The following is a 72,089-nucleotide window of genomic DNA, read 5'->3' as shown; positions in this document are numbered from 1 at the left end:
TTCCTCTGGATCAGCAGGGATATGTGAGGGTGCAGGCTGGTGTTGTGCCTTCCTCTGGATCAGCAGGGATATGTGAGGGAGCAGGCTGGTGTTGTACCTTCCTCTGAATCAGCAGGAATATGTGAGGGAGCAGGCTGATGTTGTGCCTTCCTCTGGATCAGCAGGGATATGTGAGGAAGCAGGCTGGTGTTGTGTCTTCCTCTGGATCAGCAGGGATATGTGAGGGAGCAGGCTGGTGTTGTACCTTCCTCTGGATCAGCAGGGATATGTGAGGGTGCAGGCTGGTGTTGTGCCTTCCTCTGGATCAGCAGGGATATGTTAGGGAGCAGGCTGGGGTTGTGCCTTCCTCTGGGTCAGCAAGGATATGTGAGGGAGCAGGCTGGTGTTGTACCTTCCTCAGGATCAGCAGAGATATGTGAGGGTGCAGGCTGGTGTTGTTCCTTCCTCTGGATCAGCAGGGATATGTGAGGGTGCAGGGTGGTGTGCCCTCCTCTGGATCAGCAGGGATATGTGAGGGTGCAGGCAGGTGTTGCCTTCCTCTGGATCAGCAGGGATATGTGAGGGAGCAGGCTAATGTTGTGTCTTCCTCTGGATCAGCAGGGATATGTGACGGAGCAGGCTGGTGTTGTACCTTCCTCTGGATCAGCAGGGATATGTGAGGGAGCAGGCTGGTGTTGTGCCTTCCTCTAGATCAGCAGGGATATGTGAGGGAGCAGGCTGGTGTTGTATCTTCCTCTGGATCAGCATGGATATGTGAAGGTGCAGGCTGGTGTACCTTCCTCTGGATCAGCAGGGATATGTGTGGGATCCGGCTGGTGTTGTACCTTCCTCTGGATCAGCAGGGATATGTGAGGGAGCAGGCTGGTGTTGTGCCTTCCTCTGGATCAGCAGGGATATGTGAGGGAGCAGGCTGGTGTTGCCTTCCTCTGGATCAGCAGGGATATGTGAGGGAGCAGGCTGGTGTTGTGCCTTCCTCTGGATCAGCAGGGTGTTGTGCCTTCCTCTGGATCAGCAGGGATATGTAAGGGAGCAGGCTGGTGTTGTGCCTTCCTCTGGATCATCAGGGATATGTGAGGGGGAAGTCTGCTGTTGTAACTTCCTCTGGGTCAGCAGGGATATGTGAGAGAGCAGGCTGGTGTTGTGCCTTTCTCTGGATCAGCAGGGATATGTGAGGGAGCAGGCTGGTGTTGTGCCTTCCTCTGGATCAGCAGGGATATGTGAGGGAGCAGGCTGGTGTTGTGCCTTCCTCTGGATCATCAGGGATATGTGAGGGGGAAGTCTGGTGTTGTACCTTCCTCTGGATCAGCAGGGATATGTGAGAGAGCAGGCTGGTGTTGTGCCTTTCTCTGGACCAGCAGGGATATGTGAGGGAGCAGGCTGGTGTTGTGCCTTCCTCTGAATCAGCAGGGATATGTAAGGGAGCAGGCTGGTGTTGTACCTTCCTCTGGATCAGCAGGGATATGTGAGGGTGCAGGCTGGTGTTGTGCCTTCCTCTGGATCAGCAGGGATATGTGAGGGAGCAGGCTGGTGTTGTGCCTTCCTCTGGATCAGCAGGGATATGTGAGGGTACAGGTTGGTGTTGTGCCTTCCTCTGGATCAGCAGGGATATGTGAGGGAGCAGGCTGGTATTGTGCCTTTCTCTGGATCAGCAGGGATATGTGAGGGTGCAGGCTGGTGTTGTGCCTTCCTCTGGATCAGCAGGAATATGTGAGGGTGCAGGCTGATGTTGTGCCTTCCTCTGGATCAGCAGGGATATGTGAGGGAGCAGGCTGGTGTTGTACCTTCCTCTGGATCAGCAGGGATATGTGAGGGTGCAGGCTGGTGTTGTGCCTTCCTCTGGATCAGCAGGGATATGTGAGGGTGCAAGCTGGCGTTGTACCTTCCTCTGTATCAGCAGGGATATGTGAGGGTGCAGGCTGGTGTTGTGCCTTCCTCTGGATCAGCAGGAATATGTGAGGGTGCCGGCTGGTGTTGTGCCTTTCTCTGGATCAGCAGGGACATGTGAGGGAGCAGGCTGGTGTTGTGCCTTCCTCTGGATCAGCAGGGATATGTGAGGGTGCAGGCTGGTGTTGTACCTTCCTCTGGATCAGCAGGGATATGTGAGGGTGCAGGCTGGTGTTGTACCTTCCTCTGGATCAGCAGGGATATGTGAGGGAACAGGCTGGTGTTGTACTTTCCTCTGGATCAGCAGGGATATGTGAGGGAGCAGGCTGGTGTTGTGTCTTCCTCTGGATCAGCAGGGATATGTGAGGGTGCAGGCTGGTGTTGTACCTTCCTCTGGATCAGCAGGGATATGTGGGGGTGCAGGCTAGTGTTGTGGCTTCCTCTGGATCAACAGGGATATGTGAGGGAGCAGGGTGGTGTTGTGCCTTCCTCTGGATCAGCAGGGATATGTGAGGGTGCAGGCTGGTATTGTACCTTCCTCTGGATCAGCAGGGATATGTGAGGGAGCAGGCTGGTGTTGTGCCTTACTCTAGATCAGCAGGGATATGTGAGGGAGCAGGCTGGTGTTGTACCTTCCTCTGGATCAGCATGGATATGTGAAGGTGCAGGCTGGGGTACCTTCCTCTGGATCAGCAGGGATATGTGTGGGATCAGGCTGGTGTTGTACCTTCCTCTGGATCAGCAGGGATATGTGAGGGAGCAGGCTGGTGTTGTGCCTTCCTCTGGATCAGCAGGGATATGTGAGGGAGCAGGCTGGCGTTGCCTTCCTCTGGATCAGCAGGGATATGTGAGGGAGCAGGCTGGTGTTGTGCCTTCCTCTGGATCAGCAGGGTGTTGTGCCTTCCTCTGGATCAGCAGGGATATGTAAGGGAGCAGGCTGGTGTTGTGCCTTCCTCTGGATCATCAGGGATATGTGAGGGGGAAGTCTGCTGTTGTAACTTCCTCTGGGTCAGCAGGGATATGTGAGAGAGCAGGCTGGTGTTGTGCCTTTCTCTGGATCAGCAGGGATATGTGAGGGAGCAGGCTGGTGTTGTGCCTTCCTCTGGTTCAGCAGGGATATGTGAGGGAGCAGGCTGGTGTTGTGCCTTCCTCTGGATCATCAGGGATATGTGAGGGGGAAGTCTGGTGTTGTACCTTCCTCTGGATCAGCAGGGATATGTGAGAGAGCAGGCTGGTGTTGTGCCTTTCTCTGGATCAGCAGGGATATGTGAGGGAGCAGGCTGGTGTTGTGCCTTCCTCTGAATCAGCAGGGATATGTAAGGGAGCAGGCTGGTGTTGTACCTTCCTGTGGATCAGCAGGGATATGTGAGGGTGCAGGCTGGTGTTGTGCCTTCCTCTGGATCAGCAGGGATATGTGAGGGAGCAGGCTGGTGTTGTGCCTTCCTCTGGATCAGCAGGGATATGTGAGGGTACAGGTTGGTGTTGTGCCTTCCTCTGGATCAGCAGGGATATGTGAGGGAGCAGGCTGGTATTGTGCCTTTCTCTGGATCAGCAGGGATATGTGAGGGTGCAGGCTGGTGTTGTGCCTTCCTCTGGATCAGCAGGAATATGTGAGGGTGCAGGCTGGTGTTGTGCCTTCCTCTGGATCAGCAGGGATATGTGAGGGAGCAGGCTGGTGTTGTACCTTCCTCTGGATCAGCAGGGATATGTGAGGGTGCAGGCTGGTGTTGTGCCTTCCTCTGGATCATCAGGGATATGTGAGGGGGAAGTCTGGTGTTGTACCTTCCTCTGGATCAGCAGGGATATGTGAGAGAGCAGGCTGGTGTTGTGCCTTTCTCTGGATCAGCAGGGATATGTGAGGGAGCAGGCTGGTGTTGTGCCTTCCTCTGAATCAGCAGGGATATGTGAGGGAGCAGGCTGGTGTTGTACCTTCCTCTGGATCAGCAGGGATATGTGAGGGTGCAGGCTGGTGTTGTGCCTTCCTCTGGATCAGCAGGGATATGTGAGGGAGCAGGCTGGTGTTGTACCTTCCTCTGAATCAGCAGGAATATGTGAGGGAGCAGGCTGATGTTGTGCCTTCCTCTGGATCAGCAGGGATATGTGAGGAAGCAGGCTGGTGTTGTGTCTTCCTCTGGATCAGCAGGGATATGTGAGGGAGCAGGCTGGTGTTGTACCTTCCTCTGGATCAGCAGGGATATGTGAGGGTGCAGGCTGGTGTTGTGCCTTCCTCTGGATCAGCAGGGATATGTTAGGGAGCAGGCTGGGGTTGTGCCTTCCTCTGGGTCAGCAAGGATATGTGAGGGAGCAGGCTGGTGTTGTACCTTCCTCAGGATCAGCAGAGATATGTGAGGGTGCAGGCTGGTGTTGTGCCTTCCTCTGGATCAGCAGGGATATGTGAGGGTGCAGGGTGGTGTGCCCTCCTCTGGATCAGCAGGGATATGTGAGGGTGCAGGCTGGTGTTGCCTTCCTCTGGATCAGCAGGGATATGTGAGGGAGCAGGCTAATGTTGTGTCTTCCTCTGGATCAGCAGGGATATGTGACGGAGCAGGCTGGTGTTGTACCTTCCTCTGGATCAGCAGGGATATGTGAGGGAGCAGGCTGGTGTTGTGCCTTCCTCTAGATCAGCAGGGATATGTGAGGGAGCAGGCTGGTGTTGTATCTTCCTCTGGATCAGCATGGATATGTGAAGGTGCAGGCTGGTGTACCTTCCTCTGGATCAGCAGGGATATGTGTGGGATCCGGCTGGTGTTGTACCTTCCTCTGGATCAGCAGGGATATGTGAGGGAGCAGGCTGGTGTTGTGCCTTCCTCTGGATCAGCAGGGATATGTGAGGGAGCAGGCTGGTGTTGCCTTCCTCTGGATCAGCAGGGATATGTGAGGGAGCAGGCTGGTGTTGTGCCTTCCTCTGGATCAGCAGGGTGTTGTGCCTTCCTCTGGATCAGCAGGGATATGTAAGGGAGCAGGCTGGTGTTGTGCCTTCCTCTGGATCATCAGGGATATGTGAGGGGGAAGTCTGCTGTTGTAACTTCCTCTGGGTCAGCAGGGATATGTGAGAGAGCAGGCTGGTGTTGTGCCTTTCTCTGGATCAGCAGGGATATGTGAGGGAGCAGGCTGGTGTTGTGCCTTCCTCTGGATCAGCAGAGATATGTGAGGGAGCAGGCTGGTGTTGTGCCTTCCTCTGGATCATCAGGGATATGTGAGGGGGAAGTCTGGTGTTGTACCTTCCTCTGGATCAGCAGGGATATGTGAGAGAGCAGGCTGGTGTTGTGCCTTTCTCTGGACCAGCAGGGATATGTGAGGGAGCAGGCTGGTGTTGTGCCTTCCTCTGAATCAGCAGGGATATGTAAGGGAGCAGGCTGGTGTTGTACCTTCCTCTGGATCAGCAGGGATATGTGAGGGTGCAGGCTGGTGTTGTGCCTTCCTCTGGATCAGCAGGGATATGTGAGGGAGCAGGCTGGTGTTGTGCCTTCCTCTGGATCAGCAGGGATATGTGAGGGTACAGGTTGGTGTTGTGCCTTCCTCTGGATCAGCAGGGATATGTGAGGGAGCAGGCTGGTATTGTGCCTTTCTCTGGATCAGCAGGGATATGTGAGGGTGCAGGCTGGTGTTGTGCCTTCCTCTGGATCAGCAGGAATATGTGAGGGTGCAGGCTGATGTTGTGCCTTCCTCTGGATCAGCAGGGATATGTGAGGGAGCAGGCTGGTGTTGTACCTTCCTCTGGATCAGCAGGGATATGTGAGGGTGCAGGCTGGTGTTGTGCCTTCCTCTGGATCAGCAGGGATATGTGAGGGTGCAGGCTGGCGTTGTACCTTCCTCTGTATCAGCAGGGATATGTGAGGGTGCAGGCTGGTGTTGTGCCTTCCTCTGGATCAGCAGGAATATGTGAGGGTGCCGGCTGGTGTTGTGCCTTTCTCTGGATCAGCAGGGACATGTGAGGGAGCAGGCTGGTGTTGTGCCTTCCTCTGGATCAGCAGGGATATGTGAGGGTGCAGGCTGGTGTTGTACCTTCCTCTGGATCAGCAGGGATATGTGAGGGTGCAGGCTGGTGTTGTACCTTCCTCTGGATCAGCAGGGATATGTGAGGGAACAGGCTGGTGTTGTACTTTCCTCTGGATCAGCAGGGATATGTGAGGGAGCAGGCTGGTGTTGTGTCTTCCTCTGGATCAGCAGGGGTATGTGAGGGTGCAGGCTGGTGTTGTACCTTCCTCTGGATCAGCAGGGATATGTGGGGGTGCAGGCTAGTGTTGTGGCTTCCTCTGGATCAACAGGGATATGTGAGGGAGCAGGGTGGTGTTGTGCCTTCCTCTGGATCAGCAGGGATATGTGAGGGTGCAGGCTGGTGTTGTACCTTCCTCTGGATCAGCAGGGATATGTGAGGGAGCAGGCTGGTGTTGTGCCTTACTCTAGATCAGCAGGGATATGTGAGGGAGCAGGCTGGTGTTGTACCTTCCTCTGGATCAGCATGGATATGTGAAGGTGCAGGCTGGGGTACCTTCCTCTGGATCAGCAGGGATATGTGTGGGATCAGGCTGGTGTTGTACCTTCCTCTGGATCAGCAGGGATATGTGAGGGAGCAGGCTGGTGTTGTGCCTTCCTCTGGATCAGCAGGGATATGTGAGGGAGCAGGCTGGCGTTGCCTTCCTCTGGATCAGCAGGGATATGTGAGGGAGCAGGCTGGTGTTGTGCCTTCCTCTGGATCAGCAGGGTGTTGTGCCTTCCTCTGGATCAGCAGGGATATGTAAGGGAGCAGGCTGGTGTTGTGCCTTCCTCTGGATCATCAGGGATATGTGAGGGGGAAGTCTGCTGTTGTAACTTCCTCTGGGTCAGCAGGGATATGTGAGAGAGCAGGCTGGTGTTGTGCCTTTCTCTGGATCAGCAGGGATATGTGAGGGAGCAGGCTGGTGTTGTGCCTTCCTCTGGTTCAGCAGGGATATGTGAGGGAGCAGGCTGGTGTTGTGCCTTCCTCTGGATCATCAGGGATATGTGAGGGGGAAGTCTGGTGTTGTACCTTCCTCTGGATCAGCAGGGATATGTGAGAGAGCAGGCTGGTGTTGTGCCTTTCTCTGGATCAGCAGGGATATGTGAGGGAGCAGGCTGGTGTTGTGCCTTCCTCTGAATCAGCAGGGATATGTAAGGGAGCAGGCTGGTGTTGTACCTTCCTGTGGATCAGCAGGGATATGTGAGGGTGCAGGCTGGTGTTGTGCCTTCCTCTGGATCAGCAGGGATATGTGAGGGAGCAGGCTGGTGTTGTGCCTTCCTCTGGATCAGCAGGGATATGTGAGGGTACAGGTTGGTGTTGTGCCTTCCTCTGGATCAGCAGGGATATGTGAGGGAGCAGGCTGGTATTGTGCCTTTCTCTGGATCAGCAGGGATATGTGAGGGTGCAGGCTGGTGTTGTGCCTTCCTCTGGATCAGCAGGAATATGTGAGGGTGCAGGCTGGTGTTGTGCCTTCCTCTGGATCAGCAGGGATATGTGAGGGAGCAGGCTGGTGTTGTACCTTCCTCTGGATCAGCAGGGATATGTGAGGGTGCAGGCTGGTGTTGTGCCTTCCTCTGGATCAGCAGGGATATGTGAGGGAGCAGGCTGGTGTTGTACCTTCCTCTGGATCAGCAGGGATATGTGAGGGTGCAGGCTGGTGTTGTGCCTTCCTCTGGATCAGCAGGGATATGTGAGGGAGCAGGCTGGTGTTGTACCTTCCTCTGAATCAGCAGGAATATGTGAGGGAGCAGGCTGATGTTGTGCCTTCCTCTGGATCAGCAGGGATATGTGAGGAAGCAGGCTGGTGTTGTGTCTTCCTCTGGATCAGCAGGGATATGTGAGGGAGCAGGCTGGTGTTGTACCTTCCTCTGGATCAGCAGGGATATGTGAGGGTGCAGGCTGGTGTTGTGCCTTCCTCTGGATCAGCAGGGATATGTTAGGGAGCAGGCTGGGGTTGTGCCTTCCTCTGGGTCAGCAAGGATATGTGAGGGAGCAGGCTGGTGTTGTACCTTCCTCAGGATCAGCAGAGATATGTGAGGGTGCAGGCTGGTGTTGTGCCTTCCTCTGGATCAGCAGGGATATGTGAGGGTGCAGGGTGGTGTGCCCTCCTCTGGATCAGCAGGGATATGTGAGGGTGCAGGCTGGTGTTGCCTTCCTCTGGATCAGCAGGGATATGTGAGGGAGCAGGCTAATGTTGTGTCTTCCTCTGGATCAGCAGGGATATGTGACGGAGCAGGCTGGTGTTGTACCTTCCTCTGGATCAGCAGGGATATGTGAGGGAGCAGGCTGGTGTTGTGCCTTCCTCTAGATCAGCAGGGATATGTGAGGGAGCAGGCTGGTGTTGTATCTTCCTCTGGATCAGCATGGATATGTGAAGGTGCAGGCTGGTGTACCTTCCTCTGGATCAGCAGGGATATGTGTGGGATCCGGCTGGTGTTGTACCTTCCTCTGGATCAGCAGGGATATGTGAGGGAGCAGGCTGGTGTTGTGCCTTCCTCTGGATCAGCAGGGATATGTGAGGGAGCAGGCTGGTGTTGCCTTCCTCTGGATCAGCAGGGATATGTGAGGGAGCAGGCTGGTGTTGTGCCTTCCTCTGGATCAGCAGGGTGTTGTGCCTTCCTCTGGATCAGCAGGGATATGTAAGGGAGCAGGCTGGTGTTGTGCCTTCCTCTGGATCATCAGGGATATGTGAGGGGGAAGTCTGCTGTTGTAACTTCCTCTGGGTCAGCAGGGATATGTGAGAGAGCAGGCTGGTGTTGTGCCTTTCTCTGGATCAGCAGGGATATGTGAGGGAGCAGGCTGGTGTTGTGCCTTCCTCTGGATCAGCAGGGATATGTGAGGGAGCAGGCTGGTGTTGTGCCTTCCTCTGGATCATCAGGGATATGTGAGGGGGAAGTCTGGTGTTGTACCTTCCTCTGGATCAGCAGGGATATGTGAGAGAGCAGGCTGGTGTTGTGCCTTTCTCTGGACCAGCAGGGATATGTGAGGGAGCAGGCTGGTGTTGTGCCTTCCTCTGAATCAGCAGGGATATGTAAGGGAGCAGGCTGGTGTTGTACCTTCCTCTGGATCAGCAGGGATATGTGAGGGTGCAGGCTGGTGTTGTGCCTTCCTCTGGATCAGCAGGGATATGTGAGGGAGCAGGCTGGTGTTGTGCCTTCCTCTGGATCAGCAGGGATATGTGAGGGTACAGGTTGGTGTTGTGCCTTCCTCTGGATCAGCAGGGATATGTGAGGGAGCAGGCTGGTATTGTGCCTTTCTCTGGATCAGCAGGGATATGTGAGGGTGCAGGCTGGTGTTGTGCCTTCCTCTGGATCAGCAGGAATATGTGAGGGTGCAGGCTGATGTTGTGCCTTCCTCTGGATCAGCAGGGATATGTGAGGGAGCAGGCTGGTGTTGTACCTTCCTCTGGATCAGCAGGGATATGTGAGGGTGCAGGCTGGTGTTGTGCCTTCCTCTGGATCAGCAGGGATATGTGAGGGTGCAGGCTGGCGTTGTACCTTCCTCTGTATCAGCAGGGATATGTGAGGGTGCAGGCTGGTGTTGTGCCTTCCTCTGGATCAGCAGGAATATGTGAGGGTGCCGGCTGGTGTTGTGCCTTTCTCTGGATCAGCAGGGACATGTGAGGGAGCAGGCTGGTGTTGTGCCTTCCTCTGGATCAGCAGGGATATGTGAGGGTGCAGGCTGGTGTTGTACCTTCCTCTGGATCAGCAGGGATATGTGAGGGTGCAGGCTGGTGTTGTACCTTCCTCTGGATCAGCAGGGATATGTGAGGGAACAGGCTGGTGTTGTACTTTCCTCTGGATCAGCAGGGATATGTGAGGGAGCAGGCTGGTGTTGTGTCTTCCTCTGGATCAGCAGGGATATGTGAGGGTGCAGGCTGGTGTTATACCTTCCTCTGGATCAGCAGGGATATGTGGGGGTGCAGGCTAGTGTTGTGGCTTCCTCTGGATCAACAGGGATATGTGAGGGAGCAGGGTGGTGTTGTGCCTTCCTCTGGATCAGCAGGGATATGTGAGGGTGCAGGCTGGTGTTGTACCTTCCTCTGGATCAGCAGGGATATGTGAGGGAGCAGGCTGGTGTTGTGCCTTACTCTAGATCAGCAGGGATATGTGAGGGAGCAGGCTGGTGTTGTACCTTCCTCTGGATCAGCATGGATATGTGAAGGTGCAGGCTGGGGTACCTTCCTCTGGATCAGCAGGGATATGTGTGGGATCAGGCTGGTGTTGTACCTTCCTCTGGATCAGCAGGGATATGTGAGGGAGCAGGCTGGTGTTGTGCCTTCCTCTGGATCAGCAGGGATATGTGAGGGAGCAGGCTGGCGTTGCCTTCCTCTGGATCAGCAGGGATATGTGAGGGAGCAGGCTGGTGTTGTGCCTTCCTCTGGATCAGCAGGGTGTTGTGCCTTCCTCTGGATCAGCAGGGATATGTAAGGGAGCAGGCTGGTGTTGTGCCTTCCTCTGGATCATCAGGGATATGTGAGGGGGAAGTCTGCTGTTGTAACTTCCTCTGGGTCAGCAGGGATATGTGAGAGAGCAGGCTGGTGTTGTGCCTTTCTCTGGATCAGCAGGGATATGTGAGGGAGCAGGCTGGTGTTGTGCCTTCCTCTGGTTCAGCAGGGATATGTGAGGGAGCAGGCTGGTGTTGTGCCTTCCTCTGGATCATTAGGGATATGTGAGGGGGAAGTCTGGTGTTGTACCTTCCTCTGGATCAGCAGGGATATGTGAGAGAGCAGGCTGGTGTTGTGCCTTTCTCTGGATCAGCAGGGATATGTGAGGGAGCAGGCTGGTGTTGTGCCTTCCTCTGAATCAGCAGGGATATGTAAGGGAGCAGGCTGGTGTTGTACCTTCCTGTGGATCAGCAGGGATATGTGAGGGTGCAGGCTGGTGTTGTGCCTTCCTCTGGATCAGCAGGGATATGTGAGGGAGCAGGCTGGTGTTGTGCCTTCCTCTGGATCAGCAGGGATATGTGAGGGTACAGGTTGGTGTTGTGCCTTCCTCTGGATCAGCAGGGATATGTGAGGGAGCAGGCTGGTATTGTGCCTTTCTCTGGATCAGCAGGGATATGTGAGGGTGCAGGCTGGTGTTGTGCCTTCCTCTGGATCAGCAGGAATATGTGAGGGTGCAGGCTGGTGTTGTGCCTTCCTCTGGATCAGCAGGGATATGTGAGGGAGCAGGCTGGTGTTGTACCTTCCTCTGGATCAGCAGGGATATGTGAGGGTGCAGGCTGGTGTTGTGCCTTCCTCTGGATCAGCAGGGATATGTGAGGGAGCAGGCTGGTGTTGTACCTTCCTCTGGATCAGCAGGGATATGTGAGGGTGCAGGCTGGTGTTGTGCCTTCCTCTGGATCAGCAGGGATATGTGAGGGAGCAGGCTGGTGTTGTACCTTCCTCTGAATCAGCAGGAATATGTGAGGGAGCAGGCTGATGTTGTGCCTTCCTCTGGATCAGCAGGGATATGTGAGGAAGCAGGCTGGTGTTGTGTCTTCCTCTGGATCAGCAGGGATATGTGAGGGAGCAGGCTGGTGTTGTACCTTCCTCTGGATCAGCAGGGATATGTGAGGGTGCAGGCTGGTGTTGTGCCTTCCTCTGGATCAGCAGGGATATGTTAGGGAGCAGGCTGGGGTTGTGCCTTCCTCTGGGTCAGCAAGGATATGTGAGGGAGCAGGCTGGTGTTGTACCTTCCTCAGGATCAGCAGAGATATGTGAGGGTGCAGGCTGGTGTTGTGCCTTCCTCTGGATCAGCAGGGATATGTGAGGGTGCAGGGTGGTGTGCCCTCCTCTGGATCAGCAGGGATATGTGAGGGTGCAGGCTGGTGTTGCCTTCCTCTGGATCAGCAGGGATATGTGAGGGAGCAGGCTAATGTTGTGTCTTCCTCTGGATCAGCAGGGATATGTGACGGAGCAGGCTGGTGTTGTACCTTCCTCTGGATCAGCAGGGATATGTGAGGGAGCAGGCTGGTGTTGTACCTTCCTCTGGATCAGCAGGGATATGTGAGGAAGCAGGCTGGTGTTGTACCTTCCTCTGGATCAGCAGGGATATGTGAGGGTGCAGGGTGGTGTGCCCTTCTCTGGATCAGCAGGGATATGTGAGGATGCAGGCTGGTGTTGTACCTTCCTCTGCATCAGCAGGGATATGTGAGGGAGCAGGCTGGTGTTGTGCCTTCCTCTGGATCAGCAGGGATATGTGAGGGAGCAGGCTGGTGTTGTACCTTCCTCTGGATCAGCAGGTACCTGTGAGGGAGCAGGCTGGTGTTGTACCTTCCTCTGGATCAGCAGGGATATGTGAGGGTGCAGGGTGGTGTGCCCTTCTCTGGATCAGCAGGGATATGTGAGGGAGCAGGCTGGTGTTGTGTCTTCCTCTGGATCAGCAGGGATATGTGAGGGTGCAGGCTGGTGATGTACCTTCCTCTGGATCAGCGGGGATATGTGAGGGCGCAGGCTGGTGCTGTACCTTCCTCTGGATCAGCAGGGATATGTGAGGGAGCAGGCTGATGTTGTACTTTGTTCTCTGGTGGAACTCGATGGACGTATGTCTTTTTTCAACCCAAATAACTATGTAACTATGTGTGTAGCAGGGGTGGAATAAGACGTGACACCAGTTATTACTGTCCCGATCAGCCTGGCCTATGCATAGGGGACTGCTTCCGCAAGTATGATATGCAGATACATAATTAGCATAGGGAACGCAGGACACAGCATAGGGAACTCAAGAGTCTCTCCAGATATGAGGTTTTGAAGGACCCTAACACATAGGGCTGGTAGAAACCTCCTCTCACATGGGATAAAGTGCATAATGTACTTTGTCACATCTCTGTGTGCGTTGCATATTGTCCCATGGGGGAAGGAGAAGTTTCACCTCGGAAGGTTCAGAGTAAAAGCAAAAAAAACAAAAATAGCAGGTAAGCAAAAAAGTTAAAGTTTGGTTTGAAACATTCAATGAAGTTTATAAATGTTAATGAATTTATTACATTGCTGCTTGCTTGTTTTTGGTGCCCTGGCGTGCATCCTGACAGAAGCATTGCGCGTCTGTCAGATAACACATAAAGTGTGAGCACACCTGCCAAGCCGAAAGGTGCTCATTGGACTTTGGGCCCCTTTGCGCAGCTAGACTGCAAAAACAAAGATACCCCCAAACACATTGCGCTGCTTCTCTTGAGTACGGCGATACCACATGTGTGACACTTTTTTTGCAGCCTAGTTGCGCAAAGGGGCCCAAATTCTAAAAACTACCTTTAGGATTTCACAGGGCATTTTTACGTATCATGGTTTAGGGCCCCTAAAATGTCAGGGCAGTATAAATACCCCACAAGTGACCACATTTTGGCAAGAAGACACCCCACGGTATTCATGGTGAGTTCATAGAATATTTTATTTTTTTCACAAGTTAGTGGAAAATGAAGTATTCTATGAACTCACCATGAATACCTTTGGGTGTCTTCTTTCCAAAATGGGGTCAATTGAGGGGTATTTATGCTATTCTGGCATTCTAGCAGAAACATGACAGGTGCTCAGAAAGTCAGAGCTGCTTCAAACTGCATATTTTTTTTTTTGTGTACCATAGCTTGTAAACGCTATAACTTTTATAAAAACCAATAAATATACACTTAGGCCTAGTGCACACCAGAGCATTTTGGCTGCGGTTTGCGATCCGCTTTCGGGTGCAGATCCGCTTGGGTAATGTATTTCAATGGGCTGGTGCACACCAGAGCGGGAGGCGTTTTGCAGAACCGCATACTCTCGGGCTGCTGCAGATTTTGGATTGCGGATGCGTTTCTGCCTCAATGTTAAGTATAGGAAAAACGCAAACCGCTCTGAAAAACGGCACTTCAGAGCGGTTTGCCACGCGTTTTTTGTTACAGTAGCTGTTCAGTAACAGCTTTACTGTAACAATACATGAAATCTACTACACCAAAAACGCTTCCCAAAACCGCTAAATGCTAGCTGAAACGCTACAGAAAAAGAAGAAAAAGCGTTTCAAAATCTGCTAGCATTTTGCGGATCTGCTAGCGGGTTTTGGTGTGCACCAGGCCTCAGTGGATTTTTTTCCCATCAGACATGTAGCAAAATACATTTTGGCAAAAACTTCTATGAAGTATAAATTCAAGTTTATTTGAAAAATTTTACAACAAAGTAAAAAATATTTTTCTTTACAACATTTTGGTCTTCTTTGATTGATATAATAAAAAATAAAAATAGCAGCAGCAATCAAATACCAGAGGGTATAAACCTCTGGGGCTCAAGTGGTTAGACACCTCATAAAAAGAAACCTTTAAATTCTCAATCTTGTATATCAGAATTTATTGGTATCAAAATACACGCAGTTCCCATTAACCTTCTTGGCGGTTAATTAATTCTGCCAAATAGGCAGAAATACATTTTGTTTTTGTTTCATGTAAAGCTACCAGAGTGGTAGCTACATGACACAACACTAGAGGGCGCATGTGTCCCTCTAGTGCGATCGTCGCCGGCATCAATAGCAAACAGGGAACGCGTATATAGCGCGTTCCCCAGTAGGCTTTTCCTGTCGCCATGGCGACGATCGGAATGACGTCATGGACGTCCTGACGTCAGACGCCTCCGATCCATCCCTTAGCATTGCCTGGAAGTCATTGGTCCGGGCAGCACAGGGCTCTGGCGGGGGGGGGCCTCTTCTGCTGCTGTGTGTGGGCGATTGCTGTGCAGTGGCGGCGATCTAGCTGTACGCACAGCTAGCAAAGTGCTAGCTGCGCGTACAGCACTTTAAATGGGGCGAATCGCCCCACTAGGGGCTGAGATATCCTCTGGGGCGGCTTATCCCAAGCTCAGCTCGGGGTTACCGCCAGGAGGGTTAACCCCCCCCCCCCCTAAAAATACCCTGCCTAAAAATTGGAACGCTCCTCACATTCACACACCAAGCATACACGAAGCACAGTCTCTGGCCAGATGCAGTGCTGTTGGCTAGTATGACATGAATGGAAGTCCTCATACAAGTCATCAAAATATGAGCAAACAGGATCTTAGATTGCACATGGTTGGTGTGCTGCTGTGATTATCTTATAGTCCACAGATCTCGATTGCACAGTCCAATAATCTATTCACCTCATAAAGTCCCTCCTGGGGCGTTACCCCATCAGTAGGTACAGTTGTAGCAAAAATTACACCATAAACATGCTATTTCGAAATCTCCTTCTTAGGCTCAAAGACGTTATTGCATTAGAGGAATATTCCCGTAAGCTTTAGCCACGCTGCTTAGCATCACTCACCACCTCTTCTATCCCCTCGTGCTGTCACCCACTCTATGGGCTTGTGGCTGCGGCGTCCCGCAGCTCACGCTGCCGACACTGTGATTTCCGGGGTTCCTACGAGTTGTTTTCTCTGGCCGGCCAGACTCTGGGCTCCGCTTACACGGTGAGTGACGCCAGGCTCCACGCTCTCACTCTGTCGGCTTGGTGACCACGCCTGCATACGCGTTACGCCCACTTAGTCACGTGGGCTTCATCAGTGCATCATGCTGTTAGTCTCATAGAGGGGGCGTTCTAGTAGCCCATTTATCTTCATCCCCTAGACATTCCCAGCCCATGGGGCGGTTCCTGTTCTACACTAGGCATTGCCCTGCTGAGTTGTCTTTGCATTCAGGTTTGTTTTTATTTTTATTTGCTCACACACACACACTCACACACAATACACACTCACGCACACACACAATACACACACACACACACACACACACACACACACACAAATACACACACACACACAATACTCACACACACACACACACACACTCGCACACACCCTCACACACACACTACACACACACACACTCTACACACACACAAACAATACACACACAGACACACACACACACACACACACAATACACAAACAATACATACACACACACACACACTACACACACACTACACACACACTCACACACACACTCACACACACAAACAATACACACACACACACACACACACACACTCACACACACTCTACACAAACTACACACACACACAACACACACACTCACAATACACACACACACACACACACACACACACACTCACACAATACACACACACACACACACACTCACACAATACACACACACACACACACACACACACACACACAATACACACACACACACACACACACACAACACACACTATACACACACACAACACACACTATACACACACACAACACACAACACACAACACACACACACTATACACACACAACACACACACAACACACAACACACACACACACACACACACACACACAGTTGAGTTATGCTTTTGTAAGCGTGTTTTAAGTGCATTTTTTGTCTGTCCAATATATTGCCAGCCACATGGACATTGTAGCATATAAATTACTGCTGCAGTTTTACAATGAATAAAATCATTGATATAATATTGTTGAAAAAAACCAAAATAGTCCATAACAGACACAGAGGGAAACAATATTATATCAATGATTTTATTAATTGTAAAACTGCAGCAGTAATTTATATGCTACAATGTCCATGTGGCTGGCAATATATTGGACAGACAAAAAATGCACTTAAAACACGCTTACAAAAGCATAACTCAGTGGCCAAATTGGCCGCTAGAGATAAAGAGGAAGGCAAGACATTAACCACATTAGCAACACACGCCCTCAATACGCATGGTGGATCACTTAAAGATTGGCTATTCTGTGGATTAGAAACAGTCAAAATGAACAATCGAGGAGGAGACATTACAAACAAATTATTACGAGCAGAACGGAGGTGGATCTACAGACTCCAGACTAGGAGCCCAATGGGGCTTAATGAAGATGCGAGCTTTGGGTGTTTCTTGCCCCAATAAATAGGTTGCATATGAGCAATTGGTGGATACTTGTATTGTGATGGGGTTGTTCTGTACAATAATGTGTGTTGCATGTGCTTAATTTTGTGCTTTTTTCCTTTTGAATGTTTCCAACAGACTGTAGTATGGCTTAATCTTCCGTGTCTGGAGATATCAAGTTGTGGTAAAATCAGTTAATTGGATGTATGGTTTATATTTATTGTATTTGTGAGTGGTGGTTGCACATTGTATGCCAAGTGGTGATGGATTTTTATATCAACAAAAAGTTTTTACATTAACCGTTGGTGAGTACGGTCAGGGCCGGGCCGAGGCTGAAGAGGCTCCAGTGTAGGAGGGGGCGCACAATTCATTCAGTTGTCATTCCCAATTGTGTTTGAAGCACAAAGAAATAAGAAAAGGGGATACATAGCAGTGACTGCAAGCCAGATAACTAGAGATAAAGGTGTTGGGGGCCCTGGGGTGCCTCTTAATCTAATAGCAATCAGTGTGTGGCGGCTGGGGTGGGAGGGATGGAGGGGCGCACTTTGGTGTCTCAGCCTTGGGTGCTGGAGGACCTTGTCCCAGCTCTGAGTACGGTTATACTACAATATATGTTGTGTTTTTTAGAGTCTTCATCTGGCTCTGCACTTGTCTAGCACTTCGGTGGCACTTGGGTATTGTTTATGAATTATGTTCAATTATTAAATTATGTATTACATACACCAGGTATTTGTGGCGTTTATTTATAGTATCGTATGCCCAGGCCTCAGTTGGTGAGTATTGAGAGGCAGGGCTCACGTTTTCCACCATCATGTTTTTTGGTGTATTATATTTTGGTGATGTCACCTTTCAATTAGTTTCAGTTTATATTCATTGTTGTGTTTTTCTAGTTTTTTCCAGCATTTATTATCGCTGCAAGCACTTCCAAGCACGGTCACTTTTTGGATTCTTCTGGTTGGATCATCAATCAGTCTTACTATGGAGCACGATTCAGCACAATATATATATATATATATATATATATATATATATATATATATATATATATATATATATATATATATACATATACATATACATATATATATATACACCAAAATTTGTTTTTCAAATATTTCTTGATCCACTTGGAAATTGTGCAATTATTTATTTATTATTAGAGGGGAGTAATGTTATATTTATTATCATTAGTACTTGATATCAAATACCCTTTTTGTATATATATGTTTTTGTTATACTTTTTTTTTTATTGATTTCCATCTGATCAGTAGATGCATCATACAAGTTTTTAACATGAGTAGGAAAAGTAATAAAGCATATTATCAACAGATATCACGGTAACAACATATATAACATTAGAGTAGGAATGTCAATAGTACTTTGTAATAGCAATAGAGACATTTCACATCAGGCGTGGAGAAGATTGCTTAGATAATCTTATGGAGGAAACAATCGTCTAACAAATAGTGTGGAAGTCCAATAAGATTGGGAGTGCATCTTCGTTGGCGGTGAGTTGTGGGTGTTGTTCTCATCCGGAATGCTTGTTACTGGTAGTATTTATAAAGTTTATATAAACCTAACCAATTGGAGGAAAAAGGAAGCTTATTCTCTCTATAGAAAGTTATGTCAATCACTAAGAGAGGAAAGTAAACTTTTAAAGCTAAGAGGAAGAGGTTGTAGGGGAGGGGGGTGGGGGAGGGGTATGTAGGGAAATAAACTAGAGCGTGGAAGACGAGGCGATGCTTCTTGCTACCAGGGATATAGGAAATAGAAGAGACAAGAAGGAGAAAGGCTTAGCCAGTGCCTTTGATTTGGTTTAGGGCCCAATGTTATTCTAAAAGATAATAAGATAATATCTCTCTGGTGTCATGAGATCTCTTCAGGGCTAATCTAGACGTGGAGCTATATTTTTATGGGGGTTGATAGACAGGGGATGTATAAGGCCATGAGTCCCACATTTTATGGAAGTTATTTTCTGTATCTCTCAGAGAAGCTGTCAATTGTTCCATGGATCTAGTCCAATTGACTTTGAGGATGACCTCCGAGATGTCTGGCGGAGCCATTTTCTTCCATGAGGAGGTTATAGCCAGTCTGGTTGCTGTTATTATATGGGTAATTAAACGATTCGTATGTTTGTTTATCTTTGGGATTGGTTTGCCTAAGAGCATGTGGAGGGGGTCAAGAGGTATCATGACACCAGTAGTGGAGTGGATAAGTTCTTGTATTTTACTCCACAGAGGGGAGAGAAGAGGGCAGAACCAGAAGAGGTGTTCTTGGGTGCCTTTGTTATTGCATCCTCTCCAACATAGGTCAGACGTACCTGGGTAGGCTTTTGATAGAATTTCTGGTGTAAGGTACCAACAAAATAGAATTTTGTATATATTCTCCCTGATTTGTATACACATTGAAGATCGTTTGGCATTGTCCCATATCTCGAGCCAGTCATCCAAGGATATAGATGTGGAGATTGCAGATGACCATTTTGCCATGTAAGAGTGGTCTGGTGACCAAGATCCACATTTAGTCAACAACATGACATAAATTTGGGAAATCAGGCCTTTCTGATGTCCTGCACTGTCACATAGTCGCTCAAAAGGAGAGAAATGTAGCGTAGTATCAGATTTATGAATAGCTGAGTGAATTAAATGAATAATCTGATTATGCTCCATAACCAATTGAGGGGTGAAGGAGATTTTGTTTTCAAGTTGTGATCTGGTTCGTGCTTTACCTGTGAGAGGGTGTATCCAATCTTTAAGGTTAAAATATCCCAGTTTATACCAAGTGCTCATGAAGGATTCAGAAAGGCCTGGTTTGAAAGAGGGATTGCCCAGTATTGGCAATAATGGTGAAGGAGAGGACTTTAACCTGGCCATAGGGGCGGTGATGCGCCAGATATGTAGTGTGAATTTAATTGTGGGGAGTATAAGTTGCTGCTGTTGTATTTTGGGTAGAGTTTGTGTCCATAGTAAAGAAGCTAATGAAACAGGGAGCATATTAGTTGCTTCTATGAGGCCCCATTTTGTGAATACTTTTAGGTCGGACCATTCAGATAGCTGACGTAGGTGAGCAGCATAGTAGTAGTAGCGTATATGTGGTAACCCAAGACCCCCTTGTTCTCTAGGAGAGAGAAGGATGTTTTTGTGGACTCTTGGTCGTCTATGGTTCCAGACAAATTTATGGAAGGCCGCTTGTAGAGTCGTCAATTGGGAGGGTGGTATCAGTACTGGAAGGGTTTCAAAAAGATAAGAGACGGGGCAAGATATTCATTTTCAAAGCGTATATTCGGCCTAGCCAAGAAATCTTGTAGGCAGTCCATTTGTGTAAATCTTGCATGATTCGTTGTATAAGGGATGGGAAATTACATTTATATATAGTACTATAAGTGGGAGTAAGGTGGATTCTTAGGTATTTTAGGGAGTGGGTTTGCCATTTATAGGGAAAGCTACTTTGTAGACAGGTAAGGAGGTCTGGGGGTACTTTTATAGATAAGGCCTAAGTTTTATCCTGATTCAGTTTGAAACCAGATAAAGACTCAAATAAAGATAGGGTGTCATGTAAAGCTGGTAATGAGGTAAGTGGGTTTACAATGGTCAGTAGAATGTCGTCTGCAAATAAGGAGATCTTATACTCGTGCTTACCATGGTTAACCCCGTTTATGTTAACATTTTGTCTAATTGCTTCTGCAAGAGGCTCGATGCTAAGGGCAAATAAGAGTGGGGAGAGGGGGCAGCCCTGTCTTGTGCCATTGCGAATTTGGAAGGGGTTAGGGGGGGGCAAAGGGTAGCTTGATTGAGGCTGTTGGGCTCGATTATAGAAATCTAATTAGGTGCATGAAGGGACCTGTAAAGCCTTGGTGTTCAAGTACTTTGAAAAGAAATGACCAGTTCAGTCGGTCAAAGGCCTTCTCTGCATCCAAACTTAGAAGCAGAGAAGACCTGGTGGTTCTACTCATTATAGATATTAAGTTTATAACTCTACGCGTATTATCTCCCGCTTGACGGCCTTGGATGAAACCTATCTGGTCGTTATTTATGAGTCTAATTAATATGGGGTTAAGACGATTAGCTATGGTTTTAGTAATGATTTTTAAGTCAGAATTTAAGAGGGAGATGGGTCTATAGCTTTGGGGGAGTTGGGGATCTTTTCCGTCCGTAGGGATGACTGTGATAAGTGAGTTAAGAATTGTATTGGGTGGGAGTTCACCCCTCATTATTTTATTGGCCATGTCAGTTAAATGTGGGATGGGAACTGATTGAAAGTATTTATAATATGAGTAGGGGAGGCCGTCATGTCCTGGGGATTTAGAGGAGGGTAATTTTTTGAGGACGTCTAGTATCTCGGTCGTGGTGAAAGGGGTGTTCAGAGCAGTACGGTCTTGATCCGTTAGTTTGGGGAGGTGGAGCTGTTCCAAAAAACTTGATATTTTTTCAGGAAATTGTGGGCTGGTGGATGTATCTGGTAAGTTATAAAGTTGTTTATAGAAAGAGGCAGATATTTGCAATTTTAGTCGGATCATAATGGGTGACACCCTGAGGATCCTTCATTGCGTAGATTGTGTGATGGGAATTTTGTGGATTAAGCTTTCGAGCTAAGATAGTGTGCGGTTTATTGCCTCTCTCAAAAAAACAACTGTCTGGTCCATTTAAGGCTTTTTTCAAGTTGGGAGGATTGGAGAGTGCGAATATCTAGTTTAAGTTGCTGAATAGCCGAGAAGTTCTCCTGTGTAGGTTGTTGTTTATATATGTTAAATGCTTTTGCGAGGGGTATATTTGAGTTTGTTTGAGGTGTATTGTTTTTTTCTAGAGCCCTGTGCAATAAAAAAAGCCCCTAATGAAAGCTTTATGGGATTCCCAGACTAGGCTAAGCGATGGTACTGAGCCAGTAATTGTTTCAAAAAATGATTGTAGTTCCTCTAGACATTTTGAAGTGATCAATTTGTCTTTTAATAGGGATTCATTTAGTCTCCAGTGCATTGGTTTATGTGGGTTGGACCACCAGTCAATATCTACTAGGACTGCTTGGTGATCAGACCAGGCGGTGGAGATTATAGAAGCGTCAGTTAGAATGGGGAGGAGTTGGGCTTCGGCAAAGAAATAGTTGATTTGTGAATGTGATGCATGGGGGGTGAGAGAAGAATGTGAAGTCAGTCATTGTTGGGTTGACTATTCTCCATAGGTCTAATAAGCCGAACTTTCGGAGGAGTATACGAACGTTACGGGAGTTTCTGTCGTGTAAAGCGAATGAGGACGGGGAAATATTTTTGCTTCTATCTTTAATGGAGGAAAAGGCCAGGTTGAAGTCCCCTCCCAAGATAATTGTCCCCTTAGCATTCTTTTGCAGTTTGATGAGGAAAGAGGACAAGAAGGAAAGTTGTTGTGTGTTTGGAACATATACATTTGCTAGTGTAATTGGTTTACCTGCAAGGGAACCCAATAAAATCAAGAAGTGTCCTTTGTCATCACATATAATTTTTTCTACTTGTAGGGGAAATCCTTTCTTGCAGATTAGTGCTACCCCAGCTCTTTTTTTAGGCCCAGAGGCTAGGAACACGTCAGTATAATATTTATTGTGGAGGCGTACGGAGTCTTGAGGGGTCAAGTGTGTCTCCTGAAGGAAATCTAGATCTACATCAAGTCTCCACAGGTTTCTCAGAAGAGACATTCTTTTTTGAGGAACATTAAGGCCCTTAGTGTTTAACGTATAGAGCTTAACCATTATCTAGAAAGAGAAGTGAATTAACAAGTAGGCGACTGGTAACCCTTAAGTATAGAATCCTAACATAGCATGGAAGTGTATAGAAGAAAGGAAGAAAAAGTGTATATACATAAATCACAAATATGCAATATAACGCCTTTTGAGCAAAGCAAAAATTTTGATAGCCACTGTATAGGTTGTGGCAACAGGTGAGGACAACTAAAATTAGTTGTAAAAGGTTAATATGCCAGAGGGTGACTGGTCCTCTAGGGGGCCAGGCAGTCTCATAGGCACTTTTTCGGAGGTACATGTAGGGGCCCAAGAAAGAACCCTCAGAGTCCAGAGCCCGATCCCCAGTTTAAGAAAGGTTAAGGAGATCATGGGTTATTGTGGGCTAGTTATATCAGATGGGGAAGGCTTATAGAGTCCCGCTAATCCGCCATTAACAATTTCCCCGTATGGATAGTTCAACTAGGCAGAGCTTCCATTTCATCCTGATGTTCAGGGTAAGTGAGGCTGCGTACAGGGGGTTTGTTCCACTCGGATACATGCCGAATCTTTCGTGGTGGGGAGCTGGAAGATGGAGAGAGAGGGTGTTGCACAGGTAATATTGACGGTAGTCGGAGACCCGATTGCTTCAGGAACATAGGAGCATCATCTAAGTCAGTAAGTGTGAACTGAGCCCCTAATCTGCTAAGCATAAGGCGGAATGGGAACCCCCATTTATAGGGGATTTTTGCGTCATTTAGCAATTGCGTAACAGGTTTGAGGGCCCTCCTTTTGTTCAGAGTGATAATTGACAAGTCGTTGTAAATCGACAGTTCATCTCCTTTGAATGGCACTTTGGGGGTATTGCGTAGGGCACACATTAAGGCTTCTTTCGCTTCATAGTAATGGAGTCGTATTATTACATCCTTGGGACGGCGTGCTGTCAGTTGCCGTTCTCCTAAGGATCGGTGAGCACGATCCATTCGCCAGAATTCACTTGGCTGGTCAGGCACTATAGAGTTATAGAGTTCAGTGAGATGTGGTTTTAGGAGATCAGGTGTGATCGCTGCGGACATGCCTTTGATTCTGATATTCTGTCTCCTGTCTCTATTCTCACTGTCTTCCTGAGCAGATCTAATAGCTTTCAAGTCATTCTGTATAATATGCTGCTCATCCTCTAATTCGTGCTGTTTAATGGTTAGAGTGTCCATCTTTGCCTCTAAGCTGTTGGTGCGTTCACCTAAAGATGTAATGTCCCCCTTAAGGTCTTTAATGGCAGAGAGTATTACTTGCTGCAGTGAATCATGCAGAGCGTGATAATGCTTGTCTAGTGTTACCTCCAGCATTGCTGCAGTCAGCGGTGTCTCCCCTGCAGGCTGTGAGGCCGTTCCAGTGTGCTGCTGCTGTGAGGTATGGAGGGCGGGTGCAGAGCCTGCAGGATCAGCGTGGTCGGCGCCATCTTGGGAGGGAGGAGGGCGGATGAACCGATCCATGGATCCGGCTTGTGCGGCTGGTTTGGGGGCTGCTTTTGTAGCCATCTGTGCAGGGAGATGTCCGGCTGCTGATCTCCGTATCCGCCGAGCTTTTGGAGCGGAGAGGGAGCGGATAGCGGCGGTTTCAGTGCGGGGACGGGCCGGAGCTCTGTCTCTCTTGGATCCGCCGCGCATGCGCCTCCCCTGTATATATATGTTTTTTATATACATGTATGTATTTTTATATAGTATGTATATTGGGTTTATTTATGTGATTATACACGATCTTCTAAAAAAATTAGCATATTGTGATAAAGTTCATTATTTTCTGTAATTTACTGATAAACATTAGACTTTCATATATTTTAGATTCATTACACACAACTGAAGTAGTTCAAGCCTTTTATTGTTTTAATATTGATGATTTTGGCATACAGCTCATGAAAACCCAAATTTCCTATCTCAAAAAATTAGCATATTTCATCCGACCAATAAAAGAAAAGTGTTTTTAAAACAAAAAAATGCCAACCTTCAAATAATTCTGTTCAGTTATGCACTCAATACTTGGTCGGGAATCCTTTTGCAGAAATGACTGCTTCAATGCGGTGTGGCATGGAGGCAATCAGCCTGTGGCACTGCTCAGGTGTTATGGAGGCCCAGGGTGCTTCGATAGCGGCCTTAAGCTCATCCAGAATGTTGGGTCTTGCGTCTCTCAACTCTCTTTTCACAATATCCCACAGATTCTCTATGGGGTTCAGGTCAGGAGAGTTGGCAGGCCAATTGAGCACAGTAACACCATGGTCAGTAAACCATTTACCAGTGGTTTTGGCACTGTGAGCAGGTGCCAGGTCGTGCTGAAAAATGAAATCTTCATCTCCATAAATCTTTTCAGCAGATGGAAGCATGAAGTGCTCCAAAATCTCCTGATAGCTAGCTGCATTGACCCTGAACTTGTATTATATTAGCACTACCATCACACAGTGTTCCTGCCTGCATGGACGGGACCCTGGCTGTGACTTTCCAGATGCTTTGATGGAGAGCAGTATGCTGTGTCCACTTCAGGTTCACTGCAGGTAACATTTTCACCATTCCTTACTTATCACTAGAGGTGGGCGAACAGTTTGGCTGTGTTAGCCGAACTGTTCGGGCTGCCCAATCTGTCATTTATCTATGCCTCTTACTACTTCCGGGTCGCAATGACCCGGAGTAGTACGTCTGCGCTGCCCGGCGGAGCGCGTCCTAGCGACGCGCTCCCGTTGCCGGGCACTTTCTGCGCATGTGCGTGACGTCACTCATGACGTCACGCACATGCGCAGAAAGTGCCCGGCAACGGGAGCGCGTCGCTAGGACGCGCTCCGCCGGGCAGCGCAGACGTACTACTCCGGGTCATTGCGACCCGGAAGTAGTAAGAGGCATAGATAAATGACAGATTGGGCAGCCCGAACAGTTCGGCTAACACAGCCAAACTGTTCGCCCATCTCTACTTATCACCAGTGTGAGATTTCTTATGACTGATAAGGTTTGACTTCCGTACAAAACATTTCCCACACTCAGTACATGAATAGGGCTTTTCACCAGTGTGAGATCTCTCATGTGTGACAAGGCCTGTTCTCTGAACAAAACATTTCCCACACACAGTACAAGAATAGGGTTTCTCACCAGTGTGAGATCTCTCATGATTTACCAGCTGTGTTTTAAGTGCAAAACATTTCCCACACTCAGCACATGAATAGGGCCTCTCACCAGTGTGAAATCTCTCATGTCTGACAAGGCCTGATTTCTGTCCAAAACATTTCCCACACTCAGCACATGAATATGGCTTCTCTCCAGTGTGAGTTCTCACATGTCTGTCAAGCTCTGATTTACACAAAAAATATTTTCCACACTCACAACATGAATAGGGCTTATCTCCAGTGTGAGATCTCACATGTCTGACAAGCTCCGATTTCCATACAAAACATTTCTCACACTCAGCACAGGAATATTGCATCTCACCAGTGTGGGATCTCCCATGAATGACAAGATGATATTTCTTTGCAAAACATTTTCCACACTCAGCACATGAATAGATTATCTCATCTGTGTGAGATCTCTCATGATAGACAAGACTTCCTTTTGTTCTAAAACATTTCCCACACTTAGAACAGGAATACGGCTTCTCTCCAGTGTGAGATCTCTCGTGTATAACAAGCTTTGTTTTCTGCCTAAAACATTTCCCACACCCAGCACATGAATAGGGCTTCTGTCCAGTGTGTGATTTCTCATGTATGACAAGATCTGATTTCTGTACAAAACATTTCCCACACTCAGCACATGGATAGGGCTTCTCACCAGTGTGAATTGCCTCGTGCCTGACAAAGCTTCCTTTAGTTCCAAAACATTTCCCACACTCAGCACATGAATAGGGCTTTTCACCAGTGTGCGTTTTCTCATGATTGACAAGATGAGACTTCTGTACAAAACATTTCCCACACTCAGCACATGAATATGGCTTCTCTCCAGTGTGAGATCTCTCATGTACAACAAGCTGTGATTTCCGTTCAAAACATTTCCCACACTCAGCACATGAATATGGCTTCTCACCAGTGTGAGATATCTCATGAATTTGAAGCTGTGATTTCTGCGCAAACCATTTCCCACACTCAGCACATGAATAGTGCATTTCTCCAGTGTGAGATCTCTCATGTGTGACAAGATGGGATTTATCTGCAAAACATTCCCCACACTCAGCACATGAATAGGGCTTCTCACCAGTATGTGATCTCTCATGCCTGGCAAGCTGTGATTTCTGTGCAAAACATTTCCCACACTCAGCACATGAATAGGGCTTCTCACCAGTGTGAGATCTTTCATGTGTGGCTAGCTGCGATTTATATAAAAAACATTTCCCACACTCAGCACATGAATAGGGCATCTCTCCAGTGTGAGATCTTTCATGTGTGGCTAGCTGCGATTTATATAAAAAACATTTCCCACACTCAGCACATGAATAGGGCATCTCTCCAGTGTGAGATTTTTCATGTGCGACAAGCTGTGATTTATATAAAAAACATTCCCCACACTCAGTGCATGAATAGGGCTTCTTATCAGTGTGAGATCTCTCATGTATGAGAAGCTGCGATTTCCATAGAAAACATTTCCCACACTCGGCACATGAAAAGGGCTTCCAGGCAGTGTGAGATTTCTCATGATTGACAAGCTGTGATTTCCATACAAAACATTTCCCACACATGGAGCAGGAATAAGACCCTCCAGCAGGGGGAGAGCTGTGCTGGGTATGAGGCCCCTCAGGGTTAGACAGGTGAGGAGAGTCTGGGGGAATATTTGGGGTCACCAGGATATCTGCAGGAGACTCTTGTCCAGTGACATCATCATCATCCGTTGTACAGTCTGTGGATACAGAGAGACGAGTCTCTGAGAGGTTCCTGATGCCGGGACTCCACGCTGCAAATAGAGAAACATCATCACTTCCTGTTAGAGAATTGTGAGCGGAGGAGTAATTATCATTAGGGGAGGGTCAGTGAGCTGCTGAGAATTCCAAGTTGGTGCAAAGTTTATGCACATTGGAAATGGACCAAATGCAGCAGCTGCATAACTTTGCTTATAATTAGCATATAATTAGCACTTCTCATTAATAGGCATGTCACTGACCATCGCTAGTTATCAGCCCGACTAAGAACTGCAGAAGGTTGTGCTCATTACAGGCAGCCAATCGCAGGACAACAACTTTGCTTTGCATGAAAGTTTCATGCGGCTAGGAATTCAGCCAATCAAATGCATTTCCTTACAAATTTTATCTGCATACAATTTGCATTATATATGCATACAAGTCACAGTTTTGCGACAATCAATAAACGTGACCAAACTCCCAGCACTGCCCCCCCCCCCCTGGGGCCCAGTGTAAGGTACACATTACCGGTCCGCGGCCTCTGCTTGTCCCCCCCCCGGTGCCCAGTGTAAGGTATACATTACCGGTCCTCGGCCTCTGCTTGCCCCCCCCTCGGTGCCCAGTGTAAGGTATATATTACCGGTCCTCTGCCTCTGCTTGTCCCCCCCCCCCCCCCGGTGCCCAGTGTAAGGTATACATTACCGGTCCTCAGCCTCTGCTTGTCCCCCCCCCCCCCGGTGCCCAGTGTAAGGTATACATTACCGGTCCTCTGCCTCTGCTTCCCTCCCCCGGTGCCCAGTGTAAGGTATATATTACCGGTCCTCAGCCTCTGCTTGTCCCCCCCCCCCGGTGCCCAGTGTAAGGTACACATTACCGGTCCTCTGCCTCTGCTTCCCTCCCCCGGTGCCCAGTGTAAGGTATATATTAGCGGTCCTCAGCCTCTGCTTGTCCCCCCCCCCCCCCCCCCCGGTGCCCAGTGGAAGGCATACATTACCGGTCCGCGGCCTCTACTTGTCCCTACCCCCCCGGGGCCCAGTGTAAGGTGTACATTACCGGTCCTCGGCCTCTGCTTGTCCCCACCCCCCCCGATGCCCAGTGTAAGGTATACATTACCGGTCCTCAGCCTCTGCTTGTCCCCCCCCCCCCCGGGTGCCCAGTGTAAGGCATACATTACCGGTCCGCGGCCTCTACTTGTCCCTCCACCCCCCCCCCCGGGGCCCAGTGTAAGGTGTACATTACCGGTCCTTGGCCTCTGCTTTTCCCTCGTCCGGTGCCCAGTGTAAGGTATACATTACCGGTCCGCGGCCTCTGCTTGTCCCCACCCCCCCCGGTGCCCAGTGTAAGGTATACATTACCGGTTCTCGGCCTCTGCTTGTCCCCACCCCCCCGGTGCCCAGTGTAAGGTATACATTACCGCTCCTCGGCCTCTGCTTGAAACTCCTCCCCCCCCGGTGCCCAGTGTAAGGTATACATTACCGCTCCTCGGCCGCTGCTTGACCCTTCCCCCTACCCCCCGGTGCCCAGTGTAAGGTATACATTACCGGTCCTCGGCCTCTGCTTGCCCCCCCCCGGTGCCCAGTGTAAGGTATATATTACCGGTCCTCTGCCTCTGCTTGTCCCCCCCCCCCCCCGGTGCCCAGTGTAAGGCATACATTACCGATCCGCGGCCTCTACTTGTCCCTACCCCCCCCCCCCCCGGTGCCCAGTGTAAGGTATACATTACCGGTCCTCAGCCTCTGCTTGTCCCCCCCCCCCGGTGCCCAGTGTAAGGTATACATTACCGGTCCTCAGCCTCTGCTTGTCCCCCCCCCCCCCCGGTGCCCAGTGTAAGGTATATATTAGCGGTCCTCAGCCTCTGCTTGTCCCCCCCCCCGGTGCCCAGTGTAAGGTACACATTACCGGTCCTCTGCCTCTGCTTCCCCCCCCCGGTGCCCAGTGTAAGGCATACATTACCGGTCCGCGGCCTCTACTTGTCCCTACCCCAACCCCCCCCCCCCCCCCCCCGGGGCCCAGTGTAAGGTGTACATTACCGGTCCTCGGCCTCTGCTTGTCCCCACCCCCCCGGTGCCCAGTGTAAGGTATACATTACCGGTCCTCAGCCTCTGCTTGTCCCCCCCCCCCCCCGGTGCCCAGTGTAAGGCATACATTACCGGTCCGCGGCCTCTACTTGTCCCTCCACCCCCCCCCCCCCCCCCGGGGCCCAGTGTAAGGTGTACATTACCGGTCCTTGGCCTCTGCTTTTCCCTCGTCCGGTGCCCAGTGTAAGGTATACATTACCGGTCCGCGGCCTCTGCTTGTCCCCACCCCCCCGGTGCCCAGTGTAAGGTATACATTACCGGTTCTCGGCCTCTGCTTGTCCCCCCCCCCCCGGTGCCCAGTGTAAGGCATACATTACCGGTCCGCGGCCTCTACTTGTCCCTCCACCCCCCCCCCCCCCCCCGGGGCCCAGTGTAAGGTGTACATTACCGGTCCTTGGCCTCTGCTTTTCCCTCGTCCGGTGCTCAGTCGCTCAGTGTAGTCAGTGTCAGTGACATTGAACTGTGTGCCGTGCAGCCAGTTACTTTGCTGTGCATAGTGCAGGCAGACCGCTGTCCACAGATTTTTGTGCTCTATATTACTGTATTTGATACTTGTATTCAGCTAATCAGCCAGTGATCAACTTCAGTTAGCTGTAGTCACTAGTCAGTCACTCAGTGTAGCCAGTGACATGGTACTCTGCCAGCGTGCCGTTACTTTGCTGTGCGTAGTGCAGGCAGACCGCTGTTCACTGATTTTCGTGCTCTATTACTGTATTTAGTATTTGCGCCATCTGCACATTTTTTTTTTTTTTTGCTTTTCTGTCTGTTTGAAAACCAGAGGGAGAGCCGCTGCACCCTCTGTGCACCGTAGGGGGTTGTTTATGTCCCCAGTATGGAATTATTTCTATGTGTCCACCCTGGATGTAAGCTATGCAGTGTGCAACTCCTGCCAGAAAACCTTGAGCCGCGGGCGCAACGCAGACAAGATGGGTACCTCATCCCTCCAGGCCCACCTGAAGAGCTATCACTGCAAGGACTATGAAGGGTTCAAGAGGATGAAGGACCAGCAAGAGGGTGGTCAGAGCAGGAGACTCACCACCGCAGCAGCATCATCCCTCCCTCAGGGTCGTGAAGCCGCAGCAGCACGCAAATGCGCTTTTCCGTCCAGTGCGCCTTTGGCAGCTCATGACACAGATATTGAGGCGGGTGAGGCCAGCCAGTCCTCATTGGCCCCCTCAGCTTCCCCTTTAGGACATCGGCAGACCCTGCTGAGCGACAGCTTTTAGGGTTTGACCAAACCTCTGCCTCCTGGCCAGAGGTGCATCTGGAAGCTAAACGGCTTGCTGGCCCGGACCATGTGTTCCAAGCTCCTTCCCTACTCCCTGGTGCAGGAGGGGAGTGATATGCACACGCTGCTCCAGTTTGGCATCCCAGAGTGGCAAATCACCAGCCGCCACTACTTTCCAAGGACCGCCATCCCAGCACTGCACGAGTTTGCGGTGGCAAACGTGGCCCATTCGCTCGACTACTCCATGATCGAGCGGGTCCACATCACCATGGACTCGTGGAGCAGCTGATTTGGGACAGGCCGCTACCAGTCCTTTACAGTGCACTGAGTGACATTGGTGGAAGGAAGGGAGGACGAGCGCAGCAGCAGGCCACTGTCAAGCGCTGCTGAAATTGGTCAGCCTGGAGAAGGACAAACTGACGGCCGCCCACGCTCTGGCCGCCCTCAGGGTGCAGGAGTGAAGGTGGCTGACCCTCAGAGGCCTGGAAGTGGGATATGTGGCGGCCGACAATGGGGCCAACCTGGTGGCCACAGTGCAGCAGGGAAACCTCCAGCACATCCCCTGCTTGCCCCATGTGCATAATTTGGTAGTGCAGCGCTTCCTGCGCACCTACCAGGGGATGAGCGACCTGCTGCAAGATGCTTGGGAGGTGGTGCACCATTTCTGCCACTGCCTCTGCAACCCTGGCCCACCTGCCGCAGCTCGAGGGCCTGCCCTCACACCGCCTGATCATATTTGTCCCAACTCGCTGGAACTCATCCCTGGCAATGTTGGAGCAGCTGTGTCAGCACAGGGTGGCTCTTAGGGCCTACATGCTAGACCCAAGTGTCCCCAACAACCAGCAAGTCCCCATGATAACTGCAGCTCGGTAGACACAGATGCAGCAAGTATGCCTGGTGCTGACTCCCTTCCTGCAGGGAACCAAGATGGTCAGCCAGGAGCGGGCCTCCGTGTGTGAGTGGGTGGCCTTGGTTTGCCTGCTGGACATGGCAATGTGTGATCTGATAAAAGAAGGGGAGGCAGCCCTGAGGCAGCTGGATCCACCTCACAGGAGGAGGAGGACAACGACTTTCAGGTAGTGGAGGAGAAATTGGAGGTCCCTAACCTGGATGCTGAGGGGGAGCAGCAGAGCGCCACTGCCGTAGTACGAGGGTGGAGGTCTGAGGAGGAGGACACGGCGGACGGGCATGTCCTCGGGGATGACGATGAAGATGTGTCTGCCAATGCCAGACCCTTCCCCATGGCTGCTGCACATGTTGCGCTGCCTTCGCTGGGACCCCCGGGTAATCCCGATGCGTGAAAGGAAGACATCTGGATCACCGTGATGCTGGACCCGCGTCTGAAGGGGAAGCTGGGGGAGTTCATGTTGCCATCCACCACCGAGCAACGCACAAGGGAGTTGCAGGGGCCCTTGTGCGCAGACTACTGGAAGCATTCCCCCAGACTTCCACCCCACTGTTGCTGTTCTGCCAACCCAACAACAGGTGCCTGCGGCCGCCACCAGCACCACCAGCCGGCGCCCTGGAGACCTTCTGAGCCTAAGCAAGAGCCTGTATGCAGTGCAGCGGCCCAGAGCAGAGGTGCCAGCCACAGCATCCTTCTCCAACAAGCAGCAGCAGCAGCAGCGACTGACCAGCATGGTGTCTAACTACATGGGGTCATTCTGCAGGCTCAATGACACAGACAGCCCCATGGACCACCTTCCAGTGTCCTCTCCGAGAGATGCTTCAGTGCGGCCGGTGGCGTGGTCACCGAGAAGCGCTCTCGGCTCTCCCACGCCTCTGTGGGCAAACTCACCTTCCTGGAAATGAACCAGGCTTGGGTGGAAGGTGAGTTCCTGGTTCCTGCTGTCAGCCACTGGGGGACAAGAAGTGGCTGCTGGAATTTTTATAATTCCTGCCTTTCCAAAGCAAGTTAGAACCTAGTACTCCTAATTGGCCTGGTTCATTTCATGTTTTGCTGTGGTGACACCCGTCATGCCCCATGGCCTCATACGCTGCTGCTGCTGACTCACGCTGCTCCTCCTGCTGCGGCATTTCCCTACGGCAGTCTGTGTTCCCACCGCCAGGGTCCACGGATGCATATCATTTTTAGGCAGCATTATCATGCTGTGGTACCACCAGTGAGGTGCCATGGTCGTTCTGTGCTGCTGCACTGACCGCTTTAGTCCTCCTCCTGCTTCCACTGAGTTTCCCTACTAAAGTCTGTGTTCCCACCACCACCAGGGTCCATGGACAACTCTGCTGCCATGTCATTGCTATCGCTGCAAGACAAAAGAAAATGACAAAAACCGCTCTGGGTGTTTTAGGATTTTCTCACCTAATATCTCCGGTGTCTAGAGAGTGGCAATTGACAAAAAACTTTAAAAGATTATCTTGGACTATTCTGGTCACAAGGCTGGTGAATGAGAGAGGTGTAAGGCGAGCAGCAAGCATAGTCCGCAGCAACAGAAGAGCAACAACACAACAAATGACAGCTGAATTCATCACAAAGCCTATCCCAATGCACAACAAGAAGGACTTTGCAAAGGATGGGCTTTAGCAGCTGGAGACCATCAAGAGTGCCTTTGGTATCTCAGAAAATAGGAAAAGACACCTGTTGTGGGCCCTTGTCACCATGCTCGATCGGTCTCCAACTGGTTTGAGGAACATCAATCAGAGTTTAACCTGCTTCCATGGCCCCTGACCTCAATCCTGCTGAGCATTTGTGGGGCGAAGACAAAAGATCACTTCAAAGCTTGGAAACGTCACCATCCAATCTGACCCAACTTAGAGCTGCCATTATGTCAGCACGGGCCAACATTCCTCAGTAACGGCGTCAGCATCTTATAGAGAAGAATATCAGCTGTGATCAGGGCTAAAAGGTGGACCAACATATTTCTGGGTGTCTCTAATATTTTCGCCAGTATATAATACTATACATGTGCAGTGACCATTATCAGCTTATAACAGGCCAGTAACACTACGTTTTAGCCATTTATTTAGGAAAGGGTTCTTTACAGTAAGAGTGGTTAAGATGTGGAATGCATTGCCACAGGAAGTCGTTATGGCAAACTCTATACCTGCATTTAAAGGGGGCTTAGATGCTTTCCTTGCGTTGAAAGACATCCATGGCTACAATTACTAGGTTATGCCTAATGATGTTGATCCAGGGATTTTATCTGATTGCCATCTGGAGTCAGGAAGGAATTTTTCCCATTTGGGGCTAATTGGACCATGCCTGGTGGGGTTTTTTTCGCCTTCCTCTGGATCAACAGGGGTATGTGGGGGACGGGCTGGAGTTGTACTTTGTACTGGTTGAACTTGATGGACGTATGTCTTTTTTTCAGCCAAAATAACTATGTAACACTAAGTCACCCCCTACTGTGACCAATCTGTGTACAGTAATGTACAGTGACCATTATCAGCTTATTACAGACCAGTAACACTAAGTCACCCCCTACTGTGACCAATCTGTATACAGGAATGTACAGTGACCATTATCAGCTTATTACAGGCCAGTAACACTAAATCACCCCTACTGTGACCAATCCGTGTACAGTAATGTACAGTGACCATTATCAGATTATTACAGCCTGGTAACACTAAGTCACCCCCTACTGTGACCAATCTGTGTACAGTAATGTACAGTGACCATTATCCGCTTATTACAGGCCGGTAACACTAAGTCACCCCTACTGTGACCAATCTGTGTACAGCAATGTACAGTGACCTTTATCAGCTTATTACAGGTCAGTAACACTAAGTCACCCCTACTGTGACCAATCTGTGTACAGTAATGTGCAGTGACCATTATCAGCTTATTACAGGCCAGTAACACTAAGTCACCCCTACTGTGACCAATCTGTGTACAGTAATGTACAGTGACCATTATCAGCTTATTACAGGCCAGTAACACTAAGTCACTCCCTACTGTGACCAATCTGTGTACAGTAATGTACAGTGACCATTATCAGCTTATTACAGGCTGGTAACACTAAGTCACCCCTACTGTGACCAATCTGTGTACAGTAATGTACAGTGACCATTATCAGCTTATCACAGGCCGGTAACACTAAGTCACCCCTACTGTGACCAATCCGTGTACAGTAATGTACAGTGACCATTATCAGCTTATTACAGGCCAGTAACACTAACCCCCGCCTACTGAGACCAATCTGTGTACAGTAATGTACAGTGACCATTATCAGCTTATTACAGGCTAGTAACACTAAGTCACTCCCTACTGTGACCAATCTGTGTACAGTAATGTACAGTGACCATTATCAGCGGTAGAACTCATTTAAACCACACACGCATGCAACAATTTAGTGGCTGTCACAGTTGGAAAGTCCTCCCCTGATCAGCATTGTATTGCTGCAGTGAGATGTAGCCAGATGCTCCTCCCTCCATCGCCCCCTCCCTCTCCACAGAACAGAACAGGGAACTCCAATCAGGGTGTCTGTACTGTTATTGTTAGTAAGATGTCACCAAACACAATATGTAACTAGTACAAATAATAGCTCCTAACATGGCCAGTCTGTGAGCAGCAACACAGCCACACCAGCAATATACATACACATTTATTCTATATTACTGCTGATTACTCACCTGTTCTGCCCTCTGTAACATTGTCCTCCTCTTTACTTGTCCTCCTCATGTCTCCCTCCTCCATAGACTGCTGATCACTCCTCACATACGTCTCTTCTTCTTCCTCTTTACATGTCCTCATCATGTCACCCTCCTCCATAGACTGCTGATCACTCCTCACATATGTCTCTTCTTCTTCCTCTTTACATGTCCTCATCATGTCACCCTCCTCCATAGACTGCTGATCACTCCTCACATACGTCTCTTCTTCTTCCTCTTTACTTGTCCTCATCATGTCACCCTCCTCCACAGACTGCTGATCACTCCTCACATATGTCTCTTCTTCTTCCTCTTTACTTGTCCTCATCATGTCACCCTCCTCCACAGACTGCTGATCACTCCTCACATATGTCTCTTCTTCTTCCTCTTTACTTGTCCTCATCATGTCACCCTCCTCCACAGACTGCTGATCACTCCTCACATATGTCTCTTCTTCTTCCTCTTTACTTGTCCTCATCATGTCACCCTCCTCCACAGACTGCTGATCACTCCTCACATATGTCTCTTCTTCTTCCTCTTTACATGTCCTCATCATGTCACCCTCCTCCATAGACTGCTGATCACTCCTCACATATGTCTCTTCTTCTTCCTCTTTACTTGTCCTCATCATGTCACCCTCCTCCATAGACTGCTGATCACTCCTCACATACGTCTCTTCTTCTTCCTCTTTAATTTTCACCATCATGACCCCCTTCTCCGTAGACTGCTGATCACTCCTCACATACGTCTCTCCTTCTTCCTCTTTACCTGTCCTCATCATGTCTTCCTCCTCTATAGACTGCTGATCACTCCTCACATACGTCTCTTCTTCTTTAACCACAGCACTTACATGTATCAGTTCTCTACCCTAAGTGCACACAATGAGAGCTAATTTAAATTGTGACCACAGATAACAGCACATGCAGGAGGATAATACAAAACAGTTTGGAGACTCTGGTGATCCTCAGTCCCACCTTACCTGGTAATGCTGGGGGGTGGTGTGACCTTCCTGTGGACAATCCTGGGAATAAAGAGGACCTGTACATCTCTCTGGTGGGTTTCTGTTACTGGATACATCTGTAGGAAACACACACACTGACTGAATACATTGTCTCTATGTCATTATCAGATGATGGGGGATCTAGGTGGACTCCAAGGGAAATGAAAGTCTCCCCTTACCCGGTGATGTGAGGGGCGGCTGACTCTCCATCATGGCGTCCTTGTAGTGGTCCTGGTGTCCTTCTATATACTGCCCCTCCTCCATGGAGAAATAGATGAGACAATGAGCCTCCTTATAGGAACCTGACACACAGAATGATACAGTCACCACCATACAAATCACTGGCTGTCACTGGATACTGTCCCATAATTCCTGCTAATGCTCAACTCACCCCGACAGCAGAGCAGTGAGGATGTTGTGGGCTTCTCGTGTCTCTCAGATATCAGGGGGTGAGGTGGAGGCACAGCGATGGTCACCAGACTTCACAGAAGGGAAACTCTGTATGGAGAGACTGAAGGTAAGGTGATGTGACACTCCCAGAATCCTCCTCACCTCTCCACTCATGTGACACTCCCAGAATCCTCCTCACCTCTCCAGCCATGTGACACTCCCACAATCCTACTCACCTCTCCAGCCATGTGACACTCCCAGAATCCTCCTCTCCTCTCCAGTCATGTGACACTCCCAGAATCCTCCTCACCTCTCCAGTCAGGTGACACTCCCAGAATCCTCCTCACCTCTCCAGCCATGTGACACTCCCACAATCCTACTCACCTCTCCAGCTATGTTACACTCCCAGCATCTTCCTCTCCAGTCATGTCTAAGTCTGCAGTGAGTGTCTATTCTCTTTGTGTGACAAACAGGAAGTGCACAGAATGTCCTCTACACTATACACTTCCCCAGCCCCAATATGTGCTCCTCCCTCACCCCAATACCTGTCCCCCTTCCCCCACCCCAATACCTGTCCTCCCCTCCCCCACTATGTGCTCCTCCCCCACCCCAATACCTGTCCTCCCCTCCCCCACTGTGTGCTTCTCCCTCACCCCAATACCTGTCCTCCCCTCCCCCACTATGTGCTCCTCCCTCACCCCAATACCTATCCTCCCCTCCTCCACTATGTGCTCCTCCCCTCACCCCAATACCTGTCCTCCCCTCCCCCACTATGTGCTCCTCCCTCACCCCAATACCAGTCCTCCCCTCCCCCACTATGTGCTCCTCCCCTCCCCCACGATGTGCACCTCCCCTCCCTCTGGTGGCTGCAGCTCTCAGGCACTGGGTGTGACAGGAGGAAAGCTCTTTACAAATGTTACAGTTATTATTAATTATAGTTACAGGCGGGAAATAAAATATAAACAAAGTAACCTTTCCCCTCCTCTGCAGCCAGCACGAGCTCTGCTCTCACCACTTCCGGTCTCTACCTTCCAATGACAACAGAGGGTGGTGATTCCCAGTGACGTCACTCCCAAACGTGACCTCCTTTGGGTGATTATAGCTCTATCATTGGCTGCAGGACAATATGCTCCACCCACCAACTTCCAGCCTCTCTTTTCACTTCCTCTCTGTGGCTCTGTGTTTCCGGTTTCTGCGTTCCAGCTGGTGGAGGGGAGCTCGCCATCTTGTGGTCAGTCAGCTAACTGCAGCCTCATTTATTAATCAAACTGTAGCTATGCTTGGTGTGGTTTGCCTTCTTAAAACAGAAGGAGATTTGCAATAATTCAGCTATAAGTGAACATTTGTGGTTACCCACCATGCACCACTACTGAATATGCAAATTATCTCTTTTTTCGCAAAGCTAGCATGCTTACAGGGGCAAAAAGAGACAATTTGCATAATAAGTAGTGGTGCATTGTGGGTAACTACAAATGTTCACTTATAGCTGAATTATTGCAAATCTCCTTCTGTTTTAAGAAGGCAAATCACACCAAGCAATGATTTTTAGTAGGAGGTCTTTCAGTCTCTTTTATCTCCCTATATATTGGTTTGGGTCACCCCGAGCTGCTTGACTATTCTGTTAAACTGTAGGAAGAGAGAGCAGCCAGGGAGTATGTGGGAGATAGAGGGGTGTGGCTAGGTATGAGGGCGGGGACAATATAATCTGGGCGGAAGTTTCAAGTACTTGGAATACCTGAGGAAATAACAGGGATTTGTGTTTTGGGAGATGCAGGTGGTTTTCCAGGGCATTAAATACAACTGGGTTCACATTCTAAGGGCAGCTTTCAAAGGGCGAAAAAACAAATTTACCCGAATTCACCAGATTTAAGGCTCACATCAAGGTAACATCATCTTTGTTGTAATTTACTCTATTGCTGAACACTATTGCTTTCTGTCTAGATCATCTCTGCCTACAAGGCACCCCATCGAAAAAACAAACAAACTGATAATCTACCAACCGCTGCTCCATTGCCCTCGGTAAGCCCACCACCAAAGACTCCCCGGCCTCTGCTACACCATTTTCCCCACCTACCACACCAGCACTCCCAGTGCAACAGTATGTATCCCCAGCACATCAGTATGCGTACCCCCCTCATACCTCCTCCTCCTTCCCCTCATCACCCACCCTATTGGTGCCTCATGTTCTGGCTCCATCTGCTCCTCCCCCTGGTCCCTTGTCCACTTCTCGCCACACATCTTAACCTCAGGCCCTCTCCTGTCTCCCAGCCCCCCCCCCCCCCCCAACCAAATTCGCCCCTCTCCCCACCGCACCTCCCACCCTCCCCATACCCACAAACATTCTCGCCCCAATCTCATTCCTATCCGCCCCATCCTCAGACAATAATTTCCTCTATTCTGGAATGCCAGATCTATCCGCAACAAGCTTACAACCATCCATGACCTCTTCATCTTAAAAACCCTCCCCTTTCTTGCCCTTACTGTGACCTGGCTCACCCCGTCTCAGCGATGGGGAGATATTTCCAGTGATCACGGATTAGCAGTGATTTACAAGCATTTTTTCACTATTTGGCTTCGGTATTAGACGCCGTGATCGATTCTGGATCATGGAAATCAGCCACGGAAATTCGGTGATTACAAATATTCAGAATGCAATCACAGGTCGTGATCACATTAAAAATGAATTTGTGATTATCTCCTGCCGACTGTAGCAGTTAATAGCAAAGGCCCCTTACATCCTAGCAACACCACATTTGCAGGATAGGTTAAAAAGATAGTGGGAAACAATATTTTTATATATATATATATATATATATATATATATATATATATATATATATATATATTTATTCACCTGTATATATGTTCACCTGTGTATATATATATATATATATATATATATATATATTTATTTTTTTTTTTTTATTTTTTTTTTTTAACCACTTAAAGAGACACTGAAGCGAAAAAAAAAAAGATGATATGATTTGTATGTGTAGCACAGCTAAGAAATAAAACATTAAGATCAGATACATCAGTCTAATTGTTTCCAGTACAGGAAGAGTTGAGAAACTCCAGTTGTTATCTTTATGCAAACAAGCCATTAAGCTCTCCGACTAAGTTAGTGGTGGAGAGGGCTGGTATCTGACTTTTATTATCTCAACTGTTCCTGGACTATTTACTTTTCCTCTGCTAGAGGAGAGGTCATTACTTCACAGACTGCTCTGAAAGACTCATTTTGAACGCTGAGTGTTGTGTAATCTGCACATATTATACAATGATGCAATGTTAGAAAAAACACTATATACCTGAAAATAAAAGTATGAGAATATTTTCTTTGCTGCTAATCTTCTAGTAATTATTCATAGTACACAACCAATTCACTATATCATATTTTTTTTTCGCTTCAGTGTCTCTAAGGATCAGGGGATTTCTTGCTGATCTGTGCTGCATGGGCTCTCCAGCCCGCATCACAGATCGTGTTGCAGCCAGGGCGATCAGACTCCCCCCCCCCCCCTTTTTATGTCCTGCTGGGGGGGTCTGATTGCCGCCGCTCTGTGTGGCCGAGCCGCAGCAATATACCTCCCTACCTCTCCTTCCCTCCCTCTCTCGCTGGCTCTGGGTGGCACAGGACGGCGATCTGTCCTTTACCGCCTCCAATAGGCTTTAGCCTATAAGACGGCGGTGATCGCCGATCTCCTATGCGGCGCTGCTGCGCAGCAGCGCTGTATTGATGTAAACACAGGGGATTTCTTCCCCGCGTGTTTACAAATGGCCTGCAAGCCGCGATCGGAGGCTCGCAGGCTGTTCACGGAGACACCCTCCGTGAACTGACATGGAACGGCCGCTCCATGGAAACACCACTTCGACCTGCCGACGCCTATCGGTGTTAGGCGGTCGTTAAGTGGTTAATGTTCAGATAGTAGGAAATAAAAAAAAAAAATGCTGTGTAGACCCGCTTCCAGAGCCTCTGTAACCCCTTGTCCCCCAGGTAGCCTTGGATGGCCAGAATGCGGAGCCCTGGCCGACTGTGGCTTTGCACCCTGAGCTATACCAGCCCGCATGGTCCATGGTATGGGAGAGCTCTGGGGGAGAGGGGCGGCCAACGCAGGGGTGCACCAGGTGCCAGGCTAGGTGAGGGTGACAGGTGAAGGCAGGCGGGGAGGACAGCGGCAGGCAATGGCTATACGTCCGCATAGGATGAGCTTCTCAGCTACACTAAAGTGTATAGCTGAAAAGCATCTTTCAATTTTGGCTCCAAAACTCCCCATTGGTTCTTTAACAGACAGGAGGATCCCTGTTATGAATACATATCATCCTCAACAGAAGCAGGTTTAGGCTTATCAATAGGAATATTCAAAGCCGAACAAATGTATTCTAACAATTCATCAGTTTAGATAAGGTAATAGTTTAAGCTTTCCCCTTTTAGAGCTTCAGGGTGTCTCCTCTTCCAGAGCAGAAGATTCCCCAACATGCTCTATTTCCTCTGAAGAAGACTCCAAAACCCTTTGAGCCCCCCAAAAATTAAGAGAGTCAGAGAGTCTAAGGTTGGTGGGGCTACCTCAGAAGTGCCGGGTAAAGTAGGAGCCTCATTTGCAGTCAGAAATCTATCTGCCAAATGCTTAGAACTTCGAAAGCCTATCATTAAACATGTCACCACTTTCATGTTTTACTACTTGCAGTATACAGGCACTGCACAAGGGTTTGGGATAGAAAGGATCAAGCTTTTTATGGCAGATACCACACTCTCTGCTCCTTGAATTGTCTGTGGATCTGAGTGGCATGGGGGTCTGAAACACAAAGAGAGAGAGAGACCCAGTATTAATAGATACCATTGTGTCTTTATAAAAAAAGCTTGCCCCTTAAAATTGACATCAACAGACCTTACCTGGTCTGTGTCTGTGTGTGCCTCGGCGTCCCTGCCCTGAGCGGAGGTGTCCTCCATTGCAGATGGCAGAGGGAATGTGCTGCAGTCACCCGCCAGACACACCGCGTCTTGTTTCAGATAGACGCTGTTGGCATCCCACATGAGGCTCTGGGTCTGCCCCCTTCTGGCGGAAGTCCGGGAAGGCCACCAGTGACAACTTCCGCCCCAGCCTCCATTGGATAGCGCTGCCACTCGCTCCAGCGCTGAGCATACAGCCGCAGGCATAGGGGAATCTGACCCGCAGGGATGTGTCTGCATGCCCCAATCCTGTGATACTCTCCTTGGATTGTCTGTGGGTTTCCCTGTCTCCCCCGCAGGCAGGCATGGATGGCTGGCCTTACCCTTGGGCCTCCCGCAGCCCAGAGATTGCATCCTGTTTGTCCAAGGGACAGGAAAGCACTGAGGCTAGGTAGGAGGATGTGGCTATTTAATTGCATCTTGTGCTTCCTGTCCCCTTGGCAGTGCAGTTTCTAGGCTAAAATGCACCCAGGGCGGGGGTGTAAAAATTGTGCCCCCCCCCCGGAGCAAGGTAAGGGTGCCCACAGTATAGGTTAGCCAGGTCTAGTTGCACTCAGTATAGGTCGCCCCAGTATAGGTAGCCAAGAATAGGTACCCCAGTATAGGTAGCCAGCTATAGGTCCCCCCAGTATAGGTAGCCAGGCATAGGTTAGCCAGTATAGTTGCCCCAGTATAGGTTAGCCAGGTAGGTGCCTCTAGTATAGGTAGCCAGTATAGTTTCCCCCAGTATAGGTTATATAGGCAGGTGCCCCCGGTATAAGTTAGATAGGTAGGTGCCCCAGTACAGGTTAGCTAGTTGGGTGCTTCTAATATAGGTAGCCAGAATAGTTGCCCCCAGCATAGGTTAGATAGGTAGGTGCCCCCAGTATAGGTTAGATTAGGTAGGTGCCCCCCCAGTATAGGTTAGATAGGTAGCTGCCCCCCAGTATAGGTTAGATTAGGTAGGTGTCCCCCAGTATAGGTTAGTTAGGTAGGTGTCCCCCCCCCCCCCATAATGGAGAGGGGAGCCGGAGCCGCGGGGAGGGCAGCCCGACCTCTCTCTCCCTCCCTCTCCCCGGGCCGCCCTCCGTGCTCCCCCCTCCGATGCACAGTAAATAGCGTAGCAGGAAGCTCTGACCCCAACTACTCACCTTCCTGCGTTCCACTCGCTGCTATCTTCTATCGGTATAGACGCTGAGTGATACACACGCTGCTTCCTGTTTAGCCGGAAGCAGCGTGTGTATTTACTGTGCAGCGGCCCGGGGAGAGGGAGGGAGAGGTCGGGCTGCCCTCCCCGCGGCTCCTGTTCCCCCGTCCATTACAGCGCCCCCTCCAAACAGCGCTCAGGGCGGTGGCACGGGCCGCACAGCCCTAAAAACGGACATGCCCCTTGGCAGGTGGGGCAATCTCATCATTCACCTGGAGTGAAGGCAAGCAGAAATACATAATAATAATAATATGGTAGGACATTAGACTATGACTATGGGTAGGATTAGATTGTGAGCTCCTCTGAGGACAGACAGTGACATGACTATGTACTCTGTGATGTGCTGCAGAAGATGTCACTGCTATATAAATACCTAATAATAATAATATGGGAGGACATTAGACTATGACCATGGTAGGATTAGATTGTGACCTCCTCTGAGGACAGTCAGTGACATGACTATGTACTCTGTAATGTGCTGCAGATGATGTCAGTGCTATATAAATACATAATAATAATATGGTAGGACATTAGACTGTGACTATGGTAGGATTAGAGTGTGAGCTCCTCTGAGGACAGTCAGTGACAAGACTATGTACTCTGTAATGTGCTGCAGGAGATGTCAGTGCTATATAAATATATAATAATAATATGGCAGGACAATAGACTATGACTATGGTAGGATTAGATTGTGAGCTCCTCTGCGGACAGTCAGTGACATGACTATGTACTCTGTAATGTGCTGCAGAAGATGTCAGTGCTATATAAATACATAATAATAATAATAATATGGTAGCGCTTACTTCGTGTGGCGGTAATAAGAATTGCGTGGAAGTATATTGAAAAAAACGCTTCCAGGCTGCAATGCTGAAAACCATTTACAAAAAGCTGCATCGCTATAGACTTACAAGACTACCGGTCTGCCGGACGTCACCGGGTGAGCCGGTAACCAACGCGCGGATGCCCTAGTGTGGGCCGTGCAGCAATAACAGCACTTCCAGCTCACTGCATCTCACAGGTACAGTATGGAAGGCCCCAGCACTGCATCTCACAGGTACAGTATGGAAGGCCCCAGCACTGCCTCTCACAGGTACAGTATGGAAGGCCCCAGCACTGCCTCTCACAGGTACAGTATGGAAGGCCCCAGCACTGCCTCTCACAGGTACAGTATGGAAGGCCCCAGCACTGCATCTCACAGGTACAGTATGGAGGGCCCCAGCACTGCATCTCACAGGTACAGTATGGAAGGCCCCAGCACTGCATCTCACAGGTACAGTATGGAAGGCCCCAGCACTGCCTCTCACAGGTACAGTATGGAAGGCCCCAGCACTGCATCTCACAGGTACAGTATGGAAGGCCCCAGCACTGCATCTCACAGGTACAGTATGGAAGGCCCCAGCACTGCATCTCACAGGTACAGTATGGAAGGCCCCAGCACTGCATCTCACAGGTACAGTATGGAGGGCCCCAGCACTGCATCTCACAGGTACAGTATGGAAGGCCCCAGCACTGCATCTCACAGGTACAGTATGGAAGGCCCCAGCACTGCCTCTCACAGGTACAGTATGGAGGGCCCCAGCACTGCCTCTCACAGGTACAGTATGGAAGGCCCCAGCACTGCATCTCACAGGTACAGTATGGAAGGCCCCAGCACTGCCTCTCACAGGTACAGTATGGAAGGCCCCAGCACTGCATCTCACAGGTACAGTATGGAAGGCCCCAGCACTGCATCTCACAGGTACAGTATGGAAGGCCCCAGCACTGCATCTCACAGGTACAGTATGGAAGGCCCCAGCACTGCATCTCACAGGTACAGTATGGAAGGCCCCAGCACTGCCTCTCACAGGTACAGTATGGAAGGCCCCAGCACTGCATCTCACAGGTACAGTATGGAAGGCCCCAGCACTGCCTCTCACAGGTACAGTATGGAAGGCCCCAGCACTGCATCTCACAGGTACAGTATGGAAGGCCCCAGCACTGCATCTCACAGGTACAGTATGGAAGGCCCCAGCACTGCCTCTCACAGGTACAGTATGGAAGGCCCCAGCACTGCATCTCACAGGTACAGTATGGAAGGCCCCACAGGATTTCACTGCCGAGCATCCCCTTGCGCTAACACAATGAAAACACCCCAGTGTGACAGAGGCCTCAAATCTAAGGCAAACTACATGAAAGCAGTACTGTGCAATGCCAGGTCTATAAACAACAAAACAGCCGTTATTCACTACTGAGGCTTCAGATCTCACCTTACACCAGAAGTGAGAGGGGTATGGAGGCTGAAATATTTATTTCCTTTTAAGCAATACCAGTTACCTGGCTGCACTGCTGATTCTCTGCACCTAATGCTTTTAGTCATAGCAGCTGCGGTACCAGTCAACTACTCAGTGTTACAAAAGACAAGACCACAAGGGAGGAGGATTAGCTCTGGGCTTCAAATGCAGATTGAACATTAAACCCCTCGCTGTAGCCCCCACCTGCTCTTTTGAATGTCTGGCAGCCCAACTCTCAGCTGAGAAACAAACACAGTGCCTCTCTACCGACCCCCTGGTGCTGGCTCAGCCTTTCTCAAGGAAATAGCAGAACTTGTATCTTGCATAACACTGAAACACCCTCTGTGGATAATTCTGGGAGACTTTAACACGTGGGTCAGTGCTTGACAGCAAAGCAGCTCCAGACCCACTCACCTTTTAAGCAATACCAGTTCCCTGGCTGTCCAGCTGATTCTCTGCCTCTAATACATTTAGCCATAGCCCCTGAGCAAGCATGCAGCAGATCAGGTGTTTCTGACATTATTACCAGATCTGACAAGATTAGCCGCATGCTTGTTTCTGGTGCGATTCAGACACTACTGCAGCCAAATAGACCAGCAGGATGGCCAGGTAACTTGCATTGCTTAAAAAGAAATAAATATGACAGCCTCCATATACCTCTCACTTCAGTTTTCCTTTTAAAGGACACCTGAAGCGAAAATCAACTAATGAAATAAACAATTGTTTCGATCTTCCTTCTCCTAAAATTGACTTTTTAAGATATTCCACAGTTTTATTTTATGTTTAAATCAACTTTTTAAGGTTTTTTTTTTTTTTTGCATTTAATGCTTTTATTGTGAATAAACATGTCAGAATTACAAACTTTTTCAGCAGATCTGGTATACAATGAAAAGAGCACTATAGAATACTGACAATACAAAATATACCAAACAGTGATCAAAAATAAGCATCTACTCAAATTGGGCGATGATACAGTCAAAATTTCCATGTCTCCGATAGGGGCAAGAAAAGAGTCTCTTATTAGAAATGGGTCAGTGCTATGGTCAGGTTAGCTTAGTAAGTGAAAAGATATGACCCAGTATGGCTTGTACTCATTCTTACGTATTGTGAGAAGCAGGAAAGTATTGGTTACATATCTCTACCGCTATCATTTCCTCTTTTGGTCCCAGTTCAAAACCAAGAGACCAGGGATCAACATAGAAGGGGAGTGAAAAGGGGGTAGAAGCAGGAAAAGGAGAAGAAGAAGGGTTAGCAGAAAAAACAAGGGGCGAGAGGACAGAGAAGTTATTTAGGCTTACTTATGTAGACATGAATGTCTTGTATTCAGCTGTGTCTTTGAACATGATCCAGCATGCCCAAGTTTCGACATATTGGTGTACTTGATCTCTAGCAACAGAAGCAATGTCCTCCATTTGTGAAAGGCCCTCAACTCTGGCCAGCCATTGCTTGATTGTAGGGGGCTCAGGTTTTCTCCACAGCACTGGAATAGTTGCTCGGCAGCAGTCATCAAATGGATCAAGATATTTTTCTTATAGGATTTCACTGGAAGTGTGTTGCAATGCAGCAGAAACACTACAGGTGCCAGAGGAATTTGCTTGGAAGAGATTTTACTGCATAGTTTCTGGTCTTCCCTCCAGAATGGGTCCAATGCTGTGCAACTCCAAAATATATGTAACATATCAGCCTTTGGAGTTCCACAACGGCAGCAAGAGTCAGAGATTCCCGCAGCAAATTTGCTGAGGATAACCAGGGTTTTGTACCAATTGGTTCACATTTTAAAGACATAAAACATTGGGAAAACCTTTATGCGTTAAAAGCCAGATTGCCTGCCACTGGTCATCAGTCAATGTCTTTCCTAGAGCTTTTTCCCAAGAGTTTTGATAAGTGAGTTTGTCAGTTGAGAGCTTACCCATGAGCAGTATGTCGTATGTTAGAGATACGGTATGCCTGGGTGGACCCTTAGGCCCGGTTCACATTAGCATTCGCTGTCCGGATTCGCCGGGCCGGATCCGGACCGTATACTGTACAAACGGAACGGACGTTCGGCATAGCAATGGAAAGTCTATGCGGCCGTACACACGCGTCTGTTCCGTACGGACCGGAGCCGGACCGGATCCGGACTCCAGACACTTTTCCAACATGCTCTATTTTTTAGGTCCGGATCATCCGGACGACGCACCCGGACCGGAGCCTGACTGCACCGTCCGGCAATAGAAACCAATAGGAAACGGAAAGCACAGAACACAGTGGCTATAAAAACAGGACGTTCTACCCCACTTCCTATGCGTTTTGTATGGTAGTAATAGCGGCCATTTCGGATGGGGACACATGGGCCCAGCATTCCTGGAGTGGAGCAGCAGTGACTTTGTGCTGGAGCGGTTTGGCAGTATGTCGGACGTGGAGGTGAGGCCCTACACAGCGGAGGACCTGATTCTACAGGTGCAGCTTCTGCTGACCTCCCAGACCCCAGGAATTTATATAGTGTGTATATCTCTTTAAAGAAACGGATCCGGATTGCGGCTGTGTTCATGCCTGATGCCTGACGTATGCAGGCGGACCAGATCCGGATGGGAGCCGTGCGGGTCCGGTGCGGTCCGGATCCGGTCCAGACGTCCGGTCTGTTTTTCCCAGGGACGCAAGTGTGAACGGGGCCTTAGTCAGCAGTGGAGATTCAAGGATATGAGGGCTTCTACTGAATGCTGCTTTATGTGGAGAATTGTTAAAGAAGCTTCTCAGTTGCATAGAGGACCAAAAAGGGAATGTGGAAGGCTCAACATATTGGTGCAGGGCATTCAAGTCTTTCAGGTTACTTCCTATCAGGAAATCCTGCATTCTAGGGGTGAAGGGGAGCCTTCCAGCTCTCTGCAAAAGAGGAAAAATAGTCCGGACGGAACGTTGGATTGTTTTGCAATGGGGTTAAGGGGCCCATTAGCGAAGAGAGTCCTATTTTCCCCATGGCTGTACGTAAAGCTTTTATCGTATACCTTTTAAGTTGTAACTGTTTTATTATTTTTGCTCAATGACACATTGATTTAAGTATGCCAGAGCTAAAATCTATAAACTATTGACCCTTTCTATCTCTTTCCTGCTCTCAGAAGCCATTTTCTGCTAGAAAAGTGTTTTATAGATGAAATTTCTTATCAGTGAGGGTCACACTGTAGTCACTTCCTGTCTGAGTCAGGACTGAGTCAGCCACTTACATACCTGATATTTAACTCTTTCAGGCAGAGAAAGAAAAAAAGGAACACAGCCTAGTTATTTGTGTGCTAGGCACTGTACATACCCATGTCTATCTCACCATGTCACATGTCACCTCGGGTATCCTTTCATCACAAAGACATGGATGGATCAGAATTCGGGACCCACTCTGGCAGCTGCGGTACCAGTCAACTACTCAGTGTTTCAAAAGACAAGACCACAAGGGAGGAGGATTAGCTCTGGGCTTCAAATGCAGTTTGAACATTAAACCCCTCGCTGTAGCCCCTCACCCGCTCTTTTCAATGTCTGGCAGCCCAACTCTCAGCTGAGAAACAAACACAGTGCCTCTCTACCGACCCCCTGGTGCTGGCTCAGCCTTTCTCAAGGAAATAGCAGAACTTGTATCTTGCATAACACTGAAAAACCCTCTGTGGATAATTCTGGGAGACTTTAACGCACGGGTCGATACACACTCCTCCCAATTAGGAACTGAGCTACTTCTTTCCATGAATGAACTGGGCTTCTCTCAAGCCATCAACCTCCCTACTGTAATGGATAGCGGAGACTCCGCCGCGCGGTCTGACAGTGAGGCGGCGGTTTCCGCGTTCAGTCCGGCGGTTTCTCCGCAGCAACATGCGTCTGGTTTGTCTGGACCCAGTAGTGCACACAGGTGGAGAGCTACGTGCACGCGCGTCGCATGACAAGCTCTTTATGCCAATAGGAGAGGGGTCAGTTGATCGGGACGATCAGCTGATCCCAGCGTAGCAGGAGATTGGCTGGACAGAGCTGGGCGGCGCTGAGGAGCGCTTTACTATATATACTTCTTGCCTGTCAGTTGCTGGTTGTCTGGCGTTGTGAATGCTTATGTGTTAGCACTCAGACCTTAGTCAGATCCTTCAGTGTGGTTGAACCAGGTGGACCTGGGAATCCACACGCAGCCAGATTACTGTTATTCTTTAGACTAGTTCCAGGGTGTTGAGACCACGGACCTCACACCCAAGTCTAGTAACACTGTATTATCATCTGTGTTATTCCTTAGACCAGTTCCTGGGTGTTGAGACCACGGACCTCACACCCTAGACTAGGCATTTGTTGGATATCTGTTTATGACCTGTGCTCTCCTGACCTTCCTTCTGCTTTCTGATTTGGTACCTCCGCATATCTGATTTCCTGTTGCCAACTCTGCCTGTCCCTGGTTACCGAATCAGCCTTCTGCCTTTGTACCTTATCTGCTCGTGTGTTACCGACTCGGCCTGCCCGACCTTTCCGGCTGTCAGCCACCCCTTGGGTGTTCAGACCAACTGCAGAGAACCCCTGTTCCTCAGAGGGGCCTCTTTGCAATCCAGTCAGGGACTCAACCTCCTGGAGTCCCTTGACTGCAGTAGAGTCTGACTCTACCTGATTGAATCGCCTGCCTCTCAGGTGGTTCTATTACTGTTACACCAAACACTTACACGCTTCAGGTGTCCAGAGGTTAGCTATACTTGGATTATCGGTGATTCTTCAGATCACCAATAATCAGGTATATCTGTATTCTTGGTGATACTGCAGATCACCAATAATCAGATACTCTCTGGTTGCTGACACCGATCGTTACACCTACCCACAAAAAAGGACTCACCTTGGACCTCATAATTCATTCAGAATGAATATCCAATGTGTAAACTGATCCAGTAGTTTGGTCAGACCACCACACCGTCCACTTCTCCTTTACAGCACCAGCTACAAAACACCAAGTGAAAGAACTAATAAAATATCGTTCCTTGAAGGGCTTGTCACCCCAACACCTTCAGAGCAACCTTAATCTTGATGGACTGACAGATCTCAACTTAGGCATTGAATCCATGGTCCTTACCATTATTTTTCATCTGCTTTTCACCCCATAGCTCCCTTACGCATTAAACGCCCTGCACTACATCACACTCTCTGCTTCGATAACTCTGTAAAAGAACGAAACAAAGAGCTGACTGTAATGACAGGAACACAAACATCAGTCCCCTGAAGACAAACATTCCCTAATTGCTCACCTGAAAAAGAATAAACACTGATCAACAAGAAAAGTCCCTTAGTCCTGTCTCAGGAGATTGCAGGAGATTGCCCTTAGTCTTGTATCAGGAGATTGCAAATGCAGCTGTGAGAGCTGCCCAGCTTTTCCGCACAGATGACAATCTCTCCAGCCCATCTGGCCAGAAATCCAGCATCAGACCCTCACAGAACCTTAGCGAGAAACTTGCCCACTTCTTCTCAAAGTCTCCTCCATAAGATCTGAAATCACAGCAACGTAAACCCATGCAGAGCCATATAACGGATGAAACAATAGCCTACCACTGTGGTGTGATTTCAAGGCAATCACTGAAGAAGGTATCTTAGATATCCTCTCAAACCTTCGCCAGACTACCTGCAATCTGGACCCTGGCCCCACTAAGTTCATGTTGAAATGCCCTGAACTATTTACACCGGCATTCCACAAAATAGTCAACAATCCTCTACAATAAAACCCTACTGTCTCTGCTTCCCATGTCCCTGTGTGTGTCCTACATGCGCTCTGCGCATGTGCAGGGACGCAGAGACATTGAGGGAGAGTGACGCACGGCGAGCGATGATGGGCAAAGGTGCGGATTGGCTGGTGCATGTGCGGATGGGCGGGCGCGTTGTGCACGCGCACGACGGAAATGTGCGGGCGCATGCGCAGTGACAGACCTAGCCCATTTTTAAACGGGCTTAGGTCCACTAGTTCCTTATAAGATGGGAGGTTTCCCACCTGTCTGAAAGAAGCAATCGTCAGGCTGCTACTCAAGAAACCATCCTTAGACCCAGATGCTCTAAACAGCTACAGTCTCTAACCTCCCCTTTCTGGGGAAAGTTATTGAAAAGGCTGTCTACCTCCAACTTGAAGCCAGGCTCTCCAGAAACAGCATCCTTGCCCCTTTTCAATCTGGCTTCTGGAGACATCACAGCTGTGAAACAGTCCCTCACCCAGATCTGCAAAGATCTGCTCATGGCAAGAGACAGAGGCCAATGTTCCATCCTGATATTGCTCGACCTCTCAGCGGCTTTTGACATAATTGATCATGAAATCTTGCTTAACAAGCTGCAAGAGTACTGTGGCATAGATAGCTTAGTTCTCCAGTTCCTGGTGGGCAGAACCCAAAGGGTAGCCTTGGGTTCTTTCTTCTCCAACCCTGTACCACTAAAATATGGTGTACCCCAGGGCAGAATACTGTTCCCTTTGCTGTTCACCATATACATACTGCCACATTGAAAAATTGTCCAAAAACATGGCCTGACATATCATTGCTATGCTGATGACACCCAGTTATATTTATTGTACAAACCCTACCCCACAAGGAGTGGATGAATAATAACTGGCTAAAACTAAATGCTGAAAAAAATGTAGGTTCTTGTTATCGGAGGTCGGAAGGGTAGGAAGCTCAGACCTGAAAAACTCAGACTGTGGACAGCACCAATAAAGATAGGAAGCTCAGACCTGAACAGCTCAGACTGTGTGCGCAGCACCAATAAAGATAGGAAGCTCAGACCTGAACAGCTCAGACTGTGTGCGCAGCACTAAGGATAGGAAGCTCAGACCTGAACAGCTCAGACTGTGTGTGCAGCACCACTAAGGATAGGAAGCTCAGACCTGAACAGCTCAGACTGTGTGTGCAGCATCACTAAGGATAGGAAGCTCAGACCTGAACAGCTCAGACTGTGTGCAGCACCACTAAGGATAGGGAGCTCAGACCTGAACAGCTCAGACTGTGTGTGCAGCACCACTAAGGATAGGAAGCTCAGACCTGAACAGCTCAGACTGTGTGCAGCACCACTAAGGATAGGAAGCTCAGACCTGAACAGCTCAGACTGTGTGCAGCACCACTAAGGATAGGAAGCTCAGACCTGAACAGCTCAGACTGTGTACAGCACCACTAAGGATAGGAAGCTCAGACCTGAGCAGCTCAGACTGTGTGTGCAGCACCACTAAGGATAGGAAGCTCAGACCTGAGCAGCTCAGACTGTGGGTGCAGCACCACTAAGGATAGGAAGCTCAGACCTGAACAGCTCAGACTGTGTGCAGCACCACTAAGGATAGGAAGCTCAGACCTGAACAGCTCAGACTGTGTGCAGCACAACTAAGGATAGGAAGCTCAGACCTGAACAGCTCAGACTGTGTGCGCAGCACCACTAAGGATAGGAAGCTCAGACCTGAACAGCTCAGACTGTGTGCGCAGCACCACTAAGGATAGGAAGCTCAGACCTGAACAGCTCAGACTGTGTACAGCACCACTAAGGATAGGAAGCTCAGACCTGAACAGCTCAGACTGTGTGCGCAGCACCACTAAGGATAGGAAGCTCAGACCTGAGCAGCTCAGACTGTGGGTGCAGCACCACTAAGGATAGGAAGCTCAGACCTGAACAGCTCAGACTGTGTGCAGCACCACTAAGGATAGGAAGCTCAGACCTGAACAGCTCAGACTGTGTGCAGCACCACTAAGGATAGGGAGCTCAGACCTGAACAGCTCAGACTGTGTGTGCAGCACCACTAAGGATAGGAAGCTCAGACCTGAACAGCTCAGACTGTGTGCAGCACCACTAAGGATAGGAAGCTCAGACCTGAACAGCTCAGACTGTGTGCAGCACCACTAAGGATAGGAAGCTCAGACCTGAACAGCTCAGACTGTGTGCAGCACAACTAAGGATAGGAAGCTCAGACCTAAACAGCTCAGACTGTGTGCAGCACCACTAAGGTTAGGAAGCTCAGACCTGAACAGCTCAGACTGTGTGCAGCACCACTAAGGATAGGAAGCTCAGACCTGAACAGCTCAGACTGTGTGTGCAGCACCACTAAGGATAGGAAGCTCAGACCTGAACAGCTCAGACTGTGTGTGCAGCAACACTAAGGATAGGAAGCTCAGACCTTACCAGCTCAGACTGTGTGCAGCACCACTAAGGATAGGAAGCTCAGACCTGAACAGCTCAGACTGTGTGCAGCACCACTAAGGACAGGGAGCTCAGACTGTGTGTGCAGCACCACTAAGGACAGGAAGCTCAGACCTGGACAGCTCAGACTGTGTGCAGCACCACTAAGGACAGGAAGCTCAGACCTGAACAGCTCAGACTGTGTGCAGCACCACTAAGGATAGAGAGCTCAGACCTGAACAGCTGAGACTGTGTGCAGCACCACTAAGGACAGGAAGCTCAGAGTGTGTGTGCAGCACCACTAAGGACAGGAAGCTCAGACCTGAACAGCTCAGACTTTGTGCAGCACCACTAAGTATAGGAAGCTCAGACCTGAACAGCTCAGACTGTGTGTGCAGCACCACTAAGGATAGGAAGGTCAGACCTGAAAAGCTCAGACTGTGTGCGCAGCACCACTAAGGATAGGAAGCTCAGACCTGAACAGCTCAGACTGTGTGTGCAGCACCACTAAGGATAGGAAGGTCAGACCTGAAAAGCTCAGACTGTGTGCGCAGCACAACTAAGGATAGGAAGCTCAGACCTGAACAGCTCAGACTGTGTATGCAGCAACACTAAGGATAGGAAGCTCAGACCTGACCAGCTCAGACTGTGTGCAGCACCACTAAGGATAGGAAGCTCAGACCTGAACAGCTCAGACTGTGTGCAGCACCACTAAGGATAGGAAGCTCAGACCTGAACAGCTCAGACTGTGTGCAGCACCACTAAGGACAGGAAGCTCAGACCTGGACAGCTCAGACTGTGTGCAGCACCACTAAGGACAGGAAGCTCAGACCTGAACAGCTCAGACTGTGTGCAGCACCACTAAGGATAGAGAGCTCAGACCTGAACAGCTGAGACTGTGTGCAGCACCACTAAGGACAGGAAGCTCAGACCTGGACAGCTCAGACTGTGTGCAGCACCACTAAGGACAGGAAGCTCAGACCTGAACAGCTCAGACTGTGTGCAGCACCACTAAGGATAGAGAGCTCAGACCTGAACAGCTCAGACTGTGTGCAGCACCACTAAGGACAGGAAGCTCAGACCTGGACAGCTCAGACTGTGTGCAGCACCACTAAGGACAGGAAGCTCAGACCTGAACAGCTCAGACTGTGTGCAGCACCACTAAGGATAGAGAGCTCAGACCTGAACAGCTGAGACTGTGTGCAGCACCACTAAGGACAGGAAGCTCAGAGTGTGTGTGCAGCACCACTAAGGACAGGAAGCTCAGACCTGAACAGCTCAGACTGTGTGTGCAGCACCACTAAGGATAGGAAGCTCAGACCTGAACAGCTCAGACTGTGTGTGCAGCACCACTAAGTATAGGAAGCTCAGACCTGAACAGCTCAGACTGTGTGTGCAGCACCACTAAGGATAGGAAGGTCAGACCTGAACAGCTCAGACTGTGTGTGCAGCACCACTAAGGACAGGAAGCTCATTTTTTTTTTATTGAGAATTTTTATTAAATTTTTAAACAAGTAACAAATCATGTCATTTCAGAAGGTTTAGTAATTCAGCTGGGTTACATATATGCATTATAATTACCGTGACATCAATCAGAGCAGTGACAAAACTATCTAGATACATTCAATAGTTATTGAAGATCTATACACAAGTCCTGCCCGACCTACATCTCTGACCTGGTCAGCAGATACACACCTGACTGCCCACTCCACTCCTCCAACCACCTCCCCCTATCCAGCTTCACTATCCAATGCCTGGCCTACAGATCTATACACAAGTCCTGCCTGACCTACATCTCTGACCTGGTCAGCAGATACACACCTGACTGCCCACTCCTCTCCTCCAACAACCTCCTCCTATCCAGCTTCACTATCCTATGTCTGGCCTACAAATCTATACACAAGCCCTGCCTGACCTACATTTCTGACCTGGTCAGCAGATACACACCTGACTGCCCACTCTGCTCCTCCAACAACTTCCTCCTATCCAGCTTCACTATCCTATGCCTGGCCTACAGATCTATACACAAGTCCTGCCCGACCTACATCTCTGAGCTGGTCAGCAGATACACACCTGGCTGCCCACTCCACTCATCCAACCACCTCCTCCTATCCAGCTTCACTATCCTATGCCTGGCCTACACATCTATACACAAGCCCTGCCTGACCTACATTTCTGACCTGGTCAGCAGATACACACCTGACTGCCCACTCTGCTCCTCCAACAACTTCCTCCTATCCAGCTTCACTATCCTATGCCTGGCCTACAGATCTATACACAAGTCCTGCCCGACCTACATCTCTGAGCTGGTCAGCAGATACACACCTGGCTGCCCACTCCACTCCTCCAACAACCTCCTCCTGTCCAGCTTCACTATCCTATGCCTGGCCTATAGATCTATACACAAGTCCTGCCCGACCTACATCTCTGACCTGGTCACTGATACACACCTGGCTGCCCACTCCACTCCTCCAACAACCTCCTCCTATCCAGCTTCACTATCCTATGCCTGGCCTACAGATCTATACACAAGTCCTGCCTGACCTAAATCTCTGAGCTGGTCAGCAGATACACACCTGGCTGCCCACTCCACTCCTCCAACCACCTCCTCCTATCCAGCTTCACTATCCTATGCCTGGCCTACAGATCTATACACAGGTCCTGCCTAACCTACATCTCTGACCTGGTCACTGATACACACCTGGCTGCCCACTCCACTCCTCCAACAACCTCCTCCTATCCAGCTTCACTATCCTATGCCTGGCCTACAGATCTATACACAGGTCCTGCCTAACCTACATCTCTGACCTGGTCACTGATACACACCTGGCTGCCCACTCCACTCATCCAACCACCTCCTCCTGTCCAGCTTCACTATCCTATGCCTGGCCTACAGATCTATACACAAGTCCTGCCTGACCTAAATCTCTGAGCTGGTCAGCAGATACACACCTGGCTGCCCACTCCACTCCTCCAGCAACCTCCTCCTAACCACCCCATGCATCTCGCACTCCCATGTATGACTACAGGACTTCACTAGAGCTGCCCCCATCCTGTGGAGCTCTCTCCCACTGCCCATCAGGCGTACCCACTCTTTCAATACCTTCAAAAAAGCCATCAAAACTCACTTATTCAAGGAGGCCTACCTCACCTCAACACTGCCCTAACTCTCTCTGCCGAGAACTTCTTGATGCATCCCCCTCCTGTTGTGTCACCAACCCCTCTCTCTAGATTGTAAGCCTTTGGCATGACCCTCTCCCCTTGTGTATCATACTTGATTGTACACCCTATGCAGAATATGTAAACTTGTATTATATTAGCACTACCATCCCACAGTGTGCCCGCCTGCATGGACGGGACCCTGGCTGTGACTTTCCAGATGCTTCGATGGAGAGCAGTATGCTGTGGCCACTTTAGGTTCACTGCAGGTAGAAGTTTCACCATTCCTTACTTATCACCAGTGTGAGATTTCTTATGACTGATAAGGTTTGACTTCCGTACAAAACATTTCCCACACTCAGCACATGAATATGGCTTTTCACCAGTGTGATATCTCTCATGTGTGACAAGGCCTGTTCTCTGAACAAAACATTTCCCACAAACAGTACAACAATAGGGTTTCTCACCAGTGTGAGATCTCTCATGTGTGACAAGGCCTGTTCTCTGAACAAAACATTTCCCACAAACAGCACAACAATAGGGTTTCTCGCCAGTGTGAGATCTCTCATGTCTGACAAGGCATGATTTCTGTACAAAACATTTCCCACACTCAGCACATGAATATGGCTTTTCACCAGTGTGAGATCTCTCATGGATGACAAGCTCTGATTTCTGTACACAACATTTCCCACAAACAGTACAAAAATAGGGCTTCTCGCCAGTGTGAGATCTCTCATGTCGGACAAGGCATGATTTCTGTACAAAACATTTCCCACACTCAGCACATCGATATGGCTTCTCACCAGTGTGAGATCTCTCATGATTTACAAGCTGTGTTTTAAGTGCAAAACATTTTCCACACTCAGCACAAGAATAGGGCTTCTCACCAGTGTGAAATCTCTCATGTCTAACAAGGTCTGATTTCAGTCCAAAACATTTCCCACACTCAGCACATGCATAGGGCTTCTCACCAGTGTGAGATTTCTCATGACTGATAAGGTTTGACTTCCGTACAAAACATTTCCCACACTCAGCACATGAATACGGCTTTTCACCAGTGTGAGATCTCTCATGTGAGACAAGGCCTGTTCTCTGAACAAAATATTTCCCACAAACAGCACAACAATAGGGTTTCTCGCCAGTGTGAGATCTCTCATGATTTACAAGCTGTGTTTTAAGTGCAAAACATTTCCCACACTCAGCACAAGAATAGGGCTTCTCACCAGTGTGAAATTTCTCATGTCCGACAAGGCCTGATTTCTGTCCAAAGCATTTCCCACACTCAGCACATGAATATGGCTTCTCTCCAGTATGAGTTCTCACATGTCTGACAAGGTCTGATTTCCATACAAAACATTTCCCACACTCAGAACATGAATAGGGCTTCTCTCCAGTGTGAGATCTCACATGTCTGACAAGCTCTGATTTCCATACAAAACATTTCTCACACTCAGCACAGGAATATTGCATCTCACCAGTGTGGGATCTCCCATGAATGAGAAGATGATATTTCTTTGCAAACCATTTTCCACACTCAGCACATGAATAGATCATCTTATCTGTGTGAGATCTCTCATGATAGACAAGACTTCCTTTTGTTCTAAAACATTTCCCACACTCAGAACAGGAATACGGCTTCTCTCCAGTGTGAGATCTCTCGTGTATAACAAGCTTTGTTTTCTGCCTAAAATATTTCCCACACTCAGCACATGAATAGGGCTTCTGTCCAGTGTGAGATCTCTCATGTATGACAAGATGAGACTTCTGTACAAAACTTTTCCCACACTCAGCACATGAATATGGCTTCTCTCCAGTGTGAGTTCTCTCATGTACAACAAGCTGTGATTTCCGTTCAAAACATTTCCCACACTCAGCACATGAATATGGCTTCTCACCAGTGTGAGATCTCGCATGAATTTGAAGCTGTGATTTCTGCGCAAAACATTTCCCACACTCAGCACATGAATAGTGCATTTCTCCAGTGTGAGATATCTCATGTGTGACAAGATGGGATTTATCTGCAAAACATTCCCCACACTCAGCACATGAATAGGGCTTCTTATCAGTGTGAGATCTCTCATGACTGACAAGCTGTGATTTCCCCATAAAACATTTCCCACACATGGAGCAGGAATAAGACCCTCCAGCAGGGGGAGAGCTGTGCTGGGTATGAGGCCCCTCAGGGTTAGACAGGTGAGGGGAGTCTGGGGGAACATTTGGGGTCACCAGGATATCTGCAGGAGACTCTTGTCCAGTGACATCAGCATCCGTTGTACAGTCTGTGGATACAGAGAGACGAGTCTCTGAGAGGTTCCTGATGCCGGGACTCCGCGCTGCAAATAGAGAAACATCATCACTTCCTGTTAGAGAATTCTGAGGGGAGGAGCAATTATCATTAGGGAGGGTCAGTGAGCTGCTGATAATTCCAAGTTGGTGCAAAGTTTATGCAGATTGGAAATGGACCAAATGCAGTAGCTGCATAACTTTGCTTATTATTAGCATATCATTTGCACCATCTCAGAGTTATTGGCATGTCACTGACCATCGCTAGTTATCAGCCTGACAGAGAACTGCAGAAGGTTGTGCTCATTACAGGCAGCCAATCGCAGGACAACAACTTTGCTTTGCATGAAAGTTTCATGCGGCTAGGAATTCAGCCAATCAAATGCATTTCCTGACAAATGTTATCTGCATACAATTTGCATTATATTTGCATACAAGTCACAGTTTTGCGACAATCAATAAACATGACCAAACTCCCAGCACTGTCCCCCCTTATAAAAACGTCCCCCCCCCCCCGGGGCCCGGTGTAAGGTATACATTACCGATCCTCGGCCTCAGCTTGTAACCCCCCCCGGGGCCCGGTGTAAGGTATATATTACCGATCCGCGGCCTGTGCTTGCCCCCCCCCCCCCCCCCCCCGGTGCCCAGTGTAAGGTATACATTACCGATCCTCGGCCTCTGCTTGTCCCTCCCCCCCCCCCCCCCCCGGTTCCCAGTGTAAGGTACACATTACCGTTCCTCGGCCTCTGCTTGTCCCCCCTCAGTGCCCAGTGTAAGGTATACATTACCGTTCCTCGGCCTCTGCGTGTCCCCCCTCAGTGCCCAGTGTAAGGTATACGTCACCGATCCGCGGCCTCTGCTTGTCCCCCCACCCTGATGCCCAGTGTAAGGTACACATTACCGATCCTCGGCCTCTGCTTGTCCCCCGATGCTCTGGGCACTTTCCATTCTCCATACGCGCACGCCCCACGTGGGTTTCTAGTAAGGTCACGCATCTGACATCACACGCGCACCCTTACTAGGAAACTGTGACGCCGTCGGTATGACATATCGAATGCGTCATGGAGTTACCAACGCTAGTTCTTCGCAAACCAACCAAACTGACAGTTTTTGGTTTAAATACACTTTTTTTTCCCTTCGCCAAAGGGCTGGAGAAATCTTTTCAGGGTCAGGTAATTAGCCTCCTGTTGAAAAGATTCTCTGCCAGCACTGGGGACCCCCTGAGGTGTTTATGACCTCATCCATCAGGTGAAGGGTAGATATCAGTTGACAGAAGCTCATAAATTGTAGCTTTCTCCAGCCTGATCGGCACCGACCCACCAGGAGTCCGACACCTAGCTGCCTTGTGGCCTGAGTTGAAAGGAGACAGGAATGATCCTTATCACGCCATCTGGGCACCCAAAGATTCAACAAAACTGTAGAAACTGTATTTAATAAATAGGCACAGTTTGGTAATATTTCTGGTGTTCCCAAGATCGCAGTTCCCTCAAATTCACGGAGTTTATTAGATTCCACATGACACTGGTCCTGAGAGATTTTCAGCCCTCTGGATCTTTCGGAACCAGTGCCAGTAAGGTGAAAGGGGGGGATGGTGCTATTAGCGATCCAGACTCCTCGTGTTTGGTATTAGCAGATTCCCCCACTTGTGCTGATTATGAATATTTATTTGGGTTCCTGATATTACCCACGGGCATGCCGAGAGCGGGCAAAATATGAATTGGCCCAAAAACCTCTCCCTGCCTAAGGGGGCATTGCCTTATTCAAATTGCAAGGCTGGACTTGTATGTGTCATAACTCCTCCCACCTACAGTGAGGAACAAAACTGACATGATCCAAAAGTCCAGGGTCCTTTACCTTCAATCTGATGCCTAGTAACATCCTGGCAGCCCGCAAGGACTCGGGCAAAACCTCTATCTTTGAACTTTCTAACAAAGGCCTGTTGGCCGCATGGCAACCGCCATTTTGGGACTTTCGCCAAAGACTTGCGATTGCCGCATGGACTACCAATAACGGTATTTGAACTGCATATAATCAGACATTCTGTTCTCTTTTCCTCTCTTCTCTCTGTCAATCAATCTGTTCTAAAATAAGCTATGTGTATGTAGTTTAGAAATAAACTAACGATTTTATCGTTCAGTCTTGTGCCTTTTCTGGTCATCTATTTGCTGCTATAACGAATCTGCCCTCTGAAGAGTCAGTCATACTACCGCATTGTTTTATGATTTGCTTATAAATTGTTGATTTGCTAGCTAGGTTGTAAATAACCATTTCTTCCTTCTAGGATTAGCTAGTATCAGATTTCCTGTGCGAAATCGATAACTTTCGTTTCTCGATTGTAAATTTCAATTCGAGACTGCATCATATAGGGACCCAGTAACCTTTCTTTAACATCACATTGCTCACAGTCTTTAAGCCGTCGGAAGTGATTATTCCCCGAACGGTGACTTGAGCGTGTTGAACGTGATTGGGCTGGCTACCGTATTATGATAGCGGGAGTCTCTTTCCTCCCTGAACTTGAGAGAGTGGTGGCAGTTACTTTATTTACCCGATTTCCAGCGCGAAATCGATATTTTTAGTTTACCGATTGTATATACAATCAGAATTGTACATGTATGGGCACCTCCAACCAATCTTAACCGTTTACTACGCACACAGTGAATTTTCCTCCAGCAGTCTCTAGTGCATGAGACCTGCATGGCAACAGTGGCCTAGTAATACGGGATTGGTGGATGTTTGTCCCATTACATATTGTCGGCAGCTGCGTGACCAATCTTTATTGTCAGTCTGTTCACCGTACTTCCTGCGTATGCTAACGGGAGCAGATTAGACGGGATTGGCACGCTCTGTCGCCCTTTTCTTCTTACCTCTGACGATCCAGCAACCGGTCTCGTTGTCCGTCTGCGCCCGTACTTCCTGCGTACGCTAACGGGAGCAGATCTCGACGGGATCGCGGGGCTGGATTGTCACAGAAACCACCTGGAAGGGGGGGTTTGGAGGTTCCGCATCCCTATAAACATGCTGCAATTTGACTGGTTAATTGCTCAGGCATGCACCACCTCTATCAGGCTGAAAATGCATGCCCTGTGTTAGCTGCTCCCAGCCTGTATTCCTGAGTTTCCCGTTTGCATGGTAAGTAATAGTAGATATGCATATGATTTGCATCTGAATTGAATGGGAAGTGTGCAGACAGCCTATTAGAGGTGCTGCACATGTGAGCTGTTGGTCGTTTCAGATGCAGCCTTTGTGGTATGCGCTGGCTCTCTCCTCGCTGTCCAGGAAACCACCTGGGACGCGCATGTATGCAGAGCAGAGGAATCCCGAAAGCCAGCAGGGGACAAGTGCAGGTCCTCGGACAGGGCACACAAGGCCGAGGCGTCAGATGCGGTGAATAGGGATGCTCATCACAACCTCGAGTCACAAGCATTTGTTCACTATCCACCACCGTGATCCGAATCCGTGATACAGAATTAGATCACGGACTCCACCGTGGTTACTACTATTCGGACCGCGATCACTACCCTGACCGGTGGAAATGACGTCCCTGGGCCAATCAGAGGCCCCCAGCCAGGCCCTAGCAACCAATCACAGGAGGAAAGGCTCTGCCCTCCCCTCCTGTATATAAAGCGGCGGCCATGATGAAAGCTTCATCCTTGCTAGACTCTGTGGCACTGAGAGGCATCTCCAGGCCATATGTGCAAAGCGAGAGCATTCCAAATGCAGCATTTTCACTCATTACATTGTCCTCTTACTGTACTTGATACTTGTATTTAGCTAGCTATCCAGTGATGAACTTAAGTTAGTTGTAGTCAGTGTTGTACTTCTCAGTGACAGTGTACTGATTGCTGTACTAAATGCAGGCAGGTTCACTGATTCTACTGCTGTATTACCGTATTTGATACTTGTATTTAGCTAGCCAGCCAGCCAGCGATCAATTTAAGTTAATCAGTCGCTCAGTGTAGTCAGTGTCAGTGACATTGTACTGTGTGCCGTGCAGCCAGTTACTTTGCTGTGCATAGTGCAGGCAGACCGCTGTCCACAGATTTTTGTGCTCTATATTACTGTATTTGATACTTGTATTCAGCTAATCAGCCAGTGATCAACTTCAGTTAGCTGTAGTCACTAGTCAGTCACTCAGTGTAGCCAGTGACATGGTACTGTGCCAGCGTGCCGTTACTTTGCTGTGCGTAGTGCAGGCAGACCGCTGTTCACTGATTTTCGTGCTCTATTACTGTATTTAGTATTTGCGCCATCTGCACATTTTTTTTTTGCTTTTCTGTCTGTTTGAAAACCAGAGGGAGAGCCGCTGCACCCTCTGTGCACCGTAGGGGGTTGTTTATGTCCCCAGTATGGAATTATTTCCATGTGTCCACCCTGGATGTAAGCTATGCAGTGTGCAACTCCTGCCAGAAAACCTTGAGCCGCGGGCGCAACGCAGACAAGATGGGTACCTCATCCCTCCAGGCCCACCTGAAGAGCTATCACTGCAAGGACTATGAAGAGTTCAAGAGGTTGAAGGACCAGCAAGAGGGTGGTCAGAGCAGGAGACTCACCACCGCAGCAGCATCATCCCTCCCTCAGGGTCGTGAAGCCGCAGCAGCACGCAAACGCGCTTTTCCGTCCAGTGCGCCTTTGGCAGCTCATGACACAGATATTGAGGCGGGTGAGGCCAGCCAGTCCTCATTGGCCCCCTCAGCTTCCCCTTTAGGACATCGGCAGACCCTGCTGAGCGACAGCTTTTAGGGTTTGACCAAACCTCTGCCTCCTGGCCAGAGGTGCATCTGGAAGCTGAACGGCTTGCTGGCCCGGACCATGTGTTCCAAGCTCCTTCCCTACTCCCTGGTGCAGGAGGGGAGTGATATGCACACGCTGCTCCAGTTTGGCATCCCAGAGTGGCAAATCACCAGCCGCCACTACTTTCCAAGGACCGCCATCCCAGCACTGCACGAGTTTGCGGTGGCAAACGTGGCCCATTCGCTCGACTACTCCATGATCGAGCGGGTCCACATCACCATGGACTCGTGGAGCAGCTGATTTGGGACAGGCCGCTACCAGTCCTTTACAGCGCACTGAGTGACATTGGTGGAAGGGAGGGAGGACGAGCGCAGCAGCAGGCCACTGTCAAGCGCTGCTGAAATTGGTCAGCCTGGAGAAGGACAAACTGACGGCCGCCCACGCTCTGGCCGCCCTCAGGGTGCAGGAGTGAAGGTGGCTGACCCTCAGAGGCCTGGAAGTGGGATATGTGGCGGCCGACAATGGGGCCAACCTGGTGGCCACAGTGCAGCAGGGAAACCTCCAGCACATCCCCTGCTTGCCCCATGTGCATAATTTGGTAGTGCAGCGCTTCCTGCGCACCTACCAGGGGATGAGCGACCTGCTGCAAGGTGCTTGGGAGGTGGTGCACCATTTCTGCCACTGCCTCTGCAACCCTGGCCCACCTGCCGCAGCTCGAGGGCCTGCCCTCACACCGCCTGATCATATTTGTCCCAACTCGCTGGAACTCATCCCTGGCAATGTTGGAGCGGCTGTGTCAGCACAGGGTGGCTCTTAGGGCCTACATCCTAGACCAAGTGTCCCCAACAACCAGCAAGTCCCCATGATAACTGCAGCTCGGTAGACACAGATGCAGCAAGTGTGCCTGGTGCTGACTCCCTTCCTGCAGGGAACCAAGATGGTCAGCCAGGAGCGGGCCTCCGTGTGTGAGTGGGTGGCCTTGGTTTGCCTGCTGGACATGGCAATGTGTGATCTGATAAAAGAGGGGGAGGCAGCCCTGAGGCAGCACAGTCCAGCTCACATGAGGAGGACAATGACTTTCAGGTAGTGGAGGAGGAATTGGAGGTCCCTAACCTGGATGCTGAGGGGGAGCAGCAGAGCGCCGCTGCCGTAGTACGAGGATGGAGGTCTGAGGAGGAGGACACGGCAGACAGGCATGTCCTCGGGGATGACGATGAAGATGTGTCTGCCAATGCCAGACTCTTCCCCATGGCTGCTGCACATGTTACGCTGCCTTCGCTGGGACCCCCGGGTAATCCGGATGCGTGAAAGGAAGACATCTGGATCACCGTGATGCTGGACCCGCGTCTGAAGGGGAAGCTGGGGGAGTTCATGTCGCTATCCACCACCGAGCAACGCACAAGGGAGTTGCAGGGGCCCTTGTGCGCAGACTACTGGAAGCATTCCCCCAGCCTTCCACCCCCACTGTTGCTGTTCTGCCAGGTGCCTGCGGCCGCCACCAGCACCACCAGCAACAGCAGCCGGCGCCCTGGAGACCTTCTGAGCCTAAGCAAGAGCCTGTATGCAGTGCAGCGGCCCAGAGCAGAGGTGCCAGCCACAGCATCCTTCTCCAACAAGCAGCAGCAGCGACTGACCAGCATGGTGTCTGACTACATGGGGTCATTCTGCAGGCTCAATGACACAGACAGCCCCATGGACCACCTTCCAGTGTCCTCTCTGAGAGATGCTTCAGTTCAGCCGGTGCCATGGTCACCGAGAAGCGCTCTCAGCTCTCCCACGCCTCTATGGGCAAACTCACCTTCCTGGAAATTAACCAGGCTTGGGTGGAAGGTGAGTTCCTGGTTCCTGCTGGCGGCCACAGGGGGACAAGAAGTGGCTGCTGGATTTTTTATAAAGCCTGCCGTTCCAAAGCAAGTTAGAACCTGGTACTCCTAATTGGCCTGGTTCATTTAATGTTTTGCTGTGGTGACACCCGTCATGTCCCATGGCCTCATATGCTGCTGCTGACTCACGCTGCTCCTCCTGCTGCGGCATTTCCCTACTGCAGTCTGTGTTTCCACCGCCAGGGTCCACGGATGCATATCATTTTTAGGCAGCATTATCATGCTGTGGTACCACCAGTGAGGTGCCATGGTCGTTCTGTGCTGCTGCACTGACCGCTTTAGTCCTCCTCCTGCTTCCTCTGAGTTTCCCTACTAAAGTCTGTGTTCCCACCGCCAGGGTCCACGGATGCATATCATTTTTAGGCAGCATTATCATTCTGTAGTACCACCAGTGAGGTGCCATGGTCGTTCTGTGCTGCTGCACTGACCGCTTTAGTCCTCCTCCTGCTTCCTCTGAGTTTCCCTACTAAAGTCTGTGCTCCCACCACCGCCAGGGTCCACGGACAACTCTGCTGCCATGTCATTGCTATCGCTGCAAGACAAAAGAAAATGACAAAAACCGCTCTGGGTGTTTTAGGATTTTCTCACCTAATATCTCCGGTGTCTAGAGAGTGGCAATTGACAAAAAACTTTAAAAGATTATCTTGGACTATTCTGGTCACAAGGCTGGTGAATGAGAGAGGTGTAAGGCGAGCAGCAAGCATAGTCCGCAGCAACAGAAGAGCAACAACACAACAGATTACAGCTGAATTCATCACAAAGCCTATCCCAATGCACAACAAGACGGACTTTGCAAAGGATGAGCTTTAGCAGCAGGAGACCATCAAGAGTGCCTTTGGTATTTCAGAAAATAGGAAAAGACGCCTGTTGTGGGCCCTTGTCACCTTGCTCGATCGGTCTCCAACTGTTTGAGGAACATCAATCAGAGTTTAACCTGCTTCTATGGCCAGCTCAGTCCCCTGACCTCAATCCTACTGAGCATTTGTGGGACGAAGACAAAAGATCACTTCAAAGCTTGGAAACGTCACCATCCAATCTGACCCAACTTGGCGCTGCCATTATGTCAGCACGGGCCAACATTCCTCAGTAACGATATCAGCATCTTGTGGCGTCTATGCCCAGAAGAATATCAGCTGTGATCAGGGATAAAAGGTGGACCAACATATTTCTGGGTGTCTCTAATATTTTCGCCAGTATATAATACTATACATGTGCAGTGACCATTATCAGCTTATTACAGGCCAGTAACACTAAGTCACCCCCCTACTGTGACCAATCTGTGTACAGTAATGTACAGTGACCATTATCAGCTTATTACAGGCCAGTAACACTAAGTCACCCCTACTGTGGCCAATCTGTGTACAGTAATGTACAGTGACCATTATCAGCTTATTACAGGCCGGTAACACTAAGTCACCCCCTACTGTGACTAATCTGTGTACAGTAATGTACAGTGACCATTATCAGCTTAATACAGGCCAGTAACACTAAGTCACCCCTACTGTGACCAATCTGTGTACAGTAATGTACAGTGACCATTATCAGCTTATTACAGGCCAGTAACACTAAGTCACCCCCTACTGTGACCAATCTGTGTACAGTAATGTACAGTGACCATTATCAACTTATTACAGGCCAGTAACACTAAGTCACCCCTCCTGTGCCCATTCTGTGTACAGTAATGTACAGTGACCATTATCAGCTTATTACAGGCCGGTAACACTAAGTCACCCCTACTGTGACCAATCTGTGTACAGTAATGTACAGTGACCATTATCAGCTTATTACAGGCCAGTAACACTAAGTCACCCCCTACTGTGACCAATCTGTGTACAGTAATGTACAGTGACCATTATCAACTTATTACAGGCCAGTAACACTAAGTCACCCCTCCTGTGCCCATTCTGTGTACAGTAATGTACAGTGACCATTATCAGCTTATTACAGGCTGGTAACACTAAGTCACCCCTACTGTGACCAATCTGTGTACAGTAATGTACAGTGACCATTATCAGCTTATCACAGGCCGGTAACACTAAGTCACCCCTACTGTGACCAATCCGTGTACAGTAATGTACAGTGACCATTATCAGCTTATTACAGGCCAGTAACACTAACCCCCCTACTGAGACCAATCTGTGTACAGTAATGTACAGTGACCATTATCAGCGGTAGAACTCATTTAAACCACACACGCATGCAACAATTTAGTGGCTGTCACAGTTGGAAAGTCCTCCCCTGATCAGCATTGTATTGCTGCTGTGAGATGTAGCCAGATGCTCCTCCCTCCATCGCCCCCTCCCCTCTCCACAGAACAGAACAGGGAACTCCAATCAGGGAGTCTGTACTGTTATTGTTAGTAAGATGTCACTAAACACAATATGTAACTAGTACAAATAATAGCTCCTAACATGGCCAGTCTGTGAGCAGCAATACAGCCACACCAGCAATATACATACACATTTATTCTATATACACTGCTGATTACTCACCTGTTCTGCCCTCTGTAACATTGTCCTCCTCTTTACTTGTCCTCATCATGTCACCCTCCTCCATAGACTGCTGATCACTCCTCACATACGTCTCTTCTTCTTCCTCTTTACTTGTCCTCATCATGTCTCCCTCCTCCATAGACTGCTGATCACTCCTCACATACGTCTCCTCTTCTTCCTCTTTACTTGTCCTCATCATGTCACCCTCCTCCATAGACTGCTGATCACTCCTCACATGCGTCTCTTCTTCTTCCTCTTTACTTGTCCTCATCATGTCACCCTCTTCCATAGACTGCTGATCACTCCTCACATAAGTCTCTTCTTCTTCCTCTTTACTTGTCCTCATCATGTCACCCTCCTCCATAGACTGCTGATCACTCCTCACATACATCTCTTCTTCTTCCTCTTTACTTGTCCTAATCATGTCCCTCTCCTCCATACACTGCTGATCACTCCTCACATATGTCTCTTCTTCTTCCTCTTTACTTGTCCTCATCATGTCACCCTCCTCCATACACTGCTGATCACTCCTCACATACGTCTCTTCTTCTTCCTCTTTAATTTTCACCATCATGACCCCCTTCTCCGTAGACTGCTGATCACTCCTCACATAAGTCTCTTCTTCTTCCTCTTTACTTGTCCTCATCATGTCACCCTCCTCCATAGACTGCTGATCACTCCTCACATACATCTCTTCTTCTTCCTCTTTACTTGTCCTAATCATGTCCCTCTCCTCCATACACTGCTGATCACTCCTCACATATGTCTCTTCTTCTTCCTCTTTACTTGTCCTCATCATGTCACCCTCCTCCATACACTGCTGATCACTCCTCACATACGTCTCTTCTTCTTCCTCTTTAATTTTCACCATCATGACCCCCTTCTCCGTAGACTGCTGATCACTCCTCACATAAGTCTCTTCTTCTTCCTCTTTACTTATCCTCATCATGTCTCCCTCCTCCATAGACTGCTGATCACTCCTCACATACGTCTCTTCTTCTTCCTCTTTAACCACAGCACTTACATGTATCAGTTCTCTACCCTAAGTGCACACAATGAGAGCTAATTTAAATTGTGACCACAGATAACAGCACATGCAGGAGGATAATACAAAACAGTTTGGAGACTCTGGTGATCCTCAGTCCCACCTTACCTGGTAATGCTGGGGGGTGGTGTGACCTTCCTGTGGACAATCCTGGGAATAAAGAGGACCTGTACATCTCTCTAGTGGGTTTCTGTTACTGGACACATCTGTAGGAAACACACACACTGACTGAATACATTGTCTCTATGTGTTTATCAGATGATGGGGGATCTAGGTGGACAATCCTGGGAATAAAGAGGACCTGTACATCTCTCTGGTGGGTTTCTGTTACTGGATACATCTGTAGGAAACACACACAGTAACTGAATACATTGTCTCTATGTCATTATCAGATGATGGGGGATCTAGGTGGACAATCCCGGGAATAAAGAGGACCTGTACATCTCTCTGGTGGGTTTCTGTTACTGGATACATCTGTAGGAAACACACACACTGACTGAATACATTGTCTCTATGTCATTATCAGATGATGGGGGATCTAGGTGGACAATCCTGGGAATAAAGAGGACCTGTACATCTCTCTGGTGGGTTTCTGTTACTGGATACATCTGTAGGAAACACACACACTGACTGAATACATTGTCTCTATGTGTTTATCACATGATGGGGGATCTAGGTGGACCCCAAGGGAAATGAAAGTCTCCCCTTACCTGGTGATGTGAGGGGCGGCTGATTCTCCATCATGGCGTCCTTGTAGTGGTCCTGGTGTCCTTCTATATACTGCCCCTCCTTCATGGAGAAATAGATGAGACAATGAGCCTCCTTATAGGAACCTGACACACAGAATGATACAGTCACCACCATACAAATCACTGGCTGTCACTGATTACTGTCCCATAATTCCTGCTAATGCTCAACTCACCCCGACAGCAGATCAGTGAGGATGTTGTGGGCTTCTCGTGTCTCTCAGATATCAGGGGGTGAGGTGGGGGCACCGCGATGGTCAGCAGACTTCACAGAAGGGAAACTCTGTATGCAGAGACTGAAGGTAAGGTCATGTGACACTCCCAGAATCCTCCTCACCTCTCCACTCATGTGACACTCCCAGAATCCTCCTCACCTCTCCAGCCATGTGACACTCCCACAATCCTACTCACCTCTCCAGCCATGTGACACTCCCAGAATCCTCCTCTCCTCTCCAGTCATGTGACACTCCCAGAATCCTCCTCACCTCTCCAGTCAGGTGACACTCCCAGAATCCTCCTCACCTCTCCAGCCATGTGACACTCCCACAATCCTACTCACCTCTCCAGCTATGTTACACTCCCAGCATCCTCCTCTCCAGTCATGTCTAAGTCTGCAGTGCGTGTCTATTCTCTTTGTGTGACAAACAGGAAGTGTACAGAATGTCCTCTACACTATACACTTCCCCAGCCCCACTATGTGCTCCTCCCTCACCCCAATACCTGTCCCCCTTCCCCCACCCCAATACCTCTCCTCCCCTCCCCCACTATGTGCTCCTCCCCCACCCCAATACCTGTCCTCCCCTCCCCCACTGTGTGCTTCTCCCTCACCCCAATACCTGTCCTCCCCTCCCCCACTATGTGCTCCTCCCTCACCCCAATACCTGTCCTCCCCTCCCCCACTATGTGCTCCTCCCTCACCCCAATACCTATCCTCCCCTCCTCCACTATGTGCTCCTCCCCTCACCCCAATACCTGTCCTCCCCTCCCCCACTATGTGCTCCTCCCTCACCCCAATACCAGTCCTCCCCTCCCCCACTATGTGCTCCTCTCCTCCCCCTCTATGTGCTCCCCTCCCCCACGATGTGCTCCTCCCCTCCCTCTGGTGGCTGCAGCTCTCAGGCACTGGGTGTGACAGGAGGAAAGCCCTTTACAAATGTTACAGTTATTATTAAGGTACTTATCCGTTAGCCGGGCGCATCCGGCAGGTGGCGCTGTTGTAGCGAATTTCATTCATGCTTAGTTAACGTTAGTGCTGTGTGAATGGAAGCGCCGCAGGTGGCGCTAATTACATTGATACGGAACATAACAATAACAGTGTTAATGGGAACTAATATGTATTTCAAGTGGCCGGAACTGTTACTTAATGCAATTAAAATGAAGGCGGCGGCAATGTAACAGATGAAGCCGCCGCCTTCGTCTGTTCTTCGTCTTCTTCTCCCCCTTTGCCCTCCTCTGGCTTTTATACAATGCTGGCAGCTGGGGGGGGGGGACATGCGTCTCTCCCCAGAGTCGTTCGTCGCAAGAAAACAAACAGGATTCCCTTCCGCGACGAACGACTCTGGGGGGAGACGCATGTCCCCCCCCAGCTGCCAGCATTGTATAAAAGCCAGAGGAGGGCAAAGGGGGAGAAGAAGACGAAGAACAGACGAAGGCGGTGGCTTCATCTGTTAAATTGCCGCCGCCTTCATTTTAATTGCATTAAGTAACACTTCCGGCCACTTGAAATACATATTAGTTCCCATTAACGCTGTTATTGTTATGTGCCGTATCAATGTAATTAGCGCCACCTGCGGCGCTTCCATTCACACAGCACTAACGTTAACTAAGCATGAATGAAATTCGCTACAACAGCGCCACCTGCCGGATGCGCCCGGCTAACGGATAAGTACCATTATTAATTATAGTTACAGGCGGGAAATAAAATATAAACAAAGTAACCTTTTCTCTCCTCCTCTGCAGCCAGCACGAGCTCTGCTTTCACCACTTCCGGTCTCTACCTTCCAATGACAACAGAGGGTGGTGATTCCCAGTGACGTCACTCCCAAACGTGACCTCCTTTGGGTGATTATAGCTCTATCATTGGCTGCAGGACAATATGCTCCACCCACCAACTTCCAGCCTCTCTTTTCACTTCCTCTCTGTGGTTCTGTGTTTCCGGTTTCTGCGATTCAGCTGGTGGAGGGGAGCTCGCCATCTTGTGGTCAGTCAGCTAACTGCAGCCTCATTTATTAATCAAACTGTAGCTATGCTCGGTGTGGTTTGCCTTCTTAAAACAGAAGAAGATTTGCAATAATTCAGCTATAAGTGAACATTTGTGGTTACCCACCATGCACCACTACTGAATATGCAAATTATCTCTTTTTCGCAAAGCTAGCATGCTTACAGGGGCAAAAAGAGACAATTTGCATAATAAGTAGTGGTGCATTGTGGGTAACTACAAATGTTCACTTATAGCTGAATTATTGCAAATCTCCTTCTGTTTTAAGAAGGCAAATCACACCAAGCAATGATTTTTAGTAGGAGGTCTTTCAGTCTCTTTTATCTCCCTATATATTCCTAGTGGTTTGGGTCACCCAGAGCTGCTTGACTATTCTGTTAAACTGTAGGAAGAGAGAGCAGCCAGGGAGTATGTGGGAGATAGAGGGGTGTGGCTAGGTATGAGGGCGGGGCCAATATAATCTGGGCGAAAGTTTCAAGTACTTGGAATATTTGA

The 72,089-nt window shown here is 49.2% G+C and overlaps 1 long non-coding RNA gene and 1 pseudogene across 1 annotated transcript; both read right to left on the bottom strand.

Moving 5' to 3' along the window:
- Positions 1 to 25,296: 25,296 nt before the first annotated feature.
- Positions 25,297 to 68,076, bottom strand: LOC137535595 (zinc finger protein 585A-like; annotated as a pseudogene).
- On the bottom strand, positions 36,323 to 37,556 carry LOC137533973 (uncharacterized). Its single transcript, XR_011024262.1, has 3 exons — positions 37,500 to 37,556; positions 36,529 to 36,635; positions 36,323 to 36,439 (listed from the first exon to the last, which is right to left on the bottom strand). It is a non-coding gene; the product is annotated as an uncharacterized lncRNA (long non-coding RNA).
- Positions 68,077 to 72,089: the final 4,013 nt, after the last annotated feature.

This window comes from Hyperolius riggenbachi, chromosome 10, assembly GCF_040937935.1.
Source record: "Hyperolius riggenbachi isolate aHypRig1 chromosome 10, aHypRig1.pri, whole genome shotgun sequence".
Classification (NCBI taxonomy): Eukaryota; Metazoa; Chordata; class Amphibia; order Anura; family Hyperoliidae; genus Hyperolius; species Hyperolius riggenbachi.
Note: the sequence above shows the minus strand (reverse complement) of the source record. Positions and strands in the feature narration are given on the sequence as shown.